Source organism: Oryzias latipes, chromosome 13 (genome assembly GCF_002234675.1).
Source record: "Oryzias latipes chromosome 13, ASM223467v1".
Taxonomy (NCBI): Eukaryota; Metazoa; Chordata; class Actinopteri; order Beloniformes; family Adrianichthyidae; genus Oryzias; species Oryzias latipes.
In genome coordinates this window covers 21,543,465-21,600,246 of record NC_019871.2, presented here as the reverse complement: position 1 = coordinate 21,600,246, position 56,782 = coordinate 21,543,465, and the positions used below count along the sequence as shown (strand labels likewise).

General features: G+C 39.9%; 2 protein-coding genes and 1 long non-coding RNA gene across 4 annotated transcripts; all 3 read left to right on the top strand.

The window, feature by feature from the left end:
• Nucleotides 1-10,745: 10,745 nt before the first annotated feature.
• On the top strand, nucleotides 10,746-22,678 carry ctsc (cathepsin C). The gene is made up of 8 exons (XM_004075747.4): nucleotides 10,746-11,270; nucleotides 11,445-11,590; nucleotides 12,248-12,402; nucleotides 16,377-16,532; nucleotides 17,438-17,556; nucleotides 19,922-20,053; nucleotides 20,261-20,493; nucleotides 21,451-22,678. Exons 1-8 carry the CDS (start codon nucleotides 11,117-11,119, stop codon nucleotides 21,715-21,717), a joined length of 1,362 nt encoding a protein of 453 aa, XP_004075795.1. The 5' UTR covers nucleotides 10,746-11,116; the 3' UTR covers nucleotides 21,718-22,678.
• A 725-nt stretch (nucleotides 22,679-23,403) lies between these two features.
• rab38 (RAB38, member RAS oncogene family) lies at nucleotides 23,404-37,073 on the top strand. Of its 2 annotated transcripts, XR_909877.3 has the most exons (4): nucleotides 23,404-24,441; nucleotides 30,175-30,455; nucleotides 33,951-34,175; nucleotides 34,247-37,073. XR_909877.3 is itself a non-coding variant. In XM_004075746.4 (3 exons), the coding sequence occupies exons 1-3, from the start codon at nucleotides 23,955-23,957 to the stop codon at nucleotides 34,104-34,106; spliced, it is 924 nt and encodes a 307-aa protein (XP_004075794.2). In that variant the 5' UTR covers nucleotides 23,405-23,954; the 3' UTR covers nucleotides 34,107-37,073. The 2 variants fall into 2 exon arrangements, 1 of the variants encoding a protein (XP_004075794.2); XM_004075746.4 differs by having other exon boundaries at nucleotides 23,405-24,441; nucleotides 33,951-37,073.
• On the top strand, nucleotides 30,472-30,848 carry LOC111948461. The gene is made up of 2 exons (XR_002874480.1): nucleotides 30,472-30,630; nucleotides 30,738-30,848. It is a non-coding gene; the product is annotated as an uncharacterized LOC111948461 (long non-coding RNA).
• Nucleotides 37,074-56,782: the final 19,709 nt, after the last annotated feature.

Here is a 56,782-nt window from a genome sequence, read left to right as displayed (position 1 = left end):
GCTAGATTTGGTAACCCTGGGTTAATGCACGTGCACGGCAGGTACATAAAGACATTCTCAATAGATCCCCGATTTCCGGAGTCACCATGGAAACGCGTGGAGAAAAAAAGAGAGCGCTATACTTCAGTGAGACGGAGTCGGAGATTAATGACGGCGTATGAAGATTATACGTCCATCAAAAAAGTAATACTGCTGCATCAGCAAAAGAAAGAGTTTCTGCTTGGAGAAAAAGAAAAGACAAAGTAAACGCACGAGTTTCTGATCTTATTTTCATTGTGACGCATATATATATATATATATATAATTTATCCAACTTAAATTAATTCAATTGGTAACAAGTAATTGAGTTAAATTTATTCAACCTAATTTATTACGTCTATCCAACTCAATATTGTTTTTACAACTAAATGTAATATTAATACAATTCAGTTAAAGTTTTTCCATCTTAATTTATTGTAATTGTTGAACTCTCATATGTCTAAATTTGGGCTTGCAGATTTACTCATTTTTATAACAATAAAAATGAATGAAACAAAACAGTTTTGCATTTTGTAACCATACCGTATCTCTGAATTCATCATTAAACTACTACATGGTAGGGGTGCTATACAGTATGACCTCATCATCCTCTCCCTCCCTCTCACTCATAGTGCAGAAAGAATTAAATATAGCAGTACAAATACTTAGGCAAAACACAGTAAAACAGCTAAACAACTAAACACATTTGGTCAAAAATCCACACTTAAACCCAAATCCGTCCAGACAGGCAAAGGGAATGGTATCCCACAATTCCTTGCGGTGCTGATCTAACAGCAGCACCAAAGTTACACCTACTTAATTGAATTAATTTATATGAAAATAAAATAAATGTCTGATAACTACGTTTTATTTTTAAGCTGACTTAAATCAAAAGAATTTATTTATCTTAACTAAAGCAAATAATTAAGTTAGATTAATGTAAAAGGTTTATCTTTCCAACATCCAAACGTGGTTTTATCCCCCTCTCATGGTGGAAAAAGTATTATCTGAGCTTCTTCATCCACTAAATCATCTTCAAATGGACACGCCATGCTGCATCACGTCTCTGTGAACAAACTAACCTTCAACTAAACCTGCTCCAGACCAGGTTATGTTCAAAGCATGAGTTGCCAGGGGAACTAAGCATACCCTGAAACATACCTCCATTTTTGGAACCGAAAGCGGTGGTTGCACACTTCTTTAGCCTCAAACTTACCGTGGGAGCTAGCATAGCCTGCTTTCTGGAATACCCCCCAGGTTGAGCTTTTGAGGGCTGTGAACTAGCTAGAGAGTGTGTAAACAGAGAGCTCTCAGTTATGGGTGATGGGAAGTGCCAACTGTCCCGCCCACATCTCAGAGTTAAAGTTCTAATAAACTCCTGCCGCTCCACAGAAACTACTGTTTGATCTTGAAAACAACTGTTTTTTTGTTTTGTTTTGTTTTTTTGGGGGGGGGGGGGGGGGCGCTAAAAACAGCAAAAGCATAATTTTTAGCCCCCTAGGATTAATTTTACAATAGATGAAAAGATGATCGGAGTGGGACTCAAACGAATCCGAGTTAACTTTCCTCTTATGGTTGGAAGCAAAAGCCTCATTTTCATATTAGAGATTTATTAAGAGAAATGCCGCTTAATATCGATTCTTAATACTTATTTGTGATCATCAATAATACATATTTTTCTCATGTTAGTGAACAAATGTATGTTGTCGTGTGTTATTGTGTACAAAGCAGTTCAGGCTTTTAGTATCACTGAAACATCAAACGTCCAGCTTGTTGGAGCAGCAGTTATGAAAGAGAAGTGGTAAAAGAACAAACTGACTCTATATTATAGAAATATAAAGTCAACAGTATTTACTCCAGGCCAAATAAAACTCCTGCTACTGGAAAAAAATACCTGTAATAACAACGCCAAAGTAGAACTTCAATTGCAGCATTTTCACAAACTGCACAGCTGAATCACAACATTTTCTTTTATTTAGTAGACCTGCCCATTTTTTGAGTGGATAAAGAGTCACCAAACTGCATTTCTCTGTGTTTTAAAACATGACAGAGCTCTCCAAAAGGCTGTGCACCGTGCCAATAAGCATAAGAGAAATTGTAGGTAAAGACAGCTTAAAGGAATTGTATTTTTTGGGACAATGTATCTCTTTTTATTATCTCTGTAACATTTAATTAATAAATTAAGTTAATGTAAGTAACTTTTTCAGGCTTTGCTGTTTTGTTTTGTTTACTGCTGATGTTCTGAAGTGCAGAATGTAAGTGGATGCTGTATATTAACGTGATGACAATGACCCTTTTTATTTTTGCCAAAACAATTTTTCTTGCTTTAAAGACTGAAGAAGATTTGAAGAACCTTGATTTATTTATTTTTATTTTTTATTTTATTGAGCTTTTTGCATAGGCCTCCAACAATCTTAGTTGAACCTAAAGAGGGCTTTTTAACTGTTCTTTAACAAACATTTATCTAGAGCTTTTCTATTGACATCCTCCAATCTGGGCTTTTCAGAGGAAAGAATCAAAGATGGGAATATAAATAGAGATTTTGTTTAGCAGATTGTATAAGATCAACTGATGTATTTGAACCAATAAAGAAAAATACAGTTAATTTGGAGAAATTGAAGACACAGAAACTTCTCTCTAATCTTTTTAATTTGACTTTACAAAATGATCTAGCAGTTTTTGTCGTTTCCATGGTGCCAGTTGTGTTGCCACTCTCCTTCCACTCCTCCAAGCCTCCTCTGTATGTCCATCGTATCTGTACATTTCTTGCCATAACTAACAGAAATGGAAGAAAAGAATCATCAAAAGTCTGAGTCAGAAGAAGTTGGTCGAGCCTTAAGCGACTGTCAGGGACGCTGCTAGAGGAATGAAATCAGAGGCTTTTTGGACATGCGTCCGCACAGTTTGCTACCAAAAACCTTTGATTCTCTGCAGTCCAGTATTCACATGGTCAGCTAAAACAGAAAAATAGAAGAGAAAAAGTTATTTGGTTTGTCAATTTGACATTTATTTATTTATTTTTTCTTCTTGACAGCATGACCACTAAAGAGACCAATGCTTGGGGGAGGAGATGCTATATGAAGACCACTGTTTTTGCCATTGATAATTGTTGTATATATGTACAACAAAGTGCTTTTAAATCACTATAATTGTTATTAAACAAAACAAACTGTTTGACCTCTCTGTGGTTTTGATTTTTGTCAGACATTAATGAACTCAGACTGAAGAAACTGAATGACTCACATCTGGATATGAGTCCTCCAATAGCACTCTTTCTGTCATGGTACGTCTGTCAGCCCCGCCCCTCTGCTCTGCTCTACTCCTGACTCCACCAGCTGTGACCAATTCATCCTCATCAACTCTGCCCTTCTTAAGGAGACCCAGCTCCACAACTCATCACCAGATCGTTACCCCTTATGGTGACTAACCTGGTCTCAGTCTCGCTCATGTTTATGCATCCTATGCTGATCTTGCAACTAACCTTATTATTCCTGTCTCAAGGATTCCTGCTCTCCAGTGTCACCTGTGTGGAAGTCAGTTCGAGCCCCCCTGCTGTTCTGGAAACACCACTCTCTGCTAGCCGCGTTACTACCTCCAGCCACGCCTCAAGCTTCGCTCCTCTCTGGATCACATTCATGCTAGCACCATCTTCCTGGAAGGAAAGAAAGAATAAAAACCCTTTCTTACCTCTCAAACTTCCTGTGTCCTCATTCTGGGTTCCAGCATCTGGGTCTGCCGCTCCTCCGAATCATGACACTTTCAAAGCAGTCTCCTCAATAAAGTTGCTTTTTATTGTTGTCTTCTATTATTAGTATTTTTATACAAGCAGTAGAAATGAAAATCAGCTTCATGAACAAAAATATACCATTAAGATAAATCACACATTTAACCCTTGTGCTATCCTACTTTACCATTGGGAGTTGGGTCATCTGGACCCATTAGACAGTGCACTGAACCTTTTTTCTTCAATGATTTGTGATCTTCACTGGTGTCCATGGATTACATGAAATCTTTCCACCTTTATCCACCTTTGTCATGGTAGGGAGAACAAGTCACTGTAAGGGTGGGGTCATCTAAGATAGCACAAGGGTTAAATATGCAATGTCCTGCATTTGACACATCTACTGAGCTGTGGGCATGGTGGTACGGTGGCCCTGAAGTTCAATTCACATCAACAAATCACTCAATGGAAAATCATACTAAAGATCACAATAACGATTGAAAAAGCAAAAAATATTAATAAAAAACATTACATTTCAGAAATCATAACAAATTTCTAGAAACCAAAATTGAATAAAAAATAAATTAAACAAACAAAAAAGAATCATTCTGGAAAACAATAGCAATTTCCAGAAATCAAATAAAATGTTAAAAAAATGACATACAGTAAAAAAACAAAACAGACAAGGTAGGTATTATGGGACATCACTGATTTTATGTTGGCATTTGATTTTTGAGTAAAAAATATTGAAGTCATGGTTGTGAGTTTGAGTGGCTAGTGTTGTTTTTTCCACCCGCTAAATTGAAGTTTTACCCGCATTTGGCAGGTGGGTGGGTGTTAAATTAGAGCCCGCTATATTACTAAAAACATTTTTCAATACACAATAAGCAAAAGCAAAACCAAAGACTTTCACACCCAAAAATAATAATTATCATATTATTTGTGACAACAAAATTCCCAATCCTCTCGACCCCCACAAACACAACAAAATGAAACATAAAATGAAACGTAAATGAAATAGAAATCTGACTTGATGCTGAAATACGCAAAAAATATTTTTGGGGGACATGTCCACATCAGAGACACCACCATCACTCATATCCATAGAGGACACTACCAAAGGATTTAACCCCGCTGATCAAAGCAAGACCCCAGACCCGGGGGAATCCCACTGCAACAACCCTGTTCTGAAGAGGCTTCATCACTGGTGTGGAGGATCCTTCTGAGGAAAACACTGGAGTTGAAACAGAATATGAAAGGAATAAATTACATGAAAGTACAACCAGAAATACACCATTATGGATGTGCATTATTACTAAAATAACAATGTAACTATTGATTTATTACTCGACTTCTCTTCCTAGGATCGAAGCAGCTCTTCCTCTGTCTGAGGCAGAATCAAATCGAATCAATGGATACCATTACAAAATCGTTTCAAAATTAGATAAATCGATAATCGGATCTAAATGTACAATAACAAATGACCAAGTGCCATCACTTGTGAATGGATTTAGCAATAATTCTTGTTTACTTGTTTGTTTGGTGACATATTTCATTTACACTTGATAATCTTGCAAAAAGTTCAAGGAATCTGGAAACCTCATCCTGTACTGTTCAGTATCCAGGTATTTCTCTCTGAGTCACACTGCTTGAAGTTTTGGCTAAAGTGCCTAGATCCATTTTAGGTCACTGAATCAGATCAATTTGGTTCGTTCAAAATGACACATTACCCCCTACTAAAACAGAAAAAAAAATATATGAACACAAGTTAAAAAAGAAATTACATAAAATAATGTAAATATAAAAAATATATATATCACTAAATTTGAACCAAAAGCCAGGTTCAGCAACCAGCTGCAAATGACTTTTTATTAAGGCTTTGATCCACTGCTGTTCACTGCAAATGCTGAGGCATGAAAGCAGATCTTGAATTTCATCAAAAGCAAAAAATCTTTTAAAGAAAAGTTCTCATCAGACCAATCTTTCAGGAGATAAACTGAAAGTGAGCTGTTTTGTAATGTCACACACATTAACCGAAGAAGAAGCTAATTTTCTTTTGCTTTATAATACAAAGCATCGTTTAGTCAATGTTTTCAAATAGCACATTTTACAGTGTAATAAAATAATTTAAAATTAAGTTACATAAACCTTTTGTGTAATGCACAATAATTCAGATCTTTCTAAGACAAGTGTTAGCTTTGACAAAATTACTTTTTTTCTGTTCTCAACATTTTTTTGTATACATTATTATTAATTTTTCTGTCCAACTTATTTTAGGTGTGCTTCAAAAATTGTGATTCTCAATAAAAACTCATTACAATGGTGATCAGAAATTGATTGATTGATGTGATGGATTTATTTCCAGCATTGTTCTCAAAGCAATAAAGAATTTACACAGATTGATCAAACTCATTACAGAAATGACAAAAAACAGAAAATTAAACCAAAAAAAGACACTTAAATCACATTTACTTAATTGAATATAGTGATCATTGACTAAAGTCAACTAGATCTTGATTTATTGCTTGAAAAGGAGTAGGAAGAAGCTATTTTATATAATCCCACCCCTACTGAGTTAATTCATTTTATAGTTTTACATAGTTTTTGTAACCAAACTTTAAAAATTATTCTCAGATTTTTAAAAATGAATATCTCTTAAATTTGTTTTGCCTCTGTAACTTTAGCTCATTCAAACAAATATAGAGTAGATTTATTTTAATCTAGACAGATCTTTTGATATTTTCTGCTACTCTGGATTTTGTTTCTTGCCTAATGGAATGAAATTCACTGAAGCATATCATTTTTTTTCTCCTTTTTCTACCTCATATTTCCAGGGGAATCTAGTTGTGAATAAACCTGCAGCTTTACTTCCAGCTGCATCTGAGCTGACCAGCCTGTCATTTCCTGACCTACACGCTGAAACCAATCAGTGGAAACGGCTCACCAGAATATTGACAGCCCATGTGATATTTGCTCTGGCCCCTCCATCTCCATTATTGTGTATGACATCAAACCGCTTAACTGAAGGCATACAGGTTGAGGCAATGAAATTACGCTGCCATCTTTTATAGCCTTTTCCTCTTCCTCCCTCACATTTGTATTCCTTCTGTGATGCTCTCTGCAAGCAGAAAGTGCTCTTCACCAGAAAAGAAACCACCAAATTGTTGTGAATGAGCCTCAGTTCCGCCAAACGGAGAGGCTGACAGGTCCGGGCAAACAGAGGGAGTCTGATCAAGATGACAAAGTAAAACAGCAACAGTTTTTTCAGTGCCGAGGGCACGCCTTGTTGTTGTTTGTTCCTCCCTGAGTCATAAGGTTCTATCACGTCTGTGATTTCAGACAACACCAATGATTAAATAATCAAAACACAAATACTATTACTCTCAACCCCCCCACCCTCTAAGAGGTAGCATTGTTTCCAGTTTATGTAATTACTGATTATCAGAAAAGTAAATCCTTATCCTAAACAAATGCTTTTTCGTCTTAGCTATAGTTTCTGTGATCAATTGATACCAAGGTTTAGATGTATAACTTGAAGATTGAATCAATGAGCAGATTCCTCAGGTCTCTGGCAAGAAGCTCAGTCAGAGGAACAAACAGATGTGGAATCCAGAGAGAAAACAATCACTGTTAATCTTGAAGGTGAGGGATGTATTGTCAACTTTTAAAGTCCCCCTCCCATGAAAATCATGCTTTTTGAGTTTTTGACATGCACATGTGGCATTTTTCTTATGCAGGAGAACAAACGTAATAAAAATCATTCAATTTTTGCACTACTGAGTATTTCTCCTTTTAAACTGCCGTTGATCAAACTGACAGCAATTTGGCAGCACGTATTTAAAATTAAACTTATAGTTATAGTCCTATGTGTTCTCCGCAATTTTGTTATCTCTCTGACCGAGTTTGAAGGCTTGCTGTCCAACAAAGTGATAGCGATCACTCCAGTAAGTAAGTAAATATCAACTCCATTTCAACTGAACAATTTCCTGAGAGATGTGTTGCATTTTCTGACAGAATTGCAAGGGTGTTGATATTTTTGGCCATGACTGTCAGTGGTTTGGTTTAGTCAGATGGGCACTAAATATAATGTCAGTGAGAGGAAAAGGAGCCTGTGTGTGAGTGTCAGGCCATATTCTTTTTTTTTTTCCTTTCCTTTGAGGACTTTAAACTGACTCCACCAGTTGATGGGGATTGTTCTGTCCCCATGGAGATCAAATTGAGGTCATCACGAGCCCAGAGGATTGTTTACAGTAAAATTAGGTTTTTGCTTGTGGAGCTGTAGAAATGTCCGAGACAGAAACAAACATACTTATGTGCTGAAACATGTGTACTGCTTGTGTGGCCGTGGACATATGTCCTAGGGAGGTGAAAACATTTCATTCCCCTCTGCTCTTCTTGTCTGTAGGCGTTTGCATTCTGCTGACCATTGAACCTCCTCAGAGGGCTTCATGTAAATGTGAGAGATGTCACTAGGCTCAAGTGGCATACCTCACTCTGTGAAGAAGAGCTTCCAACCACAAAACAAACTCCAACCCACATATTTTTCATACTGGCGTGTCAGTCAGTGTATCTGAGCACAGCAAAAGGTGGTGATGTTTCTGTGCCACAGACAACAGGCAAAAGGAAAAAAAATGTTTGACCGTGAAAGTTTTTATACATGAGATATCTAATTAGGGGAAAAAAGGAAAGAAATATATTCTTAATGCTTTATTTCTATTTTAGTTTACTTTAAAAAAAATATTTAAAAACCCTGAATACCCCTAGGAGTGCCTCTGATACCCTCAGTCATACAGTCTATACAGTAAACCAGTAATAGATGTTTCAAATACAAATTAAAAGTAACTGTATTTAGTTGAGAGGACGACCTTCAAAATAAAGTTGCATTGTTCACACATGACTGTTCCTTTTTCAGTTCATTTCCTCTTTTATTCACATCTGAAAGGGCACTATAGGTCAGAGTTTTGAATCACCCAAGATGACTCAACATTTTCTAGATTTTGTTTCTGCATTTTTCCACTGAACACCCAAGTCAGGACTAAACACAAATCTGCTGCATTCACAGAAATTAGTCAATATTTATAATACAACACTCATACTGAGGAATTTATGGAATTATTGCCCAACATACTGATTATCAGGTGGCTGTCCAGCACGTTTCAAATTATAATGAAAATACTATATTTCTATGATTTTTTTCTAAACACTCAATGCTAATGAACGTCAGCATCATTTTCAAGTCACTAACCGTTAGAGTATATACTAAATTTTATTGGACGAAACCTCCTGAAGAGAACAGTATTTTTTTTTCTCAAATATAAAAACCTTCAAATGCACTGTTGTACATTATTACACACAATGCCACAACATTTGATCGATTCTAAAGAAGAAGAAGAAGCTTTATTACAGACTCAAGGTCTATTCACCACAATAAACACAAAACAAACAAAAGTCAAGATAAAAAAAAAAAACATTCATACAAGTATAACAACAATGACAAAAAGTATAAAAACAATGACGTAAAAGTATAAAAATGATAAATTAACCAAGTATCATAAACTTAAAAGAAGACTAAAACTACTGCTGGCTAAAAAACTTGAAATATTAAAAAAAGGTGACCATACCAAAACCTCGAAATTGGGGACTGGTATCTAAAAGTGCTGTACCTTACATTCTAAAGAACTGAAAATTATCATTTGCTGCATTAAGAGGTCATATTTACTGAATCAAAAAGCTATTCCAATCAAAAACATCTTATTCAGTCAAGTTACATTTGAACATAGCCCGCCTTCATAATCCTTGCATCCACTGAACTTGAGTTTGTGGAGACTTTCTGCTTGAATTCTTTTGCAGGATATCAGAATAGTTCCCAGGGCAACTGTTTGGATGTGAACTGCCTCCAATCCTTGTAGATACTTTGCTTGAGGATGGTCCAATAATAATTTGCAAGCACTGTGTATGACTGCATATGAGAACTGGAAAGTCCAGTTATCACATACCCAGGGGTGGGGTGCTTAGGGGTTGCCCTTCCTTCCCTACGTTTCAAACAGGAAGTACCTGCTGGTTCCAAGAAGCCAAAATCCCATAGATTTCTGTAGAGAAACAAACAGCTATTACTCAGTCATTCCATTTGTCAAAGCAATCATTTTTTCTTTGCTACCTTTTTTTTCAAGTTTCTTGCTAATCCCCCTACCTTTTTTTATCGTATTTTTTTCTTGAGTGCAAGTTATTCAGGTTATAAATTGGCCAATCAGATACCTCAATAAAAGTAGGTGGTCTCAGGTCCAAGTTTTGAAATGTTTGATTAACAGATTCTCCTGAACCTGCTTTCAGTGGTAGAGGTGTGGATTTCCAACAAGCTCACTCCTGATTGGCAAAAGTGGCTGCCATGGAAAGACAGACTTAGACGGACTCCTCAGATCAATCACTGCTTGCTGACAATGTGTGGCTCCAACATGGCGGCACGTGTATCACAAACATAGGGCGATCAAGTGACTTCATTCATGGAGCCGAAAGTAAGTCATTTTCCATGGATGACGTCACACTCACTCACTTCAATTCAGTCAATGAAGGTGACGCATAGTGAAGGTGGTTCAATAACAAAATGAGCCATTTTATTTTAATGTTGATGTTCTAATTGTATGCTTAATTTAATATGTATATTTCTGAATATTTTTATTATTATTAACTACACATAGGGCAGACTTAAGGTCTCGAAGTTGCTTTCAAGCATTTTAATAACTTTAGAAAGATGTTTGACTTTTGGGATTTATTTTAATTTTAACTATTTAATACGTTTGAAATAAAATACATTAACTTAAAAAAGAAACAAATTCTATTTTCATGATGATTCCGGTGTAATCTTTGATTGAATTATTTTGTAACAGTCCTGAGAGTAAACACCTTGTACAAGAGGAACTCCCCCTGCGCATGCTCACATGGTGATGGGTCACATGACAAGTAAAACGAAAGTAAATACGGATCAACAAAGAACACTGATGGTTAAGATTGTTAGCGCCGCTCTTTTCCCGGTTCGTTTAAGTTTTATGACAAGGCTGGATGAACAACTCGCTGCAAGGTTAAAGTTTCAATTCATTTCACTGTAAACTTATATTTGTATGTTACCATTACAATACACGTTCGGGCGTCTACTATTCCTGTTTGCTAATTTATTATTCAGGCTTCAAATCTTGCGCATGCTCAGTCTTCAGGGGGCATTGAGTAACTTATCTTGCTGAGATAAGTTCAACAGAGTGCTGTCAGTTTTAAAAGCTGCCAGGAAACGAGCTGCAGTGAAGGAGAAGCTGAAGCTTTCAGTTAGAGGGACTTTTCCAGAGTTTTGGGTTGTTTGACGGACACACATTAACTTTGGTAAAAAAGATGAAGCTCGGTGGAGTATGTGTGTTCCTTTTTTTGATTGTGGGGGCCTGGGGTGACACACCAGCCAACTGCACCTATGAGGACCTGCTGGGGACCTGGGTGTTCCAGGTCTCCAAGGGGGGACACGACCAGACCATCAACTGCTCTGCTGAAGGTAATCAAATGACAAAAGTAGGAAAGAGCTGTTCAAAATACAGTCCAATGATAAGGGCCTCTCAGAAATATACAATATCTTGCCAATGAATTCATCTAGTAAATTGTAAAATCTTCCTTAAAATGAGACAAAAGTGTAATAAGGTGTTGGTTGTTTTTGGACATGTTGCCTCAGCTACAGGTGAGCGCTCGGTGACTGTGACCCTGGAGAAACTGTCTGTAGCCACAGACGAGCTGGGGAACACCGGCTTCTTCACCCTCATCTACAACCAGGGTTTTGAGGTGGTCATCGGAGGCTACAAGTGGTTTGGCTTCTTCAAGGTAAAAATCCACTCCTTTGTTGGCAAATCTACATCTTCGACTTAGTCAGAGAGGAGGGAGATCTTTTTCTTAAACCCAAAGTGGAAGGAACGTGTCACAATTTGTCAGTTTCCTGTCTTTTATCTGTGAATCAAGCCACCGCTCTGAAGCTGCGAGGCCTTTGTTCATCTGGGGGTCATGTGTTTTTTACTCCATCGCTCACATGACACTGTGTAGTAGGAAGTGTCACAGACATTCATTTTACAGTCTGCTTTATGGTTTATGCATGTCTGCTATCATTTCCTCATTTGGGGGGTGAGAGGAGGAGGGTGGGAGTTGTGAAAGAAGTTGGGGGGTTTGTGTGTTGGTACGGGGAGGGGGGCCCTATTTTTAAATTTTGTGCTTGGTTACTTTAATTTTCATGCTTGTTTTTATATCATTTATTTTGTTTTGTTTTAATGTAAAACACTTTGTTATACTTTTATATAAAAAGTGCTTTATGAATAATGTTTGATTGATTGATCTTTAAAGACATATCCTTTGATGTCTCAGAAAATTCCTCTTTTGCCACTAGTTTTTTTTTTTTTACCTGGAACTATCTTAGTCCAGCTAAATGTTTAAGATAAGGATAACATAGTTGATAAAAGCTTTCATCGGTTTGTGTCCTCACGCCTTCAGTACTCCCAGAAAGGCTCTGAAGTGACCAGCTACTGTGACCAGACCCTGCCTGGGTGGGTGCATGACGTCCTGGGCAACAACTGGGGCTGTTTTGTTGGGAAGAAGGTGAAGTCAGTGCCGCTCCGGACAGACTACAAGCCCGTCCCGAACATCAGGTATAAAACAACATAAAATGAACACTCAGAACTAAAACGTGAGGACATCAGCAGATGCTCCTTTAGTGTTTTGAGTCACTTACTACACCTCAGCCATGAAACCAATTCAAAGATGAATTCAAAGGTGTATATTATCGACACACAGCTGTCGAGTTGACTTTACTCAGATCATCTTACAGGATGCATGTGGTTTCAAGTTTGTTTGAAACTTAGGAACATAGTATTTTTTTTTTAACGGTAAAACTGTTTGTAAAAAGATCCCAAAAAATGTCATTAAAGGATCAACATTCCTTAAAAATAAAACATCTCACACAGATCTTTCACCTTTTTGAAAATGTTGGAAGTGTTGAAGTACTTTAAAGTGATTGAGAGCAACACAAGTTTTGTTTTGTTTGAAGGCCTAGCCTAATATATTTAAAAGACACTTGTACACTCACTGGAAAGGCTGAAAAGAATGATAAAAGGACATTAACTGTAGTTGAAAAACTGTATTTTAGAAAGGTCTTAACTAAAATGGAAGACCGACATCATTTCAAAGACATTTGTTGACAATGGCTCCCATTTTGGATCTTTCATGACATCAAAGACCCTGATTGGTCAGAGAGGGTGTGCTGTTTTCAATTTAAAACTCTATTATCTAAATCAGGGGTGGGCAACTATTTTGACTCGTGGGCCACATACGGGTTCGAAAATTGGATAGAAGGGCCGGACCAGCAGCAAATTCGTGGAGTGAGAAAGAAATAACATGGAATTTGGATTGAAAATTTATATTTTAAAACAGAACATTTTAGAGTTTTTAGGTTAAACCTTTTGTTCTCATTTTAGAGCCAAGTGCACCAATGGGTTGATGTACCTCGTGTAAAAGTTGGAGAAATGCTGCGTTCATGTGATGTTTGAATGACTGTAAGAATGAAAAACAACAAATCTTCCAACACCACATGGATGCTAGAGCGGAGTCCCCAAACGTTTTCCTGTGAGGGCTACAACAACTCTTTTTCTTTAAAACTTTAAACTTCTTTTGTCTTTCTTTTATTGTAAAGCTCTATGATAAAGTTTAATTAATTCATGATCCTTTTAATAAAATAAATAACACTATTTATGAAATAAAAAATGAGCAAATAACTCTCTTTGTGATTTTCAAAGACCAAAAGTCAGTTAAAAATATACTGATACATTAAAAAGAAAACCAATAAATAGTTGATCCTCTCCCGTCTTCGTCCCGCTGAGGATTGGAGGGCTGTAGCCCCTCAAACGTCTCACAGTTTGCACTAAAACTGAGCAGCTGTGTCTTGCACGTTTGTTTCTTATCCAGTAATAATGAAAAAAGCAAATTTCTATGTCTTCCGCTGCAGCTATGCATATATCTGCATTACCTTTTCACCAGTATAGAGTTCCCTCGTTTATTGCAGGAGTTATGTTCTAAAAATAACACGTGATCGGTGAAATCCACGGAGTCTGATTACGTTTATGGCAGCAAAACTCCTCACTGCACACTTTCTTCACTTTTCTCACACAGACATGAACATTTTCATCCTTTCTCTCTTGTTTAAATTCTCAACCCTTTATAGAAATTAGGTCCAGGATCTTAGAATGAAAACAAAGATCTGATCGTTCACAGATTTCTGTGGATTTGAAGAGCTCCGCGTTTCTGAACAAGCGACAAGGCACGGCGTAGATTAATTGACAAGGTCTCCAGCCAATCAGGACACAGAAGAGGGTGCGCTGTTTAAAAAAAGCAGCATAATTGCTCTAAAAGAATGAGCTAAACCGGGAAAAATGAACTGCAACGTAGAAAGGGAAGACTGTCTTTTGTTCTATTTGACAGGGATTTTCCAGGGTTTCAGGTTGGAGCACAGACTGCAGAAGGGTGGAATAAAATGTCATGTTCTATGCGGGTCTTGATCGTGTGGCCAGATTTAAAAAAAAATAAGGGTCTCTGATATTGCTCAGTTGGCCGGACCAAACAGGGAGGCGGGCCGGATCCAGCCTGCCAGCTGTAGTCTGCCCACCCCTGATCTGAATTATAAACAATGCCCCCTGGTGTTCAGTGAGAGGAAATCAATTTCTTCTTAGATTCAGAGATCGTAAAATTTGTTTTGTTGTTTGAAAAATCGTGAATGATTAAAAGGTGTGCATTCAAGAAGTTTTAATTTTTAAAATCTGAATCTGATTTATTTTTGTAAATAGTTTATTAGTTTAACTCATAGTTTATACTAAATTTCTTTAGGTTGAAGAAAAATACACAGAGCTTAATTTTTACATTGTGACAACTGAACTGTACTACCATGTGTTTTTGCACAAAAGCTGTTATCTGAGGGGTTTTCAAAAGTTTAGGTTCCATTTTTCTTTCCAAAATCCAAAATCATGACTTAGGTTTTGCATGAAAACTCTGAAACAACATCAGAAATGAGATGTGTCTAAACACTGCAGCTCCCTGTCTGTCCTGCTGTGATTCCACAGTTCAATCAAACATAATGACTCAACTCCAGGCTCTTTTTACCAGAAGCTGTGGCTTAGCACAGCCTTCACGCTGCCTCAGCTTTCAAGCTTATCTGTCCACAGAATAGTGGCCGTTATTGGAAGAGCTTTTAAAACACTCAGAAGCATCGTAAATTGAAGATATTTCTTTGTTTTTCCCATTTTTTCCCATAGGTTTTGTTGTAAAACATCACATGACTGTGAAACCCTTTAATCAAATTTGGATGTCTCTGTAGTGGAGGCTTCGGCAAGCTTTGGCCTTTTGCTTTTGGATAAGGATCTGAAACAGACCTCAAAAAACACAACGGACTGACTCAAAAGGCAGAATCTGAACATTTTGCCACAGCTCCGTCTGTCCCTGGAGCGAAACCTCATTTAAAAGGCATCAAAAGAAGAGTGCACGCCTGACAACTTGAGAATTTCCCCGAACTGGAAGCATTTTGCTGATGGACTGAGAGAAAAAGTCCCAAACAGGAGAAGAGAGACTCCTCACTGGGCACAGAAATCACACACAAGCTGAGGGGAAAATTCTTAAAGTAAACAACAAAAACAAAACAAAGTCTGAAATTATTTTAAAATGTTTTTTTTGGTTGCTTTTTCTTTAGCTTTTGGAAATCTGTGTTTTTTTTGGGTCATTTTTCTCCATTTAATGCGATAAAGTTTAAACCTGAAATGAATCTTTCACAACAGGCCCTTTCCTTTTCTTTACTCATCATAAGCCACCTTCTGTGTTTGCACATTATTTCATGACAGACTGAAAAGACAAGTGACCTGTTGACCTTAGAACCGCTCAGCCGAACATGTAAATGTAGACACAGAAATACAGGAAAGTTTAAATGTTAAAAAGTCAATCGTTGAAAGAGCTGCACAAGGAGTTCCTCTGCAGCGTAGAGGTTACACCAGCACCATTTTTCTGAAAACATGATGCTAATTACAGTTTGTGCTGCCCCTTCAATCCTCGGTCCCAGCCCCCTGATGGAAGTTTTTCTTTGATCTGGACCAGCAAGGCGGCTGCTGTTTTCATGGTCCAGATCAGGCGCTTTTTGTGGTTAAAACGAAGAAAACTGGTTCCAAGTTTGGAACTGGAACCGCTTTGATTCAGAAAGGTCAAGAAAGGTCCACAAGAAGAAACGAAATCTTTATATTTATGTCTGTTAAATATGTAAGTCACCAAAATCATTCAACACCACTGGATAATTTGGACTCGAAGCAACTTTTATCCCACCAGCAAGTTTCCTTTTGATTGAAAAGGACAGGGAAGGTGATGCAATGGTGTACACAAGCTACATATTCCTGTGTGTATCTCTTATGAGACAAGCTTATTAGAAGGTAAAGTAGTGGGGAAGAAGGTTGATAAGAACTGCTGTTGCAGTTTTACTCCATCTATGGCAAAAAAAAAGGTTTGTGTGACCTAATCAATCTGTTTTTTCAGCTTTTTTTGGGGTGCCTTTTTGCATTAAAGAGCCTCACCGGTTGCATTGTTTGTCCTCCACCAGGTTGCTCCAGAAGCCGTACAAACACAACCAGGACTTTATCCATTTAATCAACTCTGTGCAAAAGTCCTGGAGGGCTGCGCCCCACCCCGAGCACGAGATGTACACTTTACAGGAGCTGCACTACAGAGCGGGGGGGCCCGCCTCTCGAGTCCCTGTGTGAGTAATATAACCATACTAAAGACAAAGCTGTTGTTTCTGCAACCTAAAGCAGATGTGCAACCAGCCCTGTCATATGAAAGCAAAACATTTTCCCTGGATATTCTACTTCATATTATGTTTCATTTTATTTATTTTTTTAACTCTCACCACACATTTTTATTTAAAACTAATAGGGTTGCCACAATTCTCAGTTTAAACCTGAAAAATCTGAATAGAGTGGGGAAAAGGGAATGGTTGCATCCTTACTGCATACCAGTATGTCAACATTGAAAGTGTCAAACAATTATTTTAAATTTTAGAATAATTTTATTTATTGTCCTATTACATCACACTAGGCTTAGCTTAAGCCAAGAAAACGGAATCTTAAGAACGTAAAAAGACTTGGAAGAACATGAATGGTCTTGTTTTCTTTCTCGCTAAAAAAAAAAATCTTATCAAGGCAGTTTCAGAATAGCACAACAATTTCAGTTTGAGAAAACATTTTTTTAGTGACTAGAATGTTTTTCTTAAAATTAGAATTCTTGGTAAGACACTTTTCATGACCCTATTGGCAAATTTCTGTTTGCCTAATTAAAGAAATTTTGCCAAAGGGGTAAGAATTTTTGGCAAATAAAAAAAATCAGATTTGTATTACACAAATCATCTCGAACTGAAACATAATTGTGACCTTAAACTTGAACTGAATCATGGGAAAGTGGATCATTGTATCTCTAGAATCTAAAAATGTGTTTTTGATATTTCGCTAACAATTTGTATTTCTATAGATTTTAGAAATCTCAAATTTAGAGCTCTTCATGCTTCAAAAACCCTGAAGCTGAAGGTTATGATGGCTCCAGGTGAGTGTCGATGAAGGACACTGCCTGGTTTTTATAGGATGCTTTTTCTTTTTTTCTTTTTTGCAGGCGTGTCCGCCCTGCACCTGTGACTGCCGACTTGGCCAAGGTGGCTGCAGCTCTGCCTGAGAGCTGGGACTGGAGAAACGTTGGTGGTGTGAACTTTGTTAGTCCTGTGAGAAACCAAGGTGATCCTAAATGACGTTTTTGTACCAACTGTGGACGCCGTTTTATGGAGCTGTGTAAAACCTGAGCCTCCTTTAGTTACCAAAGATGCCAGCTCTTTGTTGAGGTGTTGTAAGATCAGAGCAGAACTGCTGCTTGGCATTTAAGAAACTCAAAGGCTTGACACCGAGAAGCACTCTTTCCTACTTGGCATGATTGGTCACCTGTGTGTTTGTGAACAGCCTGGCATGTGCAGAAAGGGAGATAATGTATTTGGAGTGTCTGGCAGGGCTGCTGGATGGTTGAAGGATCTGGAGAGAGCATTAGACTTTCTATAGAAGCTCTCTAAGCCACTTTGCAGGGATTTGGAACCTTTTTTGTTGCTTCAGTGTTATGAATCAAGCCGATTTTTCAGGTTGTTTTGCTGTTTACAAAGGTTGGTGAGTCTGAAGAAACGGTAAAACCGTGTTGTTGGTCCCACAAAAGATAATGCTCATTTTTATACAGTTGAGCTGAACCAGAGCCCCCATTTTATTTCAAAAAGATTCAGAAATGGAAAATAATTAGGACCCATAATGCTAAAGCAGAACCACATTACAGTGATCAGACATTTTTAATCATTTTGAATATGTATAGTAGTCTAAACTTTGTTCTTTATGTGTTTAATAACAAGCATTGCTATAACTTTTTTTCATATAACTCTTTCAATATTTAGCTAGCATCATCCATTTTTTTTCCCAGGATTTTTTTAAAACCAGCTTCAGGTGTCAAAAAGCTAAAAAATCAAGAAATAGATTTTAACTTTCAGTCTTTTAATCCTTCCATCCTTTAATGGAGCCTTCTATTTAAGGCGACAATCTAAGGTTTTTATAAACTGCAAAGTATTTTGGGCGTTAAGTGCCCAAAGGCACAATGACTGTCAATCATGGGCTTTGAGCCCTCAACCAACAGAATGGCAGAAGTTTCATCAACCCAGGGAACTAAAGCCATCCCCACTGTATTATGACGTTTAAAAGATAGACAAAGTTTCATTTAAATAAGGAGTGACCTTGGTGAATGTGATTTGAAAGATGCATTAGTGAAAAGGAAACCATGTGTGAAATAAGTCCATAGTCTTTGGTGGTTAGGCTCAGCGTCCACTGATGTCTTGGATGCCTGGGATGCTAGGACCATAGGTGAACGACCCCCAGAGCGTCGACGATGATGGTGGTTGAGGCCAGTCCCTAACAACGTGGAGAACAGGGAGGGCCGGGAATGCTGATAAACAAAAATCCATGAATTTAGAGGCCAAAATTTAATTGTGATTGGCTGGGAAGGAAGTGGGCACTTAAGCTATTGGTTCAGAGTGAAGACTTAAATGATGAGTGACATGTTGAGTGAAGTAATCAGCAGCCCAGCTTACCTGGAAATGAAGTAGATCTTCCTTATTGAAAGTGCGCCATAGCTTTACTGACATACTCTTTACTGACACTTTGATTTAAGTCCCTGGTTAAACTCCATCCATCCATCCATTTTCCAAACCAGCTTAATCCCTTTTGAGGTCGTGGAGTTGCTGGAGCCTGTCCCAGCCACTTTTGAGTGGTGGCGGGGTAGACCCTGGACAGATCACCAGTCCATCACAGAAAAAAAATGGTGGACTGACTTTTACCTGTCAGTGAAAAATCTGATGAAGATTGGGATTGGGGGCTGCACGATGGCGTTGTGGTTAGAGCTTTCACCCCTTAGGGAGAAGGCCCTGGTTTAAAACCCGGCTGGGATCTTTTTGTGTGGTGCTTGCATGCTCTTCTCGTTCATGTGTGGGGTTTCTCCCACAGTCCAAAAACATGCTTTATAGATCCCTAAATTGTACCAAGGTGTAAATGTGTGTGTGTGGGGCCCTGCATCAGACCTGTGCATCAGAAAAGCGACCTGTTTCGGTTGGCTCCCCAACCCCATGACCCCAAAAGGGATTCAGCGGGTTCTGAAGATGGATGGATGAATAAATTGGGATTGGTTCATCTTGCATCTTTAGCTAATTTTTTTTTTTTTTTTTAATCTTCGCATGAATTTAAATTTCTAAAGTTAGACAAAATTTTCTTTTTAACCCACTGCAGTCCTGTAGGGCCTCCCATTTCCCCAGATGAGTAGCAAATGTTACTGTAAAATTTCAAGAATCTGTTCTTTGTTGCATTATTTTGTAGTTTTAACATCTTACCAGAGAGTTCTTTGGGCCAAAGCACAGATGTCTATAATCTTCTTTTCACAGACTGTAAAAAGTCTTTTCTTTAGGTGCAGTGTTTTTAAGAATTCTATCTGATTTATAACTTCATGACCTGTGCTTTTTCTTTCTTTTTGTTTCTGCGCTCTTGTTTTTGTTTCTCACAGCAAACGACTGATTTTCTGTTTCAGCGGCATGCGGCAGCTGCTACTCCTTTGCCACCATGGGAATGCTGGAGGCGCGTGTTCGAGTCCTGACAAACAACAGCCAGACTCCTGTTTTCAGTCCTCAGCAAGTGGTGTCCTGCTCTGAATACTCTCAAGGTAAACTCTCGATTTCAGATCATTTTCATCCCTAAAGTCTGAATCTTTTGTTGTCGTTAACAACAGTCTGCAATGTTGTTTGTCTTATACTTCATTATTACGATGTGTTTTCATGAAGCAGTTCTGTCTCAAATTTTCAATCGTTTACCTGAAAAAGAAAGTCAGGACAGCCTATAAAAATATTTTTTCTTGTTTTGTATTTCCCAGGTTGTGATGGAGGGTTCCCATACCTGATAGGGAAGTATTCTCAGGATTTTGGGATTGTGGAGGAGTCGTGCTTTCCATATATTGCCAAAGATTCTCCGTGCGGTGTTCCTCAAAACTGTGGGCGCGCGTACACAGCCGAGTACAAGTACGTGGGTGGGTTTTATGGCGGCTGCAGTGAGATGGCCATGATGAAGGAGCTGGTCCACCATGGGCCCATGGCAGTCGCCTTTGAGGTTTGTTTATCATTCTCACAACTCCATTAGTTGTTTTTATTTTCAGCTTCACATAGCAAAGTGCCATTAAAAGAACCAACTTCAGTGAAATTAGTGTTTTTGGTGTTTTTACATGTTGGCATTTTTCTCATGATGGAGGACATGGATAAAGAAAATTAAGCTTAAAAATTATATTTCTTAGTTATTCTTTACCCAAATCTTTGTGAATCAGGGGCAGTCATTTACAAAAAGCTCCTAGGAGTGGGTGCTACAGTTGTCGACCCACAAGCTCCCTGCTCAGCTCCATTCTGATGTTTCTGCTGCTTTGGTTACCAACTGGCGTTTAGACCAGCACAATGATATAGAACATTTAAAATGCGTGAAGAGAACTTCTTTTTTAGGTGTGCATTATTACTGTCGATTATCACTTTTTAATCATGCAGCCAATCAGAGTCGAGTACTCAATCTAGGGCTGCACGAAATGAGGAAAACTCGTGATTTGTGATATTGTAGATCAACATTGTGATGACGGTATAACTTGCGATACATAAACAAATAGCAAAACAACCAAAAATAATAATTTCTATTTCAATGCAAGAATTTTATTTAAATAAGAGTCAACATAACTTAAATTATACTCCAATTGACCCTCGTCTACAAAGGAAGCAAGCATCTAACATAAATGTGCTCCATCTGATTGGTCAACATCATGAAGGGGTGCATCCGATTGGTCAAATGCATAAACAGATTTATTTGATTCATTAAATACTTTAAGTTGCCATAAGATTGTTTTAGCACAATTAAGGTGACCATTTATCGCAATTTTCGCTGTGTTTTGCGATATGCGTATATGAGCGTAAATATGCGATTTATTGTGCAAGCCTAGTATAATCATAATTCAAAGACCACTGAGTAAGCTTTAACAATTGATCAAAGTTGATCGGAGTGGGACTTTAAAGCCTTCACGTGTGTCCACAGGTCTACCCTGACTTCATGCACTATGCCGGGGGCATCTACCACCACACAGGCCTGGCTGACCCCTTCAATCCCTTCGAGCTGACCAACCATGCTGTGCTGTTGGTGGGCTACGGTCGCTGCCACAAGACTGGGGAGAAATACTGGATCGTCAAGAACAGCTGGGGAACCAGCTGGGGAGAGAACGGCTTCTTCCGTATCCGCAGAGGAAGTGACGAGTGCTCCATCGAGAGCATCGCCGTTGCAGCCACGCCCATCCCAAAACTGTAGAAGTTAAAAAGTCATCTGGTTTGACTTCATGTGCTGCTTGAGGATTTTCAGAATTAGGTTGTTTGCTTTTCTCACTCATCCATCAAAGGGAGTAAAAATTGCACGCTAACAGGAAAGTGACAGATTTCACATTTCTTGTTCATCCAAATTTTTTTAATCAGAAACTTTTGAGTTTTATTTTAATTTTTAGATTTTTTATCAGTGTTCACATGCTGAATGTTTGCAGTCGTGATAAAAATAGGTACACAGTAACTGGTTAACTAAAGAAGTGCCACAAACTAAACGTTTACGTGACGTAAAAGGGACTCGGAGAGACTTCCAATGATGCGATATTTCTCTGGATTAGCTTTTAAAGCTGAGCCTTCATCATCGTTTTTGGTTTGATGTTTGCTGATTAAACCAATCACTTGTGTGTCGAATCAAGCTGTAACTGCCTGTGCCAACTTAAATCAGAGCAGATTGGAACAAGCTTCAACACTTGAAGGGAACTGAAGAGTCTGTGTTTGATTGTCATTGAACAAATTAGACCCTTTTTTCTTTCTCAGGAAGACAAAGTAGAGAATTTGCTCCATCTGCCCTTGTTGACACCGCGGCTGCCACAAATGTCTGCTCCTCAGGAGAATTCAGGGAGAATGTCTCATGGGATGAGAAGATTTTATTTTTTATTTCGTGTCATTTTTTTAAGATTCATGTACTAAAAAGATTCAACTGATGTGTGGCGTGTTGTGAATGTTTCTTACAAAATCCCTTATGATTTTACTTTTCTTTTAGCAGATTTCTTTTTAATGGTTATAATATTTTAACGGCAAAAAAGAATATTTTTTTCTTATAGTGAGGTTCTTAATGGAAGAATCTGAAAACATTTGAAACTTTTAAAACGTTGTGTGCAGACTTGGCTGCAGTCTTATATAATTTTCTCCATAAAAAGAGATGAAAATAAAAAACTGCTGTAAAAAAAAAACAAACAAACTCAAACTTGCCAGAAAACAAACTGATGATTCCCCCGGACTGTTGGAAAAACCTACAGGAGGCACACGCTTAACTTAATAGATGTTGCATGTCACAATGTAACAGCATTTCAGGAAAAAACACACCAGCACAGGGGCGGTAGTGTGATCATTTGGGAGCTGCTTTGCTTAAGTAAGAATAAAGTCTTTTATCAGTTTGGGATCTCGAGTTGAAGTTCACTTGGGTTTTTAGGACAATGACTCCAAACACAGCAAAAAGAAAATGTCTGAAAGGCTTCAGATAAACACAACAAGGAGTTAAAATCTTAAAATTTGATTGGTATACTACACCTTAACCCTTGTGGTATCTTAGATGACCCCCACTCTTACTTTGACGTGTTATCCCTACCATGACAAAGATGGAAAGATTTCATGTAATCCATGGATACCAGTGAAGATCACAAATCATTAAAGAAAAAAGGTTCAGCGCACTGTTTAGTGGGTCTAGATGACCCAACTCCCAATGTTAAAGTGCCTAGGATAGCACAGGGGTTAAAAATGTATGTGTCAGTGTGTCTGACATTAGAAACAACAATAGTATTTTCTGTCACAATTACAATCTTTTTCAAATGTAATTTTTATCGTTTGCCTCTGATTCACAATGATTTGAATAGAGAAATAATGTTAAGCTTAATTTTTATGTCCTCCATCATCAGATAGAGGCCACAAAAACATGTTAAAAACACCAAAAACAAAATTTTGGGTCTTTAATGCAAAAACAAGTCACCTTTGTCAGAGTCAAGTCTGAAGTTTTAAAAGTTTGTTTTTGTTTAATTAATTGATTACCAAGATGCAAATGCCAAAATCAAATATAAAAGAAAAATTCTTAAAAAAACAAATATAAAAATAAATATAATAATACATTTTTTAACAAAGCAATTAGGCCTGCTGGAAAGCGAGTGGGTAGATAGTTATGATTAAAATAAATATTTGATCATCAGAAGTTGTCATTTAAATACCTTGTGGGGACACCTTAACATGGCAGTTTGTGTTTCTACTGTTTTTTTTTTTATGACCTGACAGTGACGTCCTGAATAAAACATAAATAAATGTAAAAACAATCAGTTTTGAAATCTCAAAACCAGGTTTCAAGTCCTTAAGGTTGAGTCTCAAGTCCCCATCTCTGCTACTAAATGGGGCCCTCAATACATGAACCAATCCAGTGGCTTATTTTAACTTAAATAACAAACACCATCTAAAACCCACATTCATGAAACCTCTTCATAAGTCATGATGACTAAACTCTTCTCGTCTGTGGGTCCAGGCCAGGCAGCTCCAACCTCTCGAGGCTCACTCACAGGCGGCTGTTGCGCAACACACACTGTTCCTCCCTGGAAACGGATCAGTCACAAGGAAGGACCCACACCCCTGAGCTCCACTTCCCCGCGTGGCTCAGGGCGTAGCTGCCTCTTCTCCTCTGCTCCCAGATCTCCAGTCCTCCTGGCCCCGTCATCTCCCGAGTCCTTTCCTCCACAGTGGATTCATGCGCAGCTCTCGCCCTCCTCCTCGGTCGCCATGCAGAACAACCACCACAAGGAGCGCCTCTACAAGATCCTGGTCATAGGAGACCTCGGGGTGGGTAAGACCAGCATCATCAAGCGGTATGTCCACCACAACTTCAGCCCCAACTACCGAGCCACCATCGGGGTGGACTTCGCTCTCAAAGTCCTCAACTGGGAGCAGGAGACGGTGCGCCTGCAGCTGTGGGACATCGCAGGTACAGACAGACAGGCTCTGCAGGACTGAGTCTGAACCCAAACACAACTTTCCAGACTTAAAACTTCAAATATATGGATATATTATTTTACATGATGGCCTCATCTTGGAGATGCATTTAGATGACTATATTTAGATGTTTTCTTTATATATATGTCGTCCCATTTTCCATATATGTATCCAATATATTTAATTGACCTATATATTCTAGGCATTTCTTACTTAAAAAAAACATGTTTTTATTTATTTATAAAATCATCTAATAACAGTTTATACGTTGGTGGGTAATTTTTTATAGCTTTGGGTTAATATTTCCTGACCATTGTAATTCATTTCTGCAGATATACTTGTAAACACAAAAAGCTGCCCTAAAATAATACCAAATAGCTAATAAAACTGTGACTCCAAATTCCTCTAATACATTCTTCACTGCAAAAACTGGATTCTAAAAAAGCAAAAAAAAACCTCTTGTTTCAAGATTTTTTTTTTATTTACCGTATTCTGTCTTGCAAGAAAAATAATCTTATCAAGAAAGGTATTCAATGGCAAAATAAAAGAAAACCTTTTTCTTGAAATAAGAACTATTGATAAGAGCATTTTTCTTATCCTGTTGGCAGATTGTTTTGGCTTATTTATAGATTTTCATTTTTCAAATAAGAATTTTTGAATTATTTCAAGGGGGCCTGTTTTTTGGAGTATTGCCATTGGCTGCAACTTCCTGCTTCAAAGCTGTTTGGCAACACAGAACAGTCATATGACCTCTCACTTTACGGCGTGTGTTTACAACGTTAATAGTGCCAACTCCTTGGACTTCTCGTTCTTTACCTTAAGAATTTTCCTCAGAACTTTTACTACCATCAATTTTTTTTTTTTTTTGCAACCAAGGAGTCCCAACACAAAAACCTGTATTTGCTGTATTTGCCTGTGACGACCTTGTAAACCAGAAACAATCTCTCTGTTTCTCCGGGATGCTGTTGGGTAAAATGACAAACCTAAAGGCTCCAGCAGTTTGGTGTCACATGAGTGTCGGATGAGGTTCAGAAGAATCCTCTGACCTGCTGCTCGCTCCCCTCCTGAGTGCTCTCTCCAGCAAGCGCAAGCAGTCATGTGTCTCAAACTCATGTGAAGGAGATTTGAGGCCCTGGACCTTGTACACAAAAAGCTTTTATTACAAGCTAAAGAGCATTTTTCAAAGGAAGAAAAAATCTATCTTTGTGCTGCTGCCCACAGTTGAAATATCCAAAAGATTTGGACCCATTGTTCTTATCGGAACTTTTTCTAAACATCTGTGTGGCTCCTTAAGATTTTTTGAGATTTCTTAACAGATCCAACAAGACGTTTTGCATAGATGTTTAATTAGTGGCTTAAACATAAACAAAACCAGAAAACTTTACGTAATGAAAGCTGCGTGAGGTGGTTCTGCTTCTAAAAAGCTTTTTTTGTTTCACGTTACGTTTCCACAATGTCAAAGAAAAAGTTTTAACTTTTTAGCCAAACTTTTACGCACAATGTTTTAACCAATACAACATCACAGTTTGAGGGGATTAATGATACCCTGAAGCTATTTGTTGCAACAGATCTAATAAATCAGCGGTTTGTTTCGGAGTTTTCCTCAGGATTAACGGCATTCTATTTTTGTGTGTTTTGGGATCGGGGCTCACAGAGTGACAGAAGTTGTTTATCAGGCCTTCAGCTCAGATGGAAAGAGTCCAGAGCTTGTTTTGTTGGTTTCGTGTCGGATTCAGCGTCTTAAATTTACATGTGTTGTGGAAGATGTGGGAGTGGAGCACTTCAGACACCCTGAGTCCTTGAGCCCTCTTGGTTTGAGGCTTTGGGGTCAGTTTCAACTCTCAGTCTAAATGGTCAAGAGCTTTTTTTTTAAGTATTCTTGTAAAACTGCAGTTTTCACTCCATATTATTATTTGACAATTTACAATTTAGTCTAAGAATTTACCTTTGATACAGTTTTTGCTGGCAGCGACTGATATCTATCTTTTTAGGCCAACCCCCAACCCCAACCTCTTTTTTTTTTTACAAACTTTTTCATTATATGACATAATATTTCCACAATAAATCTAAAACTGGACAAAAAACTCAATGCAGAGTATCGGTAGTAGGCCTACATTTAGTCTTTTTGTAAAATCTTTTTTTACTTTTGCTGTGTGTTTTGCCCTGAATTTGGTTTTACTACTGACCAATAAATAATCCCCTTCATTATTTTGCACTAATTCTCAGCTTCTTTTTTTTTTTAGCATTTAATATTTTCTGTTATGTTACTAGGTGACCCAAGCTTTTCTCTAACCCTTGTGCAACCCTATGGGGTCAAGATGACCATTGACGTGTTCTCCCTACCAAGACAAAGGTGGATAAAGGTGGAAAGATTTCATGTAATCCATAGACACCAGTGAAGATCACAAATCATTGAAGAAAAAACCCCCACAAAAATCTAGATCAAAAAAATATTTAAATCCAAAAACGAAGCAAAGACAAGCTCAAAACAATATGAAACATTTGTTTAAAAAAATCAGGCAAAACTCCACTTAACAAAATGTAATGTACCAGAGATTTTTTCCAACAGCTATTACAACTTTGGGTCATGATGACTTTTGTTATGTTTGTTTTAAACCAAAAATTTCAAAGACAATAACAGTTTTGAAATCCTTTATATTAAATTCAGGATGAAAACTATTCTAATAACAGGTTGATGTTATTCCTATGTAATTGTAAAAAACCAAAGTGATTGGCCAACTCACTGGTGAGTTCAGAGACTGCTGAGGATTTAGCTGTGTACAATAAAGTGTTTTGTTAAATCTTTTTTTATAGTGCACAGTTTAAAAAATAGTTTTTTATGAAAAGAAATTCTCACTTAACTTAATACATGATTACACATTTCTAATTTATTTCAAAATAAGAGTGAGAATTTTTACAAGTTAAACTATTTACATCTAATTCACAAGTTTGTGTTTGAAAAACATTTTTGTTTCTTTGAGCTTGGACTGATAAAGCTTTCAGTATATTTATATATTTAATCATTACATTCACACATTATCTTTTTTTCTTTTTCTTTTCTCAAAACTTGCAGTTAACTTTTCAGAATACAACACCAATATTCTTGGTGTTTTGTACTTTTAGTGCAAGGGTGTCAAACTCATTTTCACAGAGGGCCACATCAGCATAGTGGTTGTCCTCAAAGGGCCAGATGTAACTTATACATGTAACTAAATGTAATAAAAAAAAATGTAACTACTCCTTAATGTTAAATTACTCATTATTTATTTATTATAACTTTTTAAAGTGAGAATTGCAGTTGCATAGAAAACATATGTTTGCTTGTTCACTGTCCAAGTGAATAAAGAAAAAGAACATAAAACTGATCTAGAAAGAACAAGTATTACACGTGTAACATTTTACAAAAAAAGGCTGCACACACCCTTGCATCCAACTGATGGTTTGATGACAACAATTTGTCTGCATACACACATAAGACCTGCAAACATTGAATAATTACAACAGCAGCTACACATAAATAATAAGTAAACAACTAAAGAAAAATTTTATTTAAAGGAATTAAAAACTTTTATGCTCTCACGGGCCACATAAAATGACATGGCCCCCGGGCCTTGAGTTTGACAAGTGTTTTAGAGTATCATTGTCAATTGAGTAAATTCCCAAAGGAAACTAAAGCTGAATGCAGCTTGTTTGACCCCCAGGCACCGCCTTCTGCCCCCCTTTTGAACAGCTCTTACTGGCTGAGCGGCTGCTACACGGCCGTCACATTTCCATTCTGCAACAGTGACCCTGGTCAGAGCTAGATTTGACAAAATCATGAAATTTTTTTTTTTTTACTATGTTGGTTTTATCACCATAGCAACGATTTTATGCTTTTGGTCACCTGGAGGCGACAAATGTTGTTTTCAGACAAATTGGCTAAAGTAAACTTCTGGATTTCCTTGACAACTGAGGTTTGTTGATAATTACGCCCACATTCCTAATATGATGATATTGCATGTGATATTGTTTTGCTAAGCCTGAGAAAACGATTCCTGCAAATTGTCACAATATTCCTGTAAAATATGTGTGACCAACAGGGAAATTGCGATCTCGCAACGCTACCACTGTTAAAAATCTACAATCTTTAAAACCAGCATTTTTTCCTGAGTAGCTTCCCAATGATGTTTAAGGAGTTAGGAGGTGACAGATCAAAATCCCAAGGAGTTTAAATTTGTAGCTTTCTACAAAGAGGATTTTTTTTAAATATCAAAATGGCGGCTTCTCCTTGAGGTCAAAGGTCATTAGTTGTGGCTGTAAACGTAATTTTCGTGAAGCTTCCTCAAACAACTTTTTTTTCTTTTTTCTAAATTTGAATTAGAATTAGAATGTGAAATCGCCAAATTTCACACTTCATCACAAAATGGCTGCCAAGCTGTAGGCCCCGTGCCCGTCTCAGAATAATTTTAAACCGCCTTTGAATAATCTCAACATGTGTGTTTAGTGAATTTGCTAATATTTTTGCGAGCCCCATAAGAGATTTTTGCCACATTTAGTTTTTTATTGACCATTTCAGAGCAGCTGGATGGCTCAGTTAGCTGCATGTACTGGCATGTCATTTCCCAGGGGGTTGCGATGAGCTTTATCCAGGGGCAAGACCCTTTGTGCTACTGCCTAACCATGTAGCCATCCCCAGCCTGGATAACATGGAGCATTGTGTCAGGAAGGGCATCCAGAGTAAAAATTTCAGCTGCACCAACTGTGTGAATCAGTTAAAGTTGATTTGCTGTGGAGACCCCTGAAGGGATATACCGTAAGGTGAACAACAAACCTGTTGTGATATCTTAATTCATTTTCACCAAGTACAAGGCGTGTGCAAATTAAGGTTGAGTTTTTGAGTATATGGTGGGGGTCAAAGGCGCAGTAAAAAAAAAAGAATTGTGAAAACAATCTAGTCCTCGCAGTCCATAGCTGTTCGGGGACGTAATTATTAAAATATGGATATCATTTAGAAGTTTAAATATATTGCAGATTTTTTGTAACCTCACATTCTTTATTAAAGTTGGGGGTCCCTTTCTCCTTTTTAATACTGAAGATGTTGGAAAAGTTTGTTGGAGAATCTGACCCTTTTGTTCTTGAGCGGAGCTGTCCTTCTGCCAGCTGTTGCTGCCGACCCTTTCCCACCTGCTCAGAGGAGAAGCATAGCTGTTTTTGGTGAGCCCACAGAGTGGCATCATGCCCATAAGCAAACATTACTCCAGGGCTATTTGTGCTTTGGTGCCGTTTGTGGAAGAGAACATTTGCTTGGTTTTAGTCCGTCATCTGGGCTTATCAAATTAATTTCCCTGTCAGGAATTCTGGCAGAAAAATTCTGGTGATCAGACAAAAAAAAAAAAGACCAAAAGATGCGTTTGTTGTTGATTCTTTCTGCCTTATTTTGTCTCATCCATCTCTCCCTGCGGATTTCTAACAGGAAGAACCTGAATGCAAGTGTATTTGATTGTGTTATAGAGAATACTGGCCAGTTAGGCTGATAGGAGTGTGAGGACATGAGTAAAGCACATGACTCATTAGTAACGTGATTTTCGATGTAAAGCCCACTCTGTCAAAAACATCCCTCAAAAATAAGAAATATTTGTTTTTCTTGGTGCATTAGCATAAAACTTCTGGATGTACTGACTAGTAACGGAATAAAGAAACAAACTCCTGATTTTTCCCTTTTTGCATGTTCGTGTGTGTTTTCCAGGTCAGGAGCGGTTTGGTAACATGACCCGCGTGTATTACCGCGAAGCCATGGGGGCGTTCATCGTGTTCGATGTGACACGGCCCGCCTCCTTTGAGGCTGTCACCAAGTGGAAGGAGGACTTGGATTCCAAAGTGACTCTTTCCAACGGGAAACATGTAGCTACGGTGCTACTGGCTAACAAATGTGACCAAGGTCAGGATGTACTGACCAATAACGGAATAAAGATGGACCAGTTCTGCCAGGAGAACGGCTTCGTGGGATGGTTTGAGACGTCTGCCAAGGTGAGACAGCTGACACACATCCAGAAAGATTCATTTGAGTGGTGGTCCACGCTGGTGTGTCAGTCAGCACACTCTGTTCACATGTCCTTGAGAGGCAGCTGGCATCCTTGACTCTCTGACTCAGCAGCCGATTATTCTGCCAGGATGCCACTACAGGATGAGAAGTATTCTTCAAGTGAGCAAACTTCACAGCCTCAGTATTTGCATATGAATGAAAATTCAGTCACAGCGCTCTGCCGCTTTCATGCAGAGACTCAGCAGACGTTCCCTCTGTTTTTCCAGGTCAGCTGCACATCAGGTGCTCTGTCATCCTGAAAAGATATCCAGGAATGTGGAGGGAATAAATCACAGCTGCTTTCACACTTGCTGCTTACATTAAAAAGGATTTGTTTCATATTTTGAATCCTTTTTGATTCAATTTTCTAAAAAAACAAATCTTTTGATGCTGTCTGTTCAAAAATATGTTTTTTCATGTCTTTTACTAAGTTTATTCCTTTGGAGGCTTTTTCACATGTCATTGTAGCGCATGAATCTGAGCAGATCTGGCTCCACAGTTACATCAGCTGAGAAACCTTCCTGAAAATGAATTAATTCTGCATTATACTACTGTAAAAGATCAGCATTCCTTATCAACTTCCTTATCATTTGCCTCTGGACCTCATGTATTAGGTCCGGACAGCCATGGATGAGTATGAATACCCAGACAAACTGGTCTTTCACTAGTTTAAGGGCAAACAGGTTTCAAATATTGCCAAAAAATGTCACATACCTGTCATCACTTAAAATATATTTTTTCTTTTTTCTTGCATTTTTATTTAAAAACTGAGAAGTTCTAGCCAACACTCAGGATTCCTGATTGCATTTGGATATGCTGCCAAAAGGCACTCTATAAAAAAAATGTAACAAAGCCAACCTAAGAAAAAAAATCCTGTTAAAATATTAAATTATAAAAAGGAAACTCTGTAAATTTACTCTGCAATTGATTTCTTTGAGACTAATTTGTGGAAAGTAAGTGTCTAATAAGTGTAGGTGTCTGATCCGTGTGCTGTGGCCTATGGCAGCCAAGAATCACACGAGTGGATGGAAAAGGAGGAAGATAAACTTTAACACCTGTGACTCTCATTTAGGAACCATGAGTTCACCTCCTGCTCACTGTAACCCTTGTGCTATCTTAGGCCCTTTAACATTAGGAGTTGGGTCATCTAGACCCACTAGACAGTGCTCTGAACCTTTCTTCTTCAATGATTTGTGATCTTTACTGGTGTCCATGAATTACATGAAATCTTTCCTCCTTTATCCACCTTTGTCATGGTAGGGAGAACACGTCAGTGTAAGGGTGGGGTCATCTAAGATAGCACAAGGGTTAAACTCAGTATAGTATTATTTCCTTAGGTTTTTTTTATTGTACCCTCAGTTTAAAGACCCACTCTGAGGAAAATGTTGTTTTTAGCGTTCTTTCTCACATATAAAGAAAATTAAGCTCAAAATTGCAAATCTGAGTATTTCTTTGATCAAATTGTTGTGGATCAGGAGCAGATGGAAAAATTAGGTTTAACACTTTTGTTGCATCACTAATGTTATATTAGGGGTGTTATCGGTTGAAAGCTAGCAGGAGAGCGTGTAAATAGAGAGCTCTCAGTAGTGGGGAGGGGAAAGGGGGGTGCGATTGCTCCTGGTCCCATCCACAACTCAGAGGTGAATTTCTAATTAGCTACTGCCGCGCTGCAGAAACTATGTCCTAGAAAATGACACAGGTTTGTTGATTTAGGCTAAAAATGGTATACTCATAATTAAAAGACCACTGGGCATACTTTGAAATAGATCTAAAGATGATTTGAGTGGTACTGTCTCGTCTTGATTAAGTTTAATCAATATTATAGTTAAACTAATCAAAAAGTCACATAGAATCATCCAAGTTAAGATCAGCAAAGAAACTTGTGAATTTTTGTGTTTTTTGTTCAGATTAAGGCAACATGAATGATAGGTGAAGCTGTTGCACAGATTTGATCAGAAACTGACAATGATATATGATATATGTTCAAGAGTGAAAAAAGTCTGCTTTTCACCAAAGTGAGATGTTACAAGCAGAATTTTCTTGGTACTCCTGGGGTAATTTGAGTATTATTACCAGTCAGAAGAGTTACTTCAACCACTTATCTGGAGCAGCGCTGAACCTCTTCTGCATGCTTTTGAGTCCAGACACACAGATACGCTTTCTGATGTCTTTTGGGGTGTGACAGAGTCAAACATTTGAATCTGAATCTGAAAATAGAGCAGGGAAGGAGTTCAGATTATTCACAGATAGGACAGGTGAAGTTCTTTTCACAGCAAAACTCCACATGTGATGTTTAACACAGTTTAATCCCCATAAATTCAAACTGCAAACATATATCTTTACGTTGTCTGTGTTTTACTGACAAAGTATTCATAACCTCCTAAGGCCTGGTGTCCACATACGTGGACATCATAATTTGGGGTATATTGTCACATTAGTTAATCCTGCTCAACTGTAGCTTTGTTCCTGCATGTTTAGAGAGTTAGCTCAGATTTAAACATCAGAGGTTAAACATCTACTTTTTTACTAGTCTCTTTAAATTTTGGGGGTTTAATCCAGTAAAGCCCATCACATCAAATAATTGACATAAAATGCATTTTTTTGGGAATCAAAGGGTTGTACAGCGCTTTTCTACCTTCCTTGAAGGCCCAAAGCGCTTTATAGTCACAGTCCCATTCACCTACTCACAGACATTCACACCCTGATGGTGACTCTGCTGGCAAACACCAACCTTCCACAAGAGGCAAGATAGGGTTTGGTGTTTTGCCCAAGGTCACTTCGCCATATGGGTGGGCAAGGCGGGAATCGAACCTGCAGTATTTTGATCAGAGGTCGACTGCCCTACCGTGGCACCATGGCCGCCCACGATGAAGATGGATGAATTAAGATGTTTTTTAAACCCTTTGACGTTTTCCACTAAAAAATAATGTTATATTTTATATAATTATTAATATTAGATGAGTTATTCTCTCCATTTTCCAGTAAAAAGTGTTTTTGAGATCTCACGGAAGCAGCCATTTTGAAATGTGCAAAAAAAGCCTTTTTCTACTGCCCCTAGTGGAATGATGATGAATTACAGGGCAAAAAAACTGGACCAAGTTATAAACAAGGGGTTTTTAAGGAAAGTTTGAATCCTCTATTGATAAAGGGGTCTCAGGAACCCATGCATCAAATATAATACGATGGTTACATAGGGTTGAATTTGAGGAAAGTCATGTTAAACTGGTATCCCTTTAAAGGTTGCCATACTTTTTGCAGCGGTTGCCTTTGTTTCTGTTTTTCCCATTAAAATTGAAATGAACAAAATAAAATCAGAGTCTTATTTTAATTCCATTTGACTAAATTTGATTTTCTTCTCTTAGACCATTGACATTTTATTAAAGAAACCTATGTTCTCTCTATATATTTTCTTCATGTACTCATCTTTGTCTTGTTTCCAGGAGAACATCAACATTGATGAAGCAGCGAACTGCTTGGTGAAGCACATTATTTCCAGTGAGAACGACATGCTCCAGTCAGAGGTTCCTGACACCATCACCCCTCAGTTGGAGAAGGACAAAGGCGGGACTTGCTCCTCCTGCTTCCGATCCCAGTAACCCTCCTGCCTGACAGTTGGACACCTTTTTTTTGCATCTCATTTCACACAAAGTCAAGCTTGTGTGGGAGTAAGTGGAAGAAGCCTTTTTGTCCAGTTTTTGAGGAGGATGGCACAAGCTCCAGCTCTCTTCCTGTCCAGCAGGCCGAGGCGGCGGTGGCGGTGGGAGGGTAGAGGTTGCTGGCTAAAGGAATGGATGGATGGAGACAGAAAGAGGGAGATGGATGCAGCTGTGTGCACTTGTCAAAGCCAAGGTCACCCCCCACCACCCTCCTCTTCCTCGGCTGCAAGCTTTGACAGTGCCACTTTGGTTGCCATGGTGACACAGTTAACACATGCACACTGAGAGAAAGACTACTACATATACATGCCATAAGTAATTGCCACATCTACAGCGCTCTTTGTTATATTCTAAGGTTTTCACTGCTGACAGACAATTGTTCTCAAAAAATTGACCTAAATTAAAAGAAAGAAATAAGAAACCTTCCATCATTTTTCAGAAGACCACATGTGTTGTTTGATTTTATGTTTGTTGCACCAATATAGCACATAATATGGATAATATTAAAGTGCCTTTTTCAACACCGGGCATGATATTTAATGTCTTAACCAGATATCTTTATGACATATTTATTAGTGCACTTAAAAGTGCATGTTGTGTTTTTTTTCCTCTCTTTTATTACTGAGGTAGGATTAAACTCATTACACTGATAAGATATTTAAACTTTTATTGTAAACATGAATGACTGTGTATTAATGAAAGCTGCATTACGGCAACTACTGTGTCTTTATTACTATATTTTCTGCACTATAGGGCGCACCAGATTAGAAGGCACACCATCAGGGAATGATCTATTTTCAAACTGATGTCCGAACTATAAGACGCATGAAACGAGAAACGAACGAGTTAAATCTGTCAGTCAGTCAGCCTTTATTCACTGTGTTCACAGTAACTCCAGAACATTGTTACATGCTACGTGTTACCCACATTGGCGTATTCACAGTGTATGCAAATTTTGTTTCCAACATGTAATAAAACTAGACTGATACCACTAACTACTGTAACTCCCAACCTGGTTAGAAACTCGTAAAAAATACACAGTCCGACACCACAAAACATTAGCACCATTAGCATATCAAAAAAAATACCCAACCAAACATTTTGACAGAGCCGTGCACCCCTCGACATCAGTAACCAGGATTAATCCATATAAAGTAAGATTAGAGTCAGAGACAAGTCCGCCAGTCAGTCAGACTTTATTTGCTGCGTTTACCTCTAGAACTTGTCTGTAACACAGTACACATTACCCACACAATAGTTGCAACTCCCTACCTTATTTGTAACACGTAAAAAACACATTCCAACACCGCTTCACATTAGCGTATTTTCAATAACACCAAACTTTGTTTGCAACTCGTACTAGAATTAATCCACATATAAGGTGCTCTTCAGTCTTTCTTGTAGGTGTGCCTTAAAGTGCTGAAAATACAGTATTCTTGTGGTTTTGTCCTCACTTTGAATTTCACTGTGAAATAGTTGAGAGTAAACATGCAGACGATGATCTACAACAAACTGACAGACCAAAGTTGTTTGAAAGATGTTCATATAATTAAAAGTAATTTTGTTCAGCTGTAATTTGCCTGCAAACGTCACCTTTATGGAGTTTTTATTACAGAAACAATGGAAAAGGTATTACTATGACGCTTATGATGGATCTCGGGCATTGACGTCACCCGTAGAAAATTGTTTACGTCCGGCTCTAACACATGAAGTCATTTTAGTCGCCATGTTTTCCATGAAACAGATGCTGCCATGTTGGAGCCAGACAACGTCTTTAATAAGTAGTTAATGGCTCGAGTTGGTCTGAGTTTCTATGGCAACCACTCTGGCCAATCATCGAATTTGTTGGAAGTTCAGACCACTACCATTTGAAAGCATGCTATATGAAATCTGTCAAACGTTTGATAGTTGGACGAGGGGACCAACACCTCCTTTTATTCAGGCATTTGATTAGCCAGTTTATAACAAGTAAAACTTGCACTACAGCAGAAGAACATAATTACAGAAATTAGGATGATAAAGAACAGGTTTAAAAAAAGATAGTAAGGCAAGAATGGTTATTCTGATAAATAGAATGACTAAGTAATAGATGTCTATTTCTCTATGGAAGACTATAGGATTTTAGCTTCTTGGAGCCGGTGGGTACTTCCTGTTTGGCCCCCTCCCCACTGGCGTTCCAATCAGTCCAGTTCTCATCTGCAGTCAACAGGCAGACAGATAAACTGAACTCTCTTAGAGTTGTATGGTGCTGTCCTCAAAGTTTTTGTGCATTCCTTTTCACTGCAGTGAGAGTATTCCTTCTGAATTGCTGCACAGGAATCAAGGAGCTCTGAGCAAGGTGCATGGCGCTGCCATCATGCACTACTCATCCAAAAGATTCCATAACAGAATAATTACTGCATGGAATGTTGTGTGTCAGCTGGCAACAGGTTATTTAACCACAACTTAAAGCAGCTTCTTATTTCTCAAACAGCTGTGCTAAAAGGCGCATCCAGTGCGCGTGGAACAGATCTTCATTTAATTAAGATTAGCCCAAAAAAATCTTGAAACTAAGATAAGGACTGTAGAATGAAGTTTTTATAGACTGGAGAGACAGGTGAGAGCCTTCCTCTACCAGGAGGACTTGTTTTAGAAAAAAAAATCGTAACTGCAGAGATCAGAGAGTCCTCAGATCTTTAGTGGAACATAATGTAGGAAAAACCCAAAACCCAAAACTTTATTTGTACTAAACAGTTAAAAGTATAATTACTTTCATGTGCACACTGCAAAAGACAGTCGAGATCCATAATGGACAGCTGTGCAACCTCAACCCCAGGGAACCCACCAGTTTTGATCCAAACAAGGATTGGTCACCACAGAGTGCAGACTGACGTCCAGTAGAATCTGTTTGATCTGCTGAAAAAAAAAGAAAAATCCATCAGACTCCCATCGTTAAAAGCCAATCTTTGTAAAAAAATAAAACAACTCTGGGTGCTAAAAATGTTGTGCTAATGCAGTAGCTTCTTTATGTAAAAGTGTTATCACAATGTAAAAAAGGTCCAAAAATATACTGTCAATTTTGGCCATAGAGAAAAGAGGTTTCAGCTTTTTATATAGTTAAATATCTGTTTAAATTGCTATGCTTCAGTTTGTCGTACAAAATTGAACATTATCTATACAAATCTGATCTTCTCAACCAGAATAAATGAAAAACCTGCCATGTAATCTGATTTAATCTGCTTGAAACATTCTTCTCCGTATGGTTGATTAGACGATTACATAAGGCTGTTTAGAGAATTAAGTGCATCTTACAATCACGACACAGATGCTATTAATGATTTGTTCTTGACATAATTTGGAATATAAATAAAAATACCAAATTCTTCCTGAAAAGCAAAGAAACAGAAAGTTTAGCATTGATCACTGAACCTCATCCATTCAGATTTGTCTCAAAGATTATTTAAATGTTTGACCCTGTGATGGACTGGGAACTAGTTTCCGGGACAGGCTCCAGCAACCCAGTGACCCCAAAAGGGATTCAGCGAGTTAAGAACATGGATTCATAATTTAAATGCTGTAAAATTAGACTTCACTGAATTAAAAACTAAATGTAAAAAATAGTAAAACATATACTACAAAATTAAACTGATACAGCATGAGCTTTAGCTTGGAGACCTTCCTCACAACAACAGTTTGATTGCAGCAGATCCACAGGGCTCCTTATCATTACCTTTCCACCTGTAGACCATGCAGTGCACCTTCACTATGCATTCATTCAGACACACAGCATCAAACAATTCAACCCTTATTTTACTTTGAGAGGAGCCCAAATTATTGTCCATAAGTGAATTTGTCGATTCAGTTTTTCTTTTACACAAACACACTTCAATTATCTGTAAGTGCTGACAAAATGTTGAATCTCCCAAAGAAAAGACATGAAATCCTGCAGGTTTGGCTTAGTGCTGTGAGAGAGCATCGTGTCACTGACTAATTCCTTCCAACCCAATTTGATTTTTTTTAGCCTCGAAGTGACCGATTCTGGGTGGACAAAAGGCGGTGGCATAGATGTGGGATTTTCCTCTGCTGTCGTCTGACTCAGGAGCAGAGCACTGCTCTGTGAGCACCCACGCAGACACCTTCCTCTCATGCAGTCAAACACACAAACACTGATGATCAGAAGACTACTTGCAGATTTGTCTTCCACTTTCTGCCCGTCTCTTAGGCAACACACCACCAACATAGTGGTAGTTTCAGCTTCCCTGTCCTCGCTGGCCCTGTCTGTGCAGTTCTGCTTGATTTCCTGTCATGTTATGAAGGACAAAAAAAAAAAAAAAAACAGAAAAGAAGAGTGAAAAAGCAACCAGAATGGAGGGCTTTTGTTATGAGATTTCTCACTTAAAGAGGAAATGATTTCAGGTTGATGTTTTCTCTTCCAGTTTTTGTTTTGCACACATCTTTTTTTAACAAACACACCATTAGTTTTAATCGCTATGCTGCAGTTTTCATTAAAAAGTAATGTGGAAAACCTTCAGCTGCAGTTTGAAAGGTGAGAACAGTTGTGACATATCGTCATCTGGAGGGGATAAGGCACCTCCATCTGAATTTAGTGGCTCGTTGTCAAGTGGAGAATCCCTTTAGGAGATAAGGAGCATTTATCCCAGAGCAGGGCTGAGGTGTAAATATGAAAATATTATAACTGTTGCCGTGAAGCAGTCAGAGAGAAAATACGCTCATTCAGGTCAGAGGCAGAGCTCCAATGTGGTCGATAAATGCTAAGAGAGGCGCTGGAAGTGGAGACAGCGGCAGGCTTTCTCTGGCTCGGAATTAAAGACACAGTAAAAGACAATCGATAGTCAGAGCCCGGAGACACTCAAGATGAATGAAAATAGCAGCTGTGTCTCCAGCATTGATCTATAGGATTGTGTGCGTAAGTCAATGTGTCGGATTGCTTTACTGCTTCTGTGTTTGCAGCTCTGCTGGGCCACACACAAGCCCTGACCTGCCGCTCAGGTAAGATTTACAAAGACGTCCCACTCAGAATCTGACAAGCAAGTGGGGTGGGGCACTAAAATATGACAGACGGCCTGTCAGACGCACACAGGGGCAAGGAACAGTTGGACACGAGGATGCTGATTCCTCTGTGGCAGTTCCAGTATTCCAAACTGAAAGAATTGAGTGCACCATCACAGCAGCAGAGGTTTCACAGGAGGAGGGGGACAAAAACACACTTTAGTTCATTATTGGTCAAGCACACATTATCTGACAGACCTGAGTAATACACAACATGAACACAACTTTTTGACTCTGGTAGAAATCCAATTGTTTTTATTTCTAAAGAGTGTGTTGCTTATTTTTATGAACACACTTTAATCCTTAGTCAAAACTGCCCTACGGGTGGATACAAGCTGTTTGCAGGTGAAAAATGGGCAAACCTGTAGGGGGCATCCAGGTGACCCACATGTGGGCATGCTGTGAGTGGCAGGTAGTAGTGAGCACTATTACAACACACCGATACAATTACGTGTGAAGTTGGTGAGACACGGAATGGTTTGTTGTCAAGATTTTACATTTTATTTATCCCCCCAAATCCTGCACATAAATAAGGAAACTAGACATTGTGTAGTTTGTGTGGAAATCCAACGGGTACTTACGTATCATTTGCACACCCCATGTGTAAAGAGCCAGTACTCACACCTAACGACTAGAGTGTGGCCTAGGGGCATTGTATGACAACATTACCCATACATCGCAAGTGTGTGCAACTTAAGATACCTACACAACAGGCATGTAGTGCACATTCAAGAACATGTTAAGTGCTCATTCTTGAACGTGCATTTAGCCCATGGAGTTCACCCTGAACAAGCAGGCTCAGATTTATTTTTCTTTTACTCTTGTTTACCAGCGCAGCTTCGTCACCTACAATTGGAAGAGGTTTGATGCTAAAATTTGATTTGCCGTAGGCGGTATGAATGTACATAATGATACACGACATGCACAACGATGGTACATTCCATTACACATGAAATCTCTTGAGGTGACTGCACGAAACACAAGACACACCTGCGCTCCCCCTTAAGATGCGGGTGCTCTTCTCTACGACTCTCCACAGGACCGGACAACCCAAAAACTCACATCACCCATATGACTCAGTCCTCCATACGGGTGCATGTGACAAAGGCTTTAAAGGAGATTCAGTTTCTCAGTACTGTAGAACAGTGTTTTTCAACCAGTGTGCCGCGGCACACTAGTGTGCCGCGGGAGATGGTCAAGTGTGCCGTGTGAAATTGCCCTCATTAACTGATCTAAAAACATTTTCCATCTCCAGGATTTCAGCTCTGTGTTCATCCGAACAGGCCCTGATAAAACACTGAGTATTTAGGAATATGAAAGATCGTAAAATACTTTTTCTTTGCGTTTATTTTATTTTATTAAAGACATTTTGATAAGAATGACGGCAGCGCGATTCAGCTGCAGCTCCTGCTGTATTTAGGAAAAGTCCCGCCCCTTTACCTGTCTCCACCAATCATTCTTGAAGGCTTAATCACATGTCATCAGTCTGACCAATCAGAAGTGCTTAAAGTCTTCACTTCCTTGTCCCGATTTAGCTCGTAAAGTCGCTCAGTTCCAACAAAAATAGCAGCTAAAGCTCGTCTTTAGCGGTGTAGCTTTCCACAGAATCCGGTATCAGACCGTGGAACAAGTGAACAAAACCATGAAGCTCCGAAAAGCGATCTCCGCCGGCCGTTTTTATGCACTACATCTCCCATGATGCATTGGGTTGTGAGAGTGACAGCGTAAAAGGAGTTCTGTTGTTAAACGTCTTGAAAACAACGAACACACTTCAAACTTTTTTAAAATCTTCTAACTTAACTTTTATTGCATCTTTTAGAAAAACAGCTGCAGCTTCCAGCTTTTTCTGCAATAATTATCACAAAAATGCACGTGAGATTGTGGAGGGGCTGTAGATCAATACAGACTATGAGTTTCTCCTTTTTTTTCATTTTTGGATGCTGGTGTGCCGCGGGATTTTTTTTAAGCTTAAAGTGTGCCGCGGCTCAGAAAAGGTTGAAAAACACTGCTGTAGAACAAGACAGGCTGTTCACGAAGGGTTTTTTCGTCAGCACACAGAATGAAACTGTTTCCAGCACTGAAAATGTGACGAGGTTATAAACCTGGAGGTCAAACCTCCTTTTCTGCCACAATTATTGTCCAGAGGATAATAAGGCCATGACACCTGTAACCTCGCCATAAAGCAGAGATTTCCATGAATTATAAAAAGAGGGATGTTTTGTTCCAGAAAAAAGGCCAGCAATAATTAGAGAGTCTAAAGGCAAACCATGCTATGATTTTTTTCTTTCTAACTGACATGTGTTTTGTTCAATGTTTTGTTTTACTGTTAGTAAATATAGAGGTATAATTGTGTGCCATCCAGGTCAAAAAAACACAATAACATCATGTTGTCCAGAACTGACAGGAAGGACAGTTCAGATAGATTTCCTCCTTTTCTCTTCTGACTTGAAAAGTTATGACACAAAGGTAAAAAAAGAAATCTGCTCAGTTTCTATGAATGTCACATCTATTCATAAAATACTGGTTCATTTTTCTTTTGCAGGATTAAGAAAATGTCATAAATGTCGCAAATCGACGCAGGGTGGTGGGACCTACGTACCAGCCTGGTCAGAGGGTTTTGCTCTCTTCACGGAACATCCCCATCCAGGCTACCTCACGCAAGCTGGCTCCACGCTATATCGGACCTTAAACCATTGAGCGAAATATCAATCCCTCATGTGTCTGTCTGCGGCTCCCAGCCCCGACGTTCACAGTCAGTCAGGTGTTGGATGTTCGGCGCCGGGGTCGTGGACATCAGTTCCTTGTGGACTGGGAGGGGTTACATTCCAGAAGAACGCTCATGGATCTCCCGTTCCTTGATTCTGGACCAATCCCTCATTGAGGATTTCTATCGGCCTCACCCGGATCGCCGCCCTGGATCACCTGGAGGCGGTTGTTGGGGGGGGGGGGGGGGGGGGGGGGTGCTGTCATGGTGCCTCTGGCAGTCTACTCTCCCCCTCCCCTCTCTGAGTCTACTCTCCCCCTCCCCTCTCTGCCCCTCTGCTGATTGGAACCAGCTGTGGATGCTCACCTCATCCCGCTCCAGCCTTCTTTAGGAGATCCAGCCCCAGCATTCATCGCCAGTTCGTTACTCCTAATCGGTGCATTTGTCTGGTCGCCTTGAGCTAAGTCTTATGGTTCAAGTTTGTTCTCGTACTTACCTCGCCTTTTCTCTCAGGTCTTCATCATCACGAGTATCCACCTGGTCCAGCCTCCACGCAAGCACCTCAGTCCATCCAGTTTCCGTCAAGCCACGCCACATTCCTGTCTCACGCAGTCCTGTCCGTCAAGACAGGACTCTTCAGGATCGGAGATAATTCGGCCATCTTCGGATCCTGCTCCAATACTGACGTCATCGTTCCTGCCTACGAACTATACTATGCCACTGAGAAAAGATTAAATCTAATGGAACTATTGTTTGCCTTGTGTCTTCTTCCGGGTTCCAGCATCTGAGTCTTCCACGTCATACGAATCATGACAAGTAGTTTTGTACTACTAAAGGTACTAAAGTATTTAAAGTTCTTGGATCATTAAAGGTCCCATCAAGATCTCAGTAGTCTGGCAGCTTGGGGATAGTAACTGTCTCTGATTCCTTTTGTGCTGATGTGATCCCATGAACACAAAAATAAATAATAAACGGCACCAAAGCACCAAATTAGAGTGCAGTTAAATCGTTGTCTGCTTTTGTCCCCTATCCATCCTGCCAAACAGATCATCAGAAGACTTGACACATCCCTCCCATCTGAGCATGTCTCCCTCACTGGGAGATTATTGCTGTCAGTGAAAGCACAAGAATGTCATTTTTTGTTCTGATATTTGCTGTTTCCACTTATCTTACCCTTCAGAGTTTTCTGGTGAAGGTCCTCAGACATCAAAGCAGGTGGAACTGATGCTCCTGCTGGATCTTGTAGGTTACTGACACCTTCAGGCTGCTTTTGTTCCTGCTTGGAAAAGCTCACCCCGAGCTCTTGCACTGCAAAAATATGAAAAACTTTTAAAAATAAAGTAAAGAAATAAAGTTTTGGCAGCTTTAGAAGGTAATCTCACCTGTATACAAACGTGTTGGTTCTTTGTCAATGTTCATTTAATGACACTGCACATTTTTCCCCTAAATGTTTCGGAGCATCTATGGCACCACAGATCATCCAGAGCAGCAGTTCTGTGGTTGAATAAAGTTTCCAGTTTCCACCAAGTGCAGTGCTGTAAAGTGCCCCCTCCTCTCAGGGAGGGACAATGTTCTGAGTGCATGATGCCACACTGCCATCTGTGGAAACAATGGGAGGTTTTTGTGTCACGTTATCGCACAATTACACCCAATGTGTTCATTTAATCTCCTTTCTACTCTGGCATGAGTGTGTGGAAAACATGTCAGTGCTGCTCGTGTCTGTATAGATTTAATTGCTTCCTCTTTATATCAAGAGTCTCTCTGCTCAGGAAGTTAATTGCTGCTGCAGAGTGTTTGTCCCTGGAATGGATCTTTAGGCCAAGGCCACAGCATGTGTCAGTGTGTGTCTGTGAGTGTGTGGGTTGCTGCAGAGTGTTTGCTGGCTCTCTTTGTCTTGGCAGGGAAAAGACTGGTTGGGAATGCCTTCCTCATCTGTGCCAACCATGGCCTGACGAACACACACAGCACATGCGCAGATTGGACCTGTACGTTCATGCTGGAGGGGAATTCTGAATTTCCACCTTTTTGTCAGAAAAAAAAAGACAAACTTGATCTTAGTTTTCAGGTCAAACTAAAAGGCTAAAGTCTGTTTGGAGAAAGGCTGAAGAAGGAGAAGGCACCATGGATGAAAAAGTGTGGGTGGATAAGATGCAAGTTGCTTGGAGGCGTGGGAGTTGGAGGGCGTGTTTACGTGTAGTGTCTATGTGTGAATGTGTGTTTATGTACCTCTTCTTCGCTGTGTGGGCGAATGAGCACGGGACAGAGTGATGGCTTACATAGAGGCAGTTGTCATGGCAGCAGAGGATGTCGTCTCGTTCCGCCTGATCTCAATTGTTCCAGAAGCCTGCAAACCTCCTCTTTTCTGCGCCATCTCAGTCCTTCTTTATCTGTTTCTTCTGTTTGCACATGCCATCTTCTTTTTAGCTAAATGGCTGGCTTACTCTCATCTCTCTTGCACTACATTTTTCTCTCATGCCATCTTTTATATCGACTCACATCTTGGCTTGAATTCTCCTAGTTCATTGCAGAACTCCACTCCTGTACAGCAGAAGCAGATATAAATAAATTGCAGTCAAGCTGCCATAGCTTTTACGTTTTTTCTTTTTATGGGAGCTATTTAGGTTTTTATGCTTGTGACGTGAACAGATGAGGGAAAGATCTCGCAGGAGGAGATAAATTCCTAAACACCTCACAGCCCGTTAATTCACAGCTGAAAACATTGCAGCCGCTTGACTCTGTCATGATTAGGACCTTCAGGCATTTCTAGTGTCCCACTGGAAAAAGAAAGCAGAAGAAATGATGACCTCCAATGTCCCATTAGGAACCCGACAGCATCAGAGTAAATCCTTCCCTGGCTGAATAGGTCAGTCAGTAAAGTGATGAAGCTTATCTCAATATTAAATATCAAATTGTTAAGTCATGCTTGGTTAATTAAATCTGATTTTTGTAAAAATCCACCATAAATACCAGTTTTAATGAGTTACATTCACATTTCAAGTTTTATACACAGAATTTCAGTTATTTTAGCTGATCAAGATGTTTGTTTTAGTAAATATTAGTACAAAATGCATATAATCAATTGTAAAAAAAAACTCACTTTAGGGCTTTCATAAATGTGTTCAAAGTATGATCTTATTGAGCTTTAAAGATCTACTCTAACGAAAATGCGGTTTTTAACATGTTCTTGTGGCATTTTTCTGACGGTGGAGTCATTGTATAAAGAAAATAAAAACATCAAATTGCACTTCTGAGTATTATTTTTTTATTGTTGTGAATCCGGAGCAGACTGAGAGGAGGGCTCGGATATTATTCATTCTTTTTGTTGCACCGCTTATGTTAGGTTGAGGGTGTTATGGATTGAAAGCTACTGGGAGACAGTGTAAACGGAGAGCTCTCAGCAACGGGGAGGGGAAGTGGGGGCGTGGTTGCTCTGTGCTAACAGCCCCCCACACAATTTAGAGGTGACTTTTTAATTAACTACTGCTGGTCTTCAGAAACTATATGTCCTAAAAAAAACAACTTTTTTTTTGTTTATTCGGGCAAAAAAACCGATGTAATTACAATTACAAAACACCACAGCCAATGCTTTACAAATAATTTAAAAGATGTTAGGGGACGATAATCTCAGATTAATGGTACCAAACCACGGTTCCTTCCACAAAAGTGTTGTGTTTCTCAACATAACAGAGTGTCCATAAAGACATTCCTCCCTGTTTACCTCAAAAGGTCTTTTCATGTCCTTGGGAGTTGATATAACTTGAAAATGGCAATTACGTGATCTGTGTGTTGATAACGGCACATCCTGTCACTCGATGACTTGCTCCCTTTAACAACAAATAAATAAAAGAGATTCTTTCTATGAAAAAATAGCTAGAATTTGACAACAAAATGCCTTTAAGTGATTGCAAATGTCTCTTTAATGAATGCAAATGCATTTTAAAAGAAAAAAATTTTGAAAAAAGAAACAGAATACGTTTGTTAGTCTTGCTAATTCAGGCTTTCAAATTACGAGGATACCAAATGAAAATCTCATTAAATGGACTTTCTGAGTGTGGAGCTGACACATTTTGAATGAGAACTTTCTGAATGTGTTGCAGTGCAAGGGGTTTCTTTGGAAATAAAACAATTAAGAGCCTAACCACCCAACCAAGACAAAATCAATTAAAAAATGTTTTTTCTCCTGCTTCTTGCCTTGAGGGCTTAATACACACGATCAATGTTTTTAAACACGTTTTCTGAATGTGCTCTACCGTTTGGTTGACCAGGAAGCTAAGTGGTTAATAACAATAAAATGTGTATCTTAGAACACATTTTTTAATAATGCAGCCATTTAAGACATTTAAGTGATTAAAGTTAGTTTTCCGGAGGCGTGAACATCTCTTGCTCTGGCAGGGACTCCTGTGAACGTGTGATTTTTACCCCCCTTAGGCTTTGAGCCCTTCAGCACGTAAAGGCAGTCACAGCAGCTCTACTTGTTGTGAAGATACATTTTTGCCTCACGTCTATTTCCTAAAATGCTGCTCAATCTGAACCTGTCCTTTTTAAAGACTCATTGAAGAAAACAGGACATAATGTTGGAATCAGTTTGTTTGCTCCGACTAATATGAGTAATTCTTTAAGTCAGAACCAAACCTGGACGCTACTCCAAGGTTTCAGAACCGAACCTAGACATTAATCACAACTGCCCTGAAGGGTCGATCCAGGCAGTCTGCGGGTGAAAAATGGGCAAACATGGACAAACGCAGGTGGCCCGCACGAAATATCAAGAATGTGGACCACTCTATGAACCCATTGAGCCAAAATGTTGATGCACATGCTTTTCATTGGCATGCTGCGGGCGACAGATCATGGTGAAGATATAACCCCTCCTCTCTGACCCTCCACTACCCCTGACAACCCTAAAACCTGCAGTATCCATACCGATCAACCTCCTGTCCGGGCACATGACTTAGGCTTTAAAAGAATTAAAAAGAAACCATTATAACCATTATAAGGTCCAGCGTTTACCAAATACACAGCAAAATGATCCATTTTGCATTATATTCTGCTGTAAATTGTAACGGAGTGGCCAGGGAAGAAACCCAGAAGCAGGAAGGACATGACACAAATCCTCAGTTAGAGCAGGATTTAATACAGGACCAAACTAGAGAAGGTACGAAGACGCTCAGGCACCAAACACAGAACAAGCCACACCTTAAATACAGGCATAATCACTAACTCAGTGCAGCTGTGACTCACACAGGAGGACTCAGGAAGGGGGAGGACATTCAGGAGAAAATCAGACTGCCAGACAAAACAACAAACAGACATTTTCATGACATAACCCCACCCTCTAAGTCCGGCTACCAGACGGACGTCGAGGTTGGTCAGGATGGTCCCGATGGAAACGGGCGACAAGGTCCCGGTCAAGGACGTGACGATCCGGGACCCATTGACGATCCGCAGGACCGTAACCCTCCCAGTCGACAAGGTATTGTATGCCCCGACCCACTCGCCTGGAAGCAAGTAGGGCTTTGATCGCATAGACTGGACCACCACCCACGAAACGAGGAGCTGGGGGCACTGGAGCAGGTTGAAGAGGCGAGTCTCTAGCTGGCTTCAACTTGCTGACATGGAATACTGGGTGGATTCGCAGAGAGCGAGGCAATTCCAGTCTAACAGCCACAGGATTTATTATTTGGGTGATAGAGTATGGCCCGATGTAGCGGGGAAGCAGCTTTTTGGTTCCTCCCTTCAAAGGAACATCCGCTGAGGAAAGCCACACTTTGTCTCCCACCTTATAGGCTGGAGCAGCAGACCTCCGACGGTTTGCGACAACCGTGAGCCTCTCCTGGTTCCGTAAAAGCTCGAGTCGGTACTTGCTCCAAGTACGACGACAGCGTCTCACGAATGCAGCCGGTCCCGAAGAAGAGGCTACCTGTTCCTGGTGAGGGAAAAGAGGTGGTTGATACCCGTAGGCTGCTTGAAAAGGCGAGTACCCGGAGGAATTGCTCAGGGAGTTGTGGGAATACTCAGCCCAGGGAAGCTGAGATGACCAAGTCCTGGGATTCTTGAGACACATAGCTCGTAAGGTCGTCTCTAGGTCTTGATTATACCGCTCTACCTGGCCATTGGTCTGGGGGTGGAATCCAGAGCTTAGGCTGACCTTGATCCCCAGGAGATTGCAGAACTCCTTCCAAAACGCTGCTATGAACTGTGGACCACGATCAGAGGTAATGTTAAGTGGAAGTCCATGCAACCGAAACACATGCTGGGAAACGATTACGGCTAGTTCCTTGGCTGATGGTAGTTTCTGCAAGGGTATAGCATGTGCCAGTTTAGAGAATCTGTCAATGATGGTGAGTATAACAGTTTTACCAATAGAGTTGGGTAGACCAGTTATGAAGTCCATAGCCACATGGGACCAAGGTCTGGAAGGCACAGGCAGAGGGTGCAACAAACCAGCAGGTGGAGTCCTCTGTGTTTTGACGCTGGCACACACAGGACAAGCAGCTACAAAAGCCCTTATGTCAGAGGACATAGTGGGCCACCAAAAGCGTTGCGCCACTAGGAAACTGGTCCTGGTCACTCCAGGATGACATGCCAGACGAGAGGAGTGACCCCACTTCAAAACCAGTGAGCGCAGAGTGGAAGGAACAAACAAACGTCCAGCCGGACATCCTGCAGGAATCGAGGCTGGATCAGAAACCGAAGCCTTCACTCTGCGTTCCAGAGACCAACGAGTGGATCCTAACACAAGATGGGGAGGAACAATAGTTGTGGTCGCTGCTGGAGCCTCAGACTCTTCCTCCTGCTGCTGGAACTGGCGTGACAGAGCGTCAGGCTTGGTATTCTTGCTCCCAGGACGATAGGACAGCGTGAAGTTAAACCTATCAAAAAAGAGGGCCCACCTTGCCTGGCGAGGATTTAGACGTTTAGCAGCCCGAATGTACTCCAAATTCTTATGGTCAGTCCAGACCAAGAACGGCTGCTCAGCCCCCTCCAACCAATGACGCCATTCCTCTAGAGCCAGTTTTACTGCCAGCAGTTCTCTGTTCCCAATATCGTAGTTTCTCTCCGCAGGAGTGAGCTTGCAGGAGAAATACGCGCAGGGATGGACTTTATTATCGGACGCCCTCTGAGATAAAACAGCCCCCACCCCAGACTCAGACGCATCCACCTCCACAATGAATTGTTTAGAGGGATCAGGCTGAGTCAGAATGGGGGCTGCAGAGAAACGTCTCTTAAGCTCGGTAAACGCTTTATTGGCCCCCTCGTTCCAGACAAAACGTACCTTAGCAGATGTGAGTTTATGGAGGGGTGCAGCAACGCCACTGAAGCCTCTGATAAAGCGCCTGTAGAAATTGGAAAACCCAAGGAAGCGCTGGAGCTGTTTACGACCTGAGGGAACAGGCCACTCCAGAACAGCTTTGACCTTGGTGCAGTCCATCAGCACACTCCCTGGTGAAACCACATGACCAAGGAACCGTGTTTGCTTGGTGTGGAATTCGCACTTCTCGGCTTTACAGAACAGCTGGTTCTCGAAAAGGCGCTGGAGAACGGCTCTGACGTGCTGCACGTGGGTCTCAAGATCTGGAGAATAAATCAGAATATCATCAAGATAGATGAACACAAGTTTGTTGATCATGTCTCTTAGAACATCATTGACCAAACATTGAAAAACTGCTGGTGCGTTGGTGAGTCCAAAAGGCATGACTAAGTACTCGAAATGACCACTGGGAGTGTTAAAAGCTGTTTTCCACTCATCCCCCTCTCGTATGCGAACCAGATGGTATGCATTTCTGAGGTCCAGTTTTGTGAAGACTTGGGAGCCACTCAACAGATCAAACGCGGTCTGTAAAAGAGGGAGAGGATAAGTGTTCCGGGTGGTGATGCTATTTAAACCCCTGTAGTCGATGCAAGGCCGCAGGCCTCCATCTCGCTTGGCCACAAAGAAGAACCCGGCTCCAGCTGGAGAGGAGGAGGGTCGAATGATTCCAGCCTGCAAACTCTCCTGCAGATACTCCTCCATAGCCCTCCGTTCAGGTGGAGACAGAGCATAGATGTGTCCTTTAGGTGGATGTGTTCCTGGTAGAAGGTCAATAGAACAATCGTATGGACGATGGGGAGGCAAAGACTTAGCTCGGACTTTACAGAATACTGCATTCAGGTCATGATATACAGAGGGTATAATACTAAGATCTGGTGGATCAGGAGCATGTTGACTACTAACAGAAGAACGCACAGTAGCAGCAGAAAGACAGTTCAACAAACAAAAAGAACTCCACGACAATACCCGCCCAGAAGACCAGTCAATATGAGGGGCATGTTTGCATAACCAGGGAAAACCTAAAATAACAGTGGGTTTTAAGTTCTCTACAACATAGAACCTCATAAGTTCAGTGTGGTTTCCAGACACAGACACTTTAATGTTCACAGTGCGTGAAGTGACCCTGTGAATGACTGAACCATTCAATGCATGAATTTCCAAGGCTGGAGATAAAGTCTCAACAGGAATCATGAGTGTTCTCACCACCTCCTGAGAAATTAAGTCTCCATCAGAACCGGAGTCAATTAATGTCTCAAAATCCTCCTGTACTCCAGCGTGTTCAACCAAAACCTTGGTATGTGGCCTTGAAGGTGGTGAAAAAGAGGAGATACAGCTCACCAGTTCTGCCTTTTCTCTGGAGTTCTTCGAACAGCTTTGCAGGAAATGTCCGGGAGCCCCGCAATACAGACACAGCTGCTCCCTTATACGCCTCTGGCGCTCTGCCGGAGTCAGTCGATCAAACCTCAGCAGTATAGGCTTGGGGGGAAAAGTAAACACCTGACGTGGAGCACCAGAGCTGTAACGAAGTGGCGAGTCACCCAGGCGATGCGGAGAACAGGAGCCTGAAACGCTACGTTGCTCCAGGCCCCGCTCTCTTATCCTCCGATCAATGCGCACAGCCAGGTTGATCAGCTTCTCCAGGTCCTCTGGAACTTCCCTCGCTGCCAACTCGTCCTTGAGCGCGCTGGAGAGACCCCGAAGGAAAACATCCACCAGCGCATCGTCCGACCAGCGGGTGCTGGCAGCTAGAATCCGAAACTCCACAGCGTAATCTGAGACGCTGCAGGCTCCTTGCTGGAGACGGAGGAGCTCAGAAGCGGCAGCTCGGTGAGGTGTGGTCGGGTTGAACACCGTGAGGAGTTGGGTAGAGAAAGCTTGAAACGTGCGAAACAGGTCAGTTGCACACTCTGCCAACCCCCATCGCTTGGCTCGTCCAGTAAGAAAACTCAGAGCGAAAGCCACCTTGCTCTGCTCAGAGGGGAATTCACTTGGGTTGAAGTCGAACTGGAGGCGACAGGAAGTGAGGAACGGCCGGCAGTCCTCAGCTGTCCCATCAAAAGGCTCTGGTGAGCCCAACCGGATCATCCGAGATGAAAAAGGAGACTGAATATGGGGAGCCTGCTCCAAATGTGACAGCCGGTCATGAAGCTGCTGAATGCTGGAAACGCAGTCACTCAGATCACAGGGAAGGACAGACATCTCCTCAGCGGCAGGCCGTCGTGAGTCTCACAATTGTGGTCCTTCGGCTGGGTTTGACATGGCCTGAGCGTAGTGTAACGGAGTGGCCAGGGAAGAAACCCAGAAGCAGGAAGGACATGACACAAATCCTCAGTTAGAGCAGGATTTAATACAGGACCAAACTAGAGAAGGTACGAAGACGCTCAGGCACCAAACACAGAACAAGCCACACCTTAAATACAGGCATAATCACTAACTCAGTGCAGCTGTGACTCACACAGGAGGACTCAGGAAGGGGGAGGACATTCAGGAGAAAATCAGACTGCCAGACAAAACAACAAACAGACATTTTCATGACAGTAAATGGTAAATAATCTGCTTTTAGACGAGACAAGGAAGTGATCAAATGATCTAACTGTAACTGTAATATTGTGCAAAAAGGAAATAAAGTAAACAGAAAGCTGCCATATAGATTCTTGAATTAGTTGATGGAGGAGGTATGCGACATTGTTATTATTACACTCTAGCCTACTAAAGTACTTAATGGATGCATACCCTCCTCCATCAACTTCTGCATGTCTCTACCTCTGCAAAAATCGGGATAATAATAAAAGTAGTTATAAGAAATTTATCTCAGTCAATTATTGTTAATCTTCCGATGTATGGTATAGCGACTTATGCCAAACAACTTCTGCTATTTCCCAGGAAGCCAGCACCAGAGCCGTTGCAGAGGGCCTGGTTCCCCTCGCCAAGGCTGGAGTAGGGTATGTTTGCATGGATGGGTGTGTGTGTGTTGGAGTGAAAAATCTCTTGGGTAAAACGGTGTGTGTGCTAAAGGGCGCAGTTAAACTTTTTGAAAATGAAATGAAATGTCAAATACCATTTTCTTTATTATTTGAATTATTCTATTTTTGAGTAAGCGAACGCAGTTTCATTTAATTTTTTTTCTTCACAGTAACAGCTCTTCGTGATTGGACCCTTTCCTTATGATGCCGCGGAGGAGGGCTCATTGTTTGAGGAGATTGTCACTCAAACCCTATATATTTTTTAAATAAATAAATACAAACAGACGACAGATCAAGTTGTCACACCCCCGTGTGCCACTGCCTTTACCTCCACATGCCAACCGTGGCACGTGTGCCCTAGGTTGCCAACCCCTAGATCAGGCTTACAAAAAGAACTAAAAATTCTGGTATTGTTGGACACATTTTGTGAAGATGGTAACATTTTTAACAATTTCAGAAAAAAGCCCAAGCTTGTTTGTTTGTTAAAGCATGATAACTGACCTTTCACAGAAAGTAAATATGCCCCAAAATTTCCCTTGCTCTTCCGAGCAGGCTTGGGGATTGTGCCATGTGTCATCGTGCAGACGCTCAGCTGAATGCTCAGCCTCTGTTTTGCTTCAGCTGACCAACCCTCCTCGCCTCTCTGGCTTTTCTGTACTCACAGCTCCTCAATCAAATGTGAGTGCATGCTCGCATCGTGATTGATGGCTTTATCAACACCCGTCTTCCCTGGGAGAAGGGATGCAGGAAAAACACAGCAAACACCTGAGACCAGAGAGCAGCACTGATTTCAGCATATAAAGGCAGGCATGGAGAGAAAAACAAACTAAAGGGAGAGAATGTTAAAAAATATATATAACTATGCCTTCTTAGTAACTAAATGATTTTTTCTTTGGCATAAAGGGCTCTTTAAAGACCCACTCCAATCACCTAAACTATTCTCAGTGCTCCCAGTGATCTTTTACTGATGAATATGCCGTTTTGAGGCAAAAAAAACCAACAACGACAAAATAACATGTCATTTTCTAGGACGTAGTTTCTGCAGAGTGGCAGTAGTTCATTAGAAATTCACCTCTGAGTTGTGAGAAAGGGGAAAGTTGACGCAAAGCAACTCCGCCCCCCCCCCTTCCTATTATCTATCTGTTTACACGCTCTCTCACTAGCTTACAGCCTCTCACACCCCCAAGCTAACATTACCAGTGCAAAAAAATGGCGAGCAGCATTGGAGCTATCCAGCCGTACAGTTTTGAGCCAGATGCCAGCTCACACGAGGAAAACAAAATAGATCTATTTGTCTGCAACTGGATGCATCAGAATGGAGCTGAGTGACCTTTTTCCAACTGCATTTTTCGCCTGCTCCTTATTCACAATGATTTGAATCAAAAAGTTCTCAAAAATGCAGTTTTGATCTTAATTTTTTTCATATATGTCTTCCATCTTCAGAAAAAAAAATTTAAAAAAAACAAACAAACACAATTTTCATTGGAGTGGGGCTTTAAAACTCAACAAACTATATTTTAATTAACCACACTTTCCAAATTTGAAGACTGATTCCTTAACACCCAACATACTTGATTCAATTCAAAATAAGGAAATAAACTGAACTGAATCTAAACAATTAAATAAACTGATGATGTTTAAACAATAAATCCTTTACTGAATAACTTACAGAAAGTTCACTGTTTTTTTTTGTTTTATACACAGAAAAAACAAATAACTGTTAAAACAACAAAAAATTGTTTTAAAAAAAAAACTTTTGATGAAATAACCAAAAATGTACATGAAAAAAAATAACTGTAGAAGATACTATAGGGTGCAATGCTGTTACTGAACTTGAAAACAGGATAAAAAGTGAGTGCTCTTAAAAGACGACACACATTTGAGATCACGCTTTCTGACCGCTTGCAGCTCCCACAGTGAGCTGTTTCTGTTTTTTTCTGTCTCATTCATAAACATAAAGCCCCAGAATCTGTTGAGCTGCACATTCTGAAGAAAAACTCGGTTGCTTCAGTTTGCTGCTGATGGAGCTGCTGGTTCCTCCAAATTCAGGAATTAGGCTACAACAATAGACAATCTATAAAAAAAAAAAAAAAAAAAAAAAGACAAATATTCTAAAACATGATCCTCTCAGTTTGTTGAATAGCGATGAAAAAAGGGACACCCTGGTTCTTCACAAACACACAGCAGAACACAGTGGAGATGCTGCAGCATAATCAGCTCCGCAGGCATTGGGCAAATGAGTCGTGATGAAGAGATAATGATGATGATCTGTGCAAAAAAGAGGAGAGAGTGTCATCAGCGAAAGGTTGGATAAGCTCTGAGAGTCCCAGCGAGCCGGTACAGCTGTCTCTTCCGCCTGCTGGGGCTGTGCGATTGCAGATGCAACAGGGTGTCTGAGCGCGTTCACCTCTCCCCCCAAAACAGAGACATCTGCCTCCTCACTCACACCATATGCTGTGTAAAACAGGCCCCTCTTCAGCCTCCTTCTCCCAGATCGCTTTCATGTCTTTTCTCTTTCTGTCCCCTTATCTTGTTGTCTTTGATGGAGTGCCAGTTGCTGGCTGCTGGCACAAGCCTCAGCAATGCAGCTTCACGTCTCCCTGTGCAACTGTCCTTTGTAGACTAACTCACACCCTAACACACACAGAGGAGAATTTCACAGTGAGGTTTGAGTTTGAAAAAAAATCTCCTCAAAACTTAACATGTTCTTGTGGCATTTTTCTGATGATGGAGGACAAGAAAATAAAGCTTAAAACTCAAATTGTTGCATCAGGAGCAGATGAAAAAATGCAGTTTGAAAAAGATCAAATTCGTGATGTAGAAAATACACTGGGTGGGCCACAAGCTCCCTGCTCCATGCCAATCTGCAACGGGACGGAAAGGGGGACGAGGTTGCTCTGTGCCAACTCAGAGGGGACTTTCTTTTGAACTTCTGCAGCTCTGCAGAAACTGTTCTAGAAAACCACCCGGTTCTTTTATTTTGGCTAAAAACAGCATAATCATAATTAAAAGACCACTGGTAACGCTTTTACAATAGATCAAAAGATGTTTGGATTAGGACTTTAAACCTAAAGTTTGTAACATAACACATTACACAGGTAATGAAGTATAGTTTTTAGTTTTATGAATCAATTCCCTTTACTTACAGTCATAGACAAAACCTTGCACCCCTCTTTTATGAAGCAAACTTTGTGCATACGTGTGTGAGTACATAAGATTAAAAAAAATGAGCATAGTGGGTCATATGATTGGAAAATTCAAAACTGAGTAAAATAAACTAAACATGTTTTTCACATTATTTAAATTTGAAAAAACACTTTAGCTATAAACTGCCTTAAAATAAATTATTTTATTGGTGTTGTCATTGAGGCTTAAATTCACAGATGAAGCCACTTTACAGAGCAATAATCAGACATAGGTCACTACTTAGAGCTCTACATGGTGCGTTTGGCATTTTGTAGAGCTGTCCAAATCTACTGTACAATTTCAAAATCCGAATCACTGATGGTCCGTTCACTGAATTCGCATTTAAAGTTCGACTGATTGACCTTTTACCTGCTTGAACCCCAAACCGTGGAACTTTGATCAGTCAGTGATTGGGATTTGGTAGTGACGTATGAGTAACGTTCTCTTCAAAAAACAGTAGTGCCAACTCAGAAATTCATTGCAGTTTGTGGCCGGTTGTAATGATATAACTATGTGGATCAAGAGTCTTAGGTTCTGTCCAAATTCCTTCTCATCTCACTACTTAGTGCACTATATAGTGCGTTCACCAATTTGTCTGGGTGTCCAACTCTACAATTCTAAGGTCCGTGCCCTGGATATATATATATATATATATATATATATATATATATATATATATATATATATATATATATATATATATATATATATATATATATATATTTACACCTTTTATTCAGTCTAGCATCTGAAAAACATAAAAGTAAAATGTTTTTTTTTTTAACATTGCACGTTCCAATTTTTTTCTTAATCGATTTCTTTTCAGAACGCGTAGATAATTTGCATTTTGAGATGATCCCTTCACATTTAAGAGCACCAGAATTTTGCTGTAGTTTACTAAACAATTCCTGCCAAATAAAGTCCTTGGACTGAAAGTCATTCTACATGTGAAGTAATAAAGTACATCACAAAACGCTTAGAGGAGCAAACATGGAGTCGTAGATTCATGATGCACAGATGGAGGTGAGGACGGAGCCACAGACAGGCCCCCGGCTCCCACCTCTCCTCTCCTTGTTAGAAATCCACAGAAGCCTTGTATACCTGCCTCCAAGAGGATTTGGTCTGTCATGCTAAACTACCCAGCGAACACAACGCCCAGACTTCTACACCTTCCACAGTCATCCATAATTCATGCAGCCCATATCTGCTTATTGAACAGACTCCATGCATGTCTGTCTGCTTGACAGAAACATGAAGGATGAAAAGAGAAAAAAGTTCACTGTGTCAATGTGTCCAATTTGAGGATAGAAAAACAAATTATTTCTCCATTTTTATGAATGTGTTCCATTCAAAATTCACAGTTGGCAAATATAAACACAAACAAGCTAACATAAATGTTTTTTTT

Excerpts from the sequence above, each read along its gene's own strand:
- ctsc (XM_004075747.4), top strand. The coding sequence starts at position 11,117 with ATGAAGCTCGGTGGAGTATGTGTGTTCCTTTTTTTGATTGTGGGGGCC. Across the intron at positions 12,403-16,376 it reads AAGCCCGTCCCGAACATCAG|GTTGCTCCAGAAGCCGTACA; the intron begins GTATAAAACAAC and ends GTCCTCCACCAG. Across the intron at positions 20,054-20,260 it reads CTGCTCTGAATACTCTCAAG|GTTGTGATGGAGGGTTCCCA; the intron begins GTAAACTCTCGA and ends TGTATTTCCCAG.
- rab38 (XM_004075746.4), top strand. The coding sequence starts at position 23,955 with ATGATGACTAAACTCTTCTCGTCTGTGGGTCCAGGCCAGGCAGCTCCA. Across the intron at positions 24,442-30,174 it reads GCAGCTGTGGGACATCGCAG|GTCAGGAGCGGTTTGGTAAC; the intron begins GTACAGACAGAC and ends TGTGTTTTCCAG. Across the intron at positions 30,456-33,950 it reads GGTTTGAGACGTCTGCCAAG|GAGAACATCAACATTGATGA; the intron begins GTGAGACAGCTG and ends TCTTGTTTCCAG.